Source organism: Carettochelys insculpta, chromosome 19, assembly GCF_033958435.1.
Source record: "Carettochelys insculpta isolate YL-2023 chromosome 19, ASM3395843v1, whole genome shotgun sequence".
Taxonomy (NCBI): domain Eukaryota; kingdom Metazoa; phylum Chordata; order Testudines; family Carettochelyidae; genus Carettochelys; species Carettochelys insculpta.
Window position 1 is genome coordinate 22371942 of NC_134155.1, and position 54018 is coordinate 22425959.

Genomic DNA, 54018 nt, shown 5'->3' on the forward strand with positions numbered 1-54018 from the left:
GCTGGGGGGCGGCAGGGCACCCCTGCGGTACACAGCTCCTCTGGGTCGGGCCATAGGAGAGGGAGGCGAATCCGGACGCTGGGGGGTTTGTTTGAGGGCGGGGGAAGGTTTCCCGTTGACTTGGGACTGGGGCCCTGGCCCAAAGCCCAGGAACCTGCCAAGCAGCAAGACACGGTAAATGGCAAAATCAAACCCGGGGCAGTTTTGCTGCATGTGTTGGGGTTGGGGGGAGCAGCCGCAGTAGCAGCCTGATAGCTTCTATGAGGAGATACCAGGGTCTGTGGATATGGGGAAGTCAGCGGATGTGATACACCTTGACTTCAGCAAGGCTTTTGCTACGGTCTCCCACAACATTCTTGTCCATAAGTTAAGGAAATGTGGATGGGATCCTTGGACTTTTAGATGGATAGAAAGCTGGCTTGATGGTCAGGCCCAACGCGTAGCAGTCAATGGCTCAATATCTGGATGGCGGTCAGTTTCAAGTGGCGTGCGGCAAGGCTCGGTTCCGGGGCCGGTGTTATTCCACATCTTTATTAATGACCTGGATGAGGGACTGGGTTGCACCCTCAGCAAGTTTGCAGATTACACAAAACTAGGGGGAGAGGTAGATACGTTGGAGGATAGAGAGAGAATCTAGAGGGACCTGGATAAATTGGAGGATTGAACCACATCAGATTTATTTTGGCCCAACAAGGAGAAGTGTAGAGTCTTGCACTTGGGACAGAAGAATCCCAAGCATTGTTATATGCTGGGGACTGACTGGCTCAGCAGCAGTACGATGGAAAGTGACCTAGGGGTTATGGTGGATGAAAGGCTGGATATGAGTAAACAGTGTGCCCTTGTAGCTCAGAAGGTTAACAGCATACTAGGGTGCATTAGGAGGAGCATTTCCAGCAGATCTAGAGGAGTGGTTGTTCCTCTCTGTTCAGCACTGCTGAGGCCACATCTGGAATATTGTGTCCAGTTTTGGGCCCCCCAGTATAAAAAGGATGTGGATTTGCTGGAGCAGGTTCATCAGAGGGCAAAGAAAATGATCAAGGGGCTGGAGCACAAGACATATGAGGAGAGGCTGAGGGATTTGGGCTTGTTTAGTTTACAGAAGAGAAGACTTAAGGGTGGTTTAAGAGCAGCCTTCAAGTTCCTGAAGGGGAGCGCTAAAGAGGAGGGTGAGAAACTGTTCTCCATGGTGACAGACAGCAGAACAAGGAGCAATGGTCTGATGTTGCAGAGGGAGAGGTGTAGGTTAGATATTAGGAAAAACTATTTCCCCAGGAGGGAGGTGAAGCACTGGAATGTGTTGCCTGGAAAGGTGGTGGATTCCCCATCCCTAGAGGTTTTTAAGTCCCAGCTTGACAAAGTCATGGCTGGGATGATTTAGATGGGGTTGATCCTGCTTGAAGCAGGGGAGCTGGTCTAGATGAGCTCCTGAGGTCCCTTCCCGCCCCAGGATTCTATGGAGGGTACAAAACAATGGGGCCAAAGGGACACAAATTCCCAACACATTTTGTGATAATGAACTTTGGCTAAAACTGAGGCTTACTTCTACCCTGGTGGCCCAGGACCCTACTGGGGCTCCCCCAGCAGCCGGAGGCGGTGTGCTGTCTCATTCCACCTTGTCCCCCCCTTCCTGGAGAGAACAGTCTGGCAGCTGGTCCCTCTCTAGTCAGCCACAGCAGCTCCTTTCCACCCTCCACAGGGACCTGAGCAGTTTGCACCAAAATCTGTGTTTATTCCCGTCCCCACCTCATCTTTCATACCGTGGCTGCAGACGTACGTGTTCATTGCACAGTAACACCAATCGCTTCCAGCTCATTAATGAAGATGTTAAATCAGACAAGACCCAGTCCCTGCTGCAACACAAGCAATTCAGCAGCTAGCGACCAGAATTCATGCTGCACTCAAACTGTAAGTTATTTATCAAAACAAAAAGCAGTCAAGTAGCACTTTAAAGACTAGCAAAATGGTTTATTAGGTGAGCTTTCATGGGACAGACCCACTTCTTCAGACCACAGCCAGACCAGAACAGACTCAATATTTAAGACACAGAGAACCAAAAACAGTAAGCAAGGAGGACAAATCCGGAAAAGGTAATCAAGGTGAGCAAATCAGAGAGTGGAGGGGTCGGGGGGAAGATCAAGAATTAGATTGAGTTAAGTATGCAGACGAGCCCCTATAGTGACTCAGAAAGTTCCCATCACGATTTAAACCATGTGTTAATGTGCCAAATTTGAATATAAATGTCAGTTCATCCACTTCTCTTTCTAAAAAGGAGCAATAATTTCTCTTCAGTAACACACATACCTTGAGGTCATTGACAGAATGCCCCATTTCATTAAAATGTTGACTAACTGGTTTGTGGATTTGGAGTGTTCTGATGCCTGTTTTGTGCCCATTGACCCTTTGTCTAAGGGCGTTAGAAGTCTGTCCAATATACAAAGCATCTGGGCATTGTTGACACATGATGGCATATGATGTTAGTAGAGTAAGTTATTTATATATTTCCATGGCCAGAGCACCTCACGGCTCTGGGTCTGAGGCTCCCTGGCACTAGGAGACAGTTCTACAGGAAAGTCCTGGTGAGTTTCCTGTATATAGAGGAAGTCATATCAGCCACTGGGTTAACTGAAGCCTGGGAGATTTAAATGATCCATCCCAGGAGGCCAGTGGCAAAGCTGGAAGTTGAACAGTCTATTGACTCTCTTGCTTTGTCTCAAGGAATTCCTACCGTGCTTTCTTGTAAAATAAATACATAAATAGGGAGCTGCTCAGACATTGTCCAGCCCTTTGTTCCAAGTTTCATCCACCATGGATAAATATCCTGAAAACAGCAGCAGAAGCCCTGCTCAAAAGTCTAACTCGGCGTATCTATTTGCAGCACAAGGTACAGCTGCACTGCAAGTGGGGGCTTCATTTCCCCTCTGGGGCAACCCTCCTGTGTTAGGTCTGATCTCTGTGTACTGGTTGAACCTCTTGTCTGGCACCCTCAGGATCTAACTAATGCCAGCTGAGAGAATTTGCACATTACCAACACTTCCACTGCTTACTGGGCTCTAGAAGACATTTAGGAGTAAACAAATGCTAAATAACAGCACAGAACACTGAGAGCCAGGACTGGTGGCTGTCAATAAACTTTATGGGACCACAAGAAACTTGGCCAAACCCATGATAAGTGGACATCCAGCTAACTAAAATCGTGCTGGATTACAGAGTTTGCCTGACGAGAGAGTTCTGGATTAGAGAGGTTCAGCCTGTAGGCGCTAACCACCCTGGTGGACAGTCTTGTCTGAAACACTAAGTCCATACTGGGAGAATTAACCCATTCTGCCACCCGTGCCTAGCTGGCATGTAGATCTAACCCCTGGATCAGTGCCAATGAACCACTAGAATTCTTTTCCCTTTTCACCTTTTCTAGTCCCCCCACCTTTCCTTCCTGACTCCCTCTGAGCCTGTCCTGCTCCCACCACCCCATCTCCCTGCAGATAGTGGGCTGCCTCCCAGGCGTTCTACCAGACTGCAGCGAGTGCCTGGACCAGATACTCTAGTTGCCCCACTGACAGCCAGCTCTGGGGAGTCCCTTGGGCAGCTCCATGGCAGAGAGCTGGTGGGGTTGGAAAGCCCTCCTGTGGGGACCCTGCTGGGGTTGTGAAGCCTGGGGGCTCCACTGGTGGGATCCCCATCAGCAGCTCCATTACTGCAGACAGCTGGCCTATGCGGGGAGCCCTGCAGCAGGGAGCTGGCAAGGGCATAGAGCCCTGCAGACAGCCTGAGGGGAGTGGAGAGCCCAGCTGGGGTAGAGGAGCCCCACAGCCTGTGGAGGAGAGCCAAGCCACAGGTCTAGGAGAGAAGGGAGTCTGCTGGGAGCCCTGACCAGTGGGCTGGTGGCAGGGAGCCCCAACAGGAGTGGAGCTGCCCAAGCAGCTTGGGCCAGAGAGCTGGCAGGGGCTGGGAGAGAAGCCAAGCCAGCAGGCTGCCCCCTGACCGCCTATGGTCCAGCAAATCTCCTTGTTTGGGACCACCGAGGTCCCAGGGGCACAGGACCAGGGAGGTGCAACATGTAGCCACCTCAGTGACCATCCCAGCTGAACACAACAGCCAGCCTCCGGTCCTCCTAGCGTGCCTCCTCTGCCGTGCAGTGCAATGCAGTGTGGGTCGTCTGCTGCACAGTGTGCCTTGTCTACTGTGCAGTGTATGTCATCTGCCGTGCAGTGTGCCTTGTTGCTGTGCAGTGCAGTGTGGGTCATCTGCTGTGCAGTGCAGTGTGCATCATCTGCCATGCTTGCTGGCCACAGACATGATTTAAACGAAGAGCTGGGGAGACCTTGCACTGCACAGTACAGGGAAGCTTTTCTAGTCAGAAGAGGCCGAGCACTAGACGGCAGAAAGACAGGAAACGAAGGGAGTGGTGAGGCTGAAACTGGCAGTTGCACATACATGGTGGCCATGAGCCTGCGTGCCAGGCAGGACTGAATGCTGGCAGAGCCAGAGGGCGGGCGGGATGTCAGAAGGGAGGAGGATGGAGAGGGAGAAGGGCGGCCATTTGCTGGTCACAGCCAGGGAGATGCAAGATCCGAATGCTCCTCGGACCGTTCTAAGCAACAATCTCTTGCACAGCAAGGGAAGGGTTTGCCTGCACGTGTGAGATGGCTTGAGGCAGTAACTGTCCATTGGCTGCTCACTGGAGAATACAACTATGGGAAAGTGACTGGCTTAGATCCAAACAAAGCAGGAAACTCCAGCCTCCTGTTCGCCGGCCGCTGCTCAGAGGTGTCTGAAAGCACCTACACCAGTGCCCCGGTGGCTCCAGAGGAAGGTTTAAACCATCTCATTGAGTTTCCTGTGTTTATTTCCTGTGATTTTCAGGCAGCTGGTGTCTGACCCATGCCAGAGCTGGGCCCACAAGCCAGCATTCAGGTGAAGGCCGAGGCGGGGGCCCAGGTTCAGGGCTGGATTCCAGAAAGCCCAGTCTGAAAAGCTGCTGTGCAAATTTCAGCCCTGAAGAACAGAAATGAGAGTTCAGCCTCTCCCGTGAGAATTTGGACAAAGCTGAACTTGCCCTAACGGCAAGTTTAAACTCAGAACTGCAACATAGGGAGGAGTTTGGATCAAGGAATTTGAATCCTGCCACTTCCTACTATTCCCCCAAACAGAAAGAGACTGAAGTTCAAGGATTCAGTGAAAGACCCAAAGAACATTGCAACTTACCTACACTGAGGCGTCATTTAGCTTAGAATGGGAATGCCGCCACCTCCTGGGAGACCAGCAGCCAGAAGGGGCAGTTGAGCCCCAGACCACAGCGCTATGGCTTTGTGAATGTCTATACAGGGCCTTGTCTCTGTTAATGCTTATCTGCATTGAATTAACGTCCCTGTTTCCTCCCACCTGGTGGTGAGACTTCCCAGATTTGAACCTGTGATTCCAAGTGGCTGGCAGCCTGTACCGTGGCCTCTAGCATTGCAATTGTAGTCAAAAAAACATAACAGTGTAAAATACTTTGCTACAGCAGCTCCTCAGGGCCATTCAGGTTTATGAGAGCGCCAGGACGTGTGGTGGAGTAGCAGCGGTGAGCAGTGAGTGATTCATTGTCTGTTTCCAGTTAAGGTGAAGTCAGGAAGTTTATAAACCAATATAACAAATCAGAATTGGCCACACATTCCAGTCTCCCTGAACTGCCTCCGTTTGTTATCTTGAGAACAAAGCAACATTGCAGGGCCTTCCAGCTGAAGGATTTGAGGCACAGGCATTAGTGACACCCAGAACGTCCCATAGCACTGGGAGAATGGTTTTCCATTTGTCTCTGGAACACAAGACAAAGCTTGATTAAAAAACGTGCAGCACAGCACAGCAGCAGCTTTGAAAAGCTGGCGTTTCTCCCATCCAACAAGAGCACTGCTAACCTCGGTTTAGGAATAGGAGAGGTTAAATGCACGCAATTTCTTCTAAAAAAATCAAGCGGAAGGAGTAGCTTTGACAGACTGAAATTCACTGGTCCAACCACCACAGCAGATTTCCCTTCTCCAATGCCACCCCATTGAGATACCGCAGTGCTGACCTGAAGTCTGGGTAGGACACAAAACTTTCTTAGGGGCCTACTGTCAAAATATGGACCAGGCACCATCTTCTCCAAGTGTCAGGTATGTTTCTGAGTTGCCTTCTTTGACACAGGCCCTGAAATACATGAACTCTTAAAATCAACCGCAAACCCACAACGCTCCACTGCATGTGTACAATTCCTCTTGTGTGTGTGATTGGGGGGAGGCATGGGAGAAAACAGAGTCTTTATGGCAGGGGGTTGTCATGTCTCTTAATGTCTGCCTCAGAGGTGCCTCTCGGTGGTGGAGATGATGTAAGAACCTATATAGAATAGTACTTGGTCCTTGATCTCTGGGCTGAGGCTACCAAGTCGGGTGAAATGATAGGGGGTTGGGTTTAATGGTAATACCACCACATAGTTCCTATCTAGAGCTTATCAGCAGAGCTCACAGCCCTTTGGTAAGGAGAGGTCAGCCTCATCATGCCCATTTTACAGATGAGGAAACGGAGGCACAGAAAGAAGTCACTTGCCCAAGGCTGCTCAGCAGGTGAGTGGCAGAGCCAGGAGTAAAATCAAAGCCAAGACTTCTGAGTCCTAGTCCAATGGTCTATCCACTACGCACACTGTCCCTCTTGCTAGGAACTGAACTAAGAACCCCCACCCCGAGCTCATTTCCCAGAGGCAAGACCCTTCCATTTTCAGGTTTTACTTTGCTTAAAATGTCCCAGGAATTTAACACAGTTTGCCTGGGTTTTATTTTGGTAACAAATGTTAGTGGCACAATTCTCAGGGTAAAATATTAGGATCAATGCTGGAGGATGAGGAGACAGAAAAAACACACCAAAGAGAAAAGTGAGCTCAGAAGCACAAAAGGTGAAGGAAGATGTCGTCTTCTCCTGACATCTCTTCCACCACTTGTTTCTGGGCCATTCTGGGAGGTGGCAGCTCAGAAACTTTGGCACAATAGGAAGCCAGGTCCAGGGGGTCTGTTTTAAGACTCAGGTGATCCTGGGGGCACTCCACCAGAAACCAACCGCCAAGCAGACAGTCGTTCGGCCCGAGCGTATAGCCAGTTCTCTGTCCAGCTTGCAGTCCCTGTATCCAGTCCATACTTCCTTAACTTACAGGCAAGCATGGTGTGGGAGACTGTATCAAAGGCTTTGCTGAAGTCAAGGTCTATCACACCCACTGATTTCTCCATGTTCACAGAGTCAGTTACCTCATCATAGAAGCTAATCGGATTGGTCAGGCAGGACTTGCCCTTGGTGAATCCATCTTGACTACTCTTGATCACCTTCCCCTCTTCCAAGTGCTCCCAAATGGATTCCTTGAGGATCCTCTCCATGATTTTCCCAGGGGCTGAGGGGAGACTGACGAGTCTATACTGCCCTGGATTGTTGTTGTTCTTTCCTCCTTTTAAAGATGGGCACTACACATTTGCCTTTTTCCAGTCATCAGTGACCTCTTCCAGTCTCCACAGGTTTTCAAAGATAATAGCCAAAAGCTCTGCAATGACAACAGCCAAGTCCCTTAGTACCTTTGTATGCACTAAATCCAGACCCATGGATTTGCATGCATCTAGCTTTTCTAAGTAGTTCTTAACCTGTTCCTTCCCCACTGAGGGCTGCCCACCTCCTTCTCATACTGCATTGCCTGATGCTGTAGTTGGGAAGCTGGCCTTGTCCGAAGACTGAGGCAAAAAAAAAAATTGAGTACTTCAGCCTCTCTTACATCATCTGTCACCAGGTTACCTCCCTCACACAGTAATGGCTGCGCACCCTCCCTGATAACCCTCTTATTTTTAACATTCCTGTACAAACCCTTCTTGTTACCCTTCACAGTCCTTGGCTAGGTGCAGTTCCAATTGTGCTTTCACTTTCCTGATTACTCCCTAGCATTCTCCAGACATATGTTTGTACTCCTCAGTCATCTGTTGAAGCTTCCACTTCTTCATACACATCCCTTTTGAGTTTAAGCTCACCAAGGATTTCCCTGGTAAGCCAAGCTGGTTGCCTACTGTATTTGCTTTTCTTACTGCACATCAGGATGGTTTGCTCCTGTGCCTGCAATAAGCCTTCATGAGATGCAGAAAAAAAACCCCTCAAAACAAATGCTCAACTATATTTAACATTGAATTTCAGCAAGACAAGCTTAGAATGGATTTATCATTAGGGCTTATACTACCCTTCCATAGCTGGTCAGCAAGTTTCCCTTAAGAAAAAGCATTCAGCAAAAAGTGACCTTCAGTTCATGAGACAGTGCAAAAACATTGGTAACAAAACTAGCGGTGCAGCAGAGCTAAACCCAACCCAAGTGAGAAATTTTCATTGCAAGATTGGGAAGAACAAAGTTGGGCTCAGCTCCAGCAGGTTTGTGTTGGCCTGGACAATTTAATCAGTCATTTACTTGCTTAGTAAGACAGATGGTCTTCTGCCATCCCTAAGAGTGGCCAGATCTGTCTAGCCCAGTAGCCTGTCTTCTGACAGTGACCAATGCTGGGTGGTTCAAAGGGAATGAACAAAACAGGCAAATCATCCCTGTTTCATCCCATCACCCATTTCTGGCACTAGAAGCTAGGGCCACTGCCTCGAGTGGACATAGAAAATGCCAACAGCCACTCTGCTCTAAACACACTGAAAAAACAATGATCTCTTGATTTTCCTTCCCTTAGCCCTCTTCAAGGTTGTTGGTCACATCTTATTTTACCTATAGGATGAAATTCTGAAGTAGGCCATGATATTTGCTAAGAACCACTGTTCCAAAATGGAGCCTGGTAAGCCTCCCCACCCAGCCATCTGGTGAGGGCATCCAAGTTGATGGTTAAAAGATAGGAAACAGACGGTAGGCATAAATGGTAACTTTTCCAAATGGAGAGGGCTAACTAGTGGTGTCCCCCAAGGGTCAGTCCTAGGACCAATCCTGTTCAATTTATTCATAAATGATCTGGAAAAGGCGGTGAGCAGTGAGGTGGCAAAGTTTGCAGATGACACTAAACTGTTCAAGATAGTTAAGACAACGGCAGACTGAAGAACTTCAAAAAGATATCAGCAAACAGTGATTGGGCAACAAAATGGCAAATGAAATTTAATGTGGGTAAGTGGAAGGTAATGCACATTGGAAAAAATAAACCCAACTGTACTTACAATATGATGGGGGCTAATATAGCTATAACTCATCAGGAAAGAGATCTTGGAGTTATCATGGATAGTTCCTTGAAAACATCCACACAGTGTGCAGAGGCTGTCAAAAAGGCAAATAGGATGTTAGGTATTATTGAAAAAGGGATAGAAAAGACAAGGAGTATCTTACTGCCCCTATATAAATCTATGGTATGCCCACATCTTGAACACTGTGTACAGATGTGGTCTCCTCACCTAAAAAAAGATATCCTGGTGCTGGAAAAGGTTCAGAAAAGGGCAATTAGAATGATTAGGGGCTTGGAACAGGTCCCGTATGAGGAGAGGCTAAAAAGATTGGGACTTTTCAGTTTAGAAAAGAGGAGACTGAGGGGGGGACATGAGAGGTATATAAAATTATGACAGGTGTGGAGAGGGTGAATAAGGAGAAGTTATTTACTTGTGCCCATAATACAAGAACTAGAGGACACCAAATGAAATTAGTGGGTAACAGGTTTAAAACTAATAAAAGAAAGTTGTTCTTCACTCGGTGCATAGTTAACCTGTGGAACTCCTTGCCAGAGGAGACCATGAAGGCTAGGACTATAACAGAATTTAAGGAAGAGCTAGATAAATTCATGGAGGTTAGGTCCATAGAAGGCTATTAGCCAAGGGTAGGAATGGTGTCCCTGGCCTCTGTTTGTCAGAGGCTGGAGATGGATGGCAGGAGACAAATCACTTGATCATTGTCTTCGGTCCCCCCTCTGGGGCACCTGGCACTGGCCACCATCAGCAGACAGGCTACTGGTCTGGGTGAACCTTTGGTCTGACCCAGTATGGCCATTCTTATGTTCTTAAGTCCCTAGGCAGCCACATTTCAGGAAGGGATGCTACGGGGAGGGGAATTGGCCTATAGTTAAGGGTGACTGACATGATTCTTTCGCTAACTTCTGCTTTGATTCCGCATTGCCCACGTGCTTTGACTCTGTAGAAAAACACACATGATCATGTCTGTGCAAAGATTACATCAGGATGCCAGACAAGACATCACTGCTTTACACATCACGGTATTACAGATGAGATATCACCACTTTATACATCAGTGTTGAGGACTGCGCTCTTCAAAGGACTTGTTTACAGACAAAATGTTCTGTAAACTGCACACGGAAACTCTAACTCCCAGATTGTTTGTTAATTCATCTGGATTGCTCATTGATTATGCTCATTTCCTTATTGTCTGCTTCTATGCTTTCCTCTGACTATTAGTTCTCTACATAACCAGTCATAACTTGGTGCCTGTCAGTGCATTCTGAAACTCAACCAAGTTCAGAATCACTCCACCAGCTGGTTGTAATCAACCTTTGTTGCTTCACATGCAGTATCCAGACTTTATTCCAACATACCCAAACCAGAGACCCTCATTGCAAATTCTTAATCTAAGCATCCTGCTATCTTTAGTGTGCACTCAAAACCAGCAAGAGCTCTGAGGCAAGATGCCTCAAAGATCTACACACTGCAGACTACCAAACCCAACTGAACTACAAGCCAAGGAAGTCGATGATGCAAATACAGTAAACACTCATTTTACATGGCTTCATGTTGCGCAAAACTTGCATTGATGCGAGTTTTGCACAATGTGAAGCTGCGGGGCATTTAGCCTGCCTAAATTCCCACAGCTGCAGGCAGCCAGGCAGGCTAAGAGCCTCTTACCTCTGCGTTCCCAGAGCGACACGAGGCACTGCTCTGGGAAAGGTAGGGGGAAGGCTTTTAGGTCCCCTAGCTGCCTGCCCCTGTGGGCAGCCAAGCTGGCTAAAAACCCCTTTCCTCTGCCCAGAGCCCTGGGGAAGCGGCAGCCGTGGGCACCCCGTCCCCCTACCCATCCCTGACTTACACAAAATTCAAGGTACGCAAGGGTTGCGTAGAATGCAACCCTCACATACCTCAAGGGATTTCTGCAGTCCACTCTTGTTACTGGGAGGTTATCTTAGACATCACACACACAGCGTACAGGAGGCCATGGGTCAGCGTTCACTGCACTAACAAAGCCATTCTTCACAAGCCCATGCACAAGTGAGCAAGACAACCGACTGCAGATACTGGCCCAGTTATACCAACACCCATCCAGCTATCAGGATCAAAACTGACCCTCAAAATCCACAGTGATAGTTGCCCTACGGCAGGCCTTAGGCCATCAGCTGGCCTCCCTTTATTTTAGGAAAGGGAATGTAACGCTGGTATGTGAGACTGACGGTACTAATGATGAGAGATGTTACCTACAAAGCAGGAGGCAGCAGTACAAGACTCTCATAGCATCCCAACAATCCATCTCGGCTCTGATGCAGAGGCACCACAACTTTAGGGTTTGTCTCCCTTACTCCTTCAAACCATAGCATCCCTCCTGAGTGCTAGCTCTGGCTTTTACTACATGGATAACCCCTCCATTAGGAGCTGAGCTGACAGCCCAACTCATCTTGAAAGATGCTAGGGACTATCTACCTCTTTGCCTTGATGACCACCAGGTTAGTTTCATCAGCAGTGACTCAGAGGTGAAGCAGTATGTAGCTAGTTACTTTTCTTTTGAGTCATCCTTTCCCACCTTCTGACTTAAATCTCCCTTAATTTGATCAAGTCTCAGACACCCTGGGAACACACTGCCACTTTTAGGCTAGGGCTACACTACACCAGCCCTTTGAGTGAAGTTCTTTCAGAAGATCTCTTCTGATAAAACTTCTTTTGAAAGATTGCAACTGCACACAAAAAAGCAGATCTAAAAAACTGATCCGCTCTTCTGATAAAGAGCAGCCATACCCCGGTTGTGCTTTCAAAAGGATGGGCCAGGAAATGCCCCAGCTTGAAAAAATCCAGTGCCATGGAGGACTGTTCTTTCGAAGAAAGGGCCCCCAGGGCATCTACATGTTTTTTTCCTGAAAGAATCTTTCAGAGAAAGGCACTCACTCTGGCACTCACTCTCACCCCAGAAAAAGGGCTGTGTTCTTTGGATTTACTATTGAAAGAACACATTTTGGGTACAGACCCTGTGGGATTTTTCAAGAGAGCCCTGGCTTTTTCAAAAAACTCGCTAGTGTAGACGTAGCCTTGGGTTGCCCAGAATGACCACAGTGAATGCCAAACACCAGATTAGAGCTGAATTCAGCTTCTGCTCAGCAAGGAGAGGAAGGAAATGCAATGCAGGGGAATATACTGCTAGTCTGGGGCCAGACATGAATTTTAAGTAGCTTCTCAAGGGACTAAACAAAAAAGGTTTTATGGGCCCTTCACAGAGCTAGGGACTTACAGACTAACACCATTTGTAAGCCAGACCCTGATTTGTTAACCAGGTTGCACTACAGAAGGATAAAGTGGAGGGAAAGGAATAGGACAAAGTTATGAAGTAACTGAAAAAACAATGAAATATTTCACAAATAAAACAGTCAGCTTTTATTACTGTATTACAAAACACATTCCATTCTGGCAATATTTTACAGTTCATTCCGTTTTTATAGCTGGTAGAAGAGCTGAAGGGGTGAAATCAGGAAACTGCTGGAAATTAAACATGAAATTTCAATGGACTTTCTAAAAAACTAAAGAAATACTGCCCCAGTCCCTCCCACTAAAATAAAAATCCAATGTCTTCATGTCATTTGCCATCCAAAAGAGGCCATGGGTAAAGCAGCAGGTAGAAGTCTGGCAATTTCCTGACAGGCTGTGTCAGATAGGAAGGGAACTGTCACAGCGGTCTTTAGTATGGTCGGTTGCGCTGGTCATTCCTGAAGTCATTTCTGAAAGAAAAAGCCAAATCCTAGTGAGTCACAATGCAACTCCATCCTCCTGACCGGAGCCCACACCCCAAAACCAACTTGTGCAAAGCCCATCTTTATGTTCCCCCTCTACCATGGGCATGGCCAGCCATAGACAGCTAGCTCGAGACAGACAGATATTCCTGTTAGTAGTGACCTGTGTTTGTGTGGTCTTTTTAGCAAAAGGAGTCTACACTTGTGAACTGTACACAGTGTTACCTTATTTTCACCGGAGACCACCCCAGGGTTGCACGTATATGTATTTTATTAAATGCCATTGTTAGAGCAAAGAAAAAATCTAGCTTTCAAGCACACACCCAGACGCTCACCCTCCAGCACTCACACTTACACAGACAAAAATTACACAGGCAAAGTGCTGCATAGAAACAGCAGAGGAAGCCAAGGCATAGTGGATCTGGTGGGTCTGCCTGCAACCATGAATCTGGGGCAGTGAGTTGATTGTAGGCACTCTTGGCAGCGGAGTCCTCAGGAGCGCTCAGTACCATCCACCCTGGGCCGCCTCCTGCCTCCCCAGACAGCCAAGACTAACTTGGGCAGAATGGTGATGGCAAGAACTCCCCTATAGCTTTGTACCCATCTTTTTGTGTATTTCAGTCCAATAGCTTGTCTTGTCCCACTGCCCCAGGACTCTGTATGACCATGAGTCATCAGCTAACAGCAGTCTTCTCTTGATGGAGCCTCTCTTTCTTGGGTGGGTTCTTTTGCAAGGCTCAGCTTCTATTACTCTCTAGCCATCAAGGTGCTGCTGGTCGTCCAGACAGGCTGGCTTCAGGGACTGATTCCACTGAACACACACACACCCACATTCACACTTTCCTTACTCACATCAGACAAAGCAGTTTCTTTTACAAAGGAACACCCAGGATTTCTTACAGACTTATGGCATATAATATTTAATATAGACCTAGCAGCTGCGAAAAACAAAGCTTACAGAACATTACGAGTATTAGATATGCATTGTAACTCAACTAAGCAGAGGCTTTATACAACACACAATTGTATTACATAAAATATGTGTGTCATACTGTTAGTCCATGATCCATCAGAACCCCCCAGCCTGTTCCAGGCCAGGGTGACCAGATATCAAGTGTGAAAATTCAGCCAGGATGGGGGGGGGGGGAGGAGGAAGAGATAATAGGTACCCATATATGAAAGAGTCCTGAATATCAGAATTGTCCATATAAAATCAGAATATCTGGTCACCCTATGGCAGCTACAAGTTCTATTTGTTAGAGAAACCACACTCCTAAACATGCCATCAAAGCAGCATAGATAACGCTTACCTTCCTCCCATTTTACCACCATAGCCACCACCTCGGTCACCCCCTCTGCTACCACGCCCTCTATATCCTCTTTCACCTCCAAAACCACCTCTTCCACGGAAGTCTACAAGGGAGAAACGCAAGATCAAAAACTTAAGAATGCCGTGTTAAAAAGCTACAAATGTAACTAAAACCTTCAGAAGCAACTCATTACACTTGTGCTGATCTTACAAACCTCCTCCTGATGGGCGTGAATCTTCTGGCCTGGGCTCATTACACTGATTGCAGAAATTCCTGCGAGCAAAGTTCATGTTACCACAACTCCTGAAAGAGACAAAGAATTCCTCAGACTGAGTTTTCCCTACAACTGAATGAATATATATGAAACACTGCTACCCAATTAACACACTTACGGGTTGGGACAAATCCAATCACCATTTTTGGGATCCCCGCCCCTACCCTGGAAGCCCCCTCCTCTTCCAAAGCCACCTCGTGAACCTGCAGATAAAATTATAATCAAAATAAAGCAGAGGAAGCGCTTCTGTAACCAACACAAGATTTGTCTGCAGACTATTGCTAGATTCAAACTCCAAGTGACAGTTTCTTGGTAGAGGAATAAGCAACTAGGCTATTTGAATAAGACACCTTCTAAGATTATAGTTTCAGAGAGTTAAGAACTCTAGAAATGGAAGACAACTTGGCAATAAAAACAAAAGCGTAATTTACAAATTGATCTTTTTAGAATTTCTTATGAAATAACATTTAAGTAACCAACAGAGAAAACAAAGTTTTATATTTAACAGTGTAGCAAATGGTCTACAGAAGTTTAAACATCGGTCAAACTCCTGAACTGCAGGACTTTTCTCCCCCAGTAGATGCATTAGAGTATTTGCAAGGTTTCAATTATGAATGTCCTTATTCCAGCTCAGACAAAAGGAAAATATCGTGCAGGAGCAGCACCTGGTGGCCAAAGAGGTCTGCTCATGTATTTTCTAATTTTTTCCCTTTTCAGCACTGTATTTTACCAGCTGATCAAGTTCAAGCTGATCAATTATAAATCTGTTACACTGTATTACTGCAGTGTCACTGAGATTCTAATACACATCCTACTCCAGCTACACAGACACATCCAATCACAGAAGTAACCAAATATATGGGCTACACAGCCACATATGCCAGGATTCTTTTACCACAGATGCTAGGAGTCTCTCCTTGCTTTTAGTATGAAAGAGTGCTGACCTTTCACACAGAACTGAGCTTTTAAAAACAACCTGTTCAGACACCTAAAATTGCCTGGCCTATACAACAGTGTTTGTTCACAACTATCATGGTGTACAAAACCTTCCTGTTAAAGGAAGTGCAGTAAGACCAATATCCAGAACACTCCTTTGATAAGGCAGAACTATGTGAACAGTTGGATTTTGAAAGAGGATTCTGGGGATTGGCACCCAGCTGCCAGTGACTGAGCAGGAGTCACAAGACAATGGTTGAGAAAGCTATGTTTTATAATTGCAATGACTTTAAGGGTGGCCACATATTTCATCTTTTCTGTATTAGGATGAAGGCTGAAAAAGCAGCATCTTCACATCAGGAACGTACAGAACTAGATGTAGCCCAGCCCAAGACTGGAATATAGAATTCAGCTTTACTTAACTCTCCCATGCAAGTGCCATCCCTATTAATGCCTTACGTGATAGAAAACTCTTCCATCACGCCTTCTCAAAGCCCACGCTGTTATTTACCACCAGGGGATTACCCCTCTTAAATGATCACAAACTAAAGCATTTAACATGCAAAAGGAAAGATCCTCTATAAAAATTTATCACCTCGACGTCCACCACCACCACCTCTCAGAAATTCAGGCCTCCTGGTTGCAAAAGAAACTTTGATAACATTGCCATGGAATTCTTTTCCTAAAGAAAAACAGAAAAAGAGGAACAATTCGCAGGAGTTCAATAATGAGCAGCAACATCCAAAGTGACTAACTTGCATTATTAAATTCAACACCAGCACTACTAGAAAAATCACCAGGGTAAATCAAAATGCTTTTGAAAGCAAGACTCCCTAGCATCATGTCAAATCAGTGCACAGATAGCAAATAGTAAGGAGACACAAATATGTATTTATTCTTGATACAATATGCTGTCAAAAAGAGATGCTCATTTACAATCATGGTGTAGTCAAATCATCTACAAGTTGCAATTTAAATGAAGGCCACAATGTGCAAACATATTTCTCTATTATGCTTATCAAATATATCTTATTACAGGGCACTTTAAATATGTTCAAATTGTTATCCCACCAGACAGTAAATGTCCACACCAACTTATAGGAGGGAGCCAAAAGATTGTTTCCCTACACAGGGGCATACACTTGTTTATTATAAAACTGCAATCAGCATGTATAATAAAATTAAAAAGTCTTATCACAGGACATTATGGGCCTATTATCATGAGGATGCATCACACAGCAACCAATGTAACGTCCTTACAATCAGCCTGAAATATTTTCCAAAAAGGCATGAAAATCAATTTGTTAGTCAATTTATTTTTGCCTACCATGACATCAACTCCAAACCTGTGCACATCCCTTCCTCTCTTAGTTGCTTAGGACTACGTATGCCCAGTGTCAGTGGAAACACAAAGCTATTAGAAATGGCATTAATATTGTTTAATCTTCTATTATTTTGAAAGCAGCACATCTGTCCTTTTAAAACTCCTCAGGAGAGGTAGCAGTACATCTCTGGAACCTGCTTCTCCCCAAGTTAGACAAAGTTTTCAGAAGTTTGCAGCACAGCTCAAAGCTTCTGATCAAACTTTCAACTGGCCTTGCAATTAGCAGCCCCACGCCCCCCACATGTAACTCAAATGATCAGAAGTTTTGGTTATGTTCATATGAAAACACACCTTTTGGCATGCCTAAGAAAATAAATCTGTAGATTGTAAAAACTTTATTAATCGGTATATAAATGTGACTACACAGACATAAAAACAGTAACAGATTTCAGCATTTTTAATGAGATGGATGAGCCTGACACCCAGCAGCTGTTCATGATGCATCCACCTTATGAAATTTCCCACTCCTAAGAGGGGGTCCAACCGCCACATTGTGCATCCCTGCTCTAGTGGATAGGACAACAAACCCAGAAGGCAGGAGACCTGGGGGTCATTTCCAGTTTTGCTGCTGGTAGACTGTGCTGCCTTGGGCAGATCACTTTCCTATGCCTCTGTTTCCCCTCCTGCTTTTTGTCCTCCCTATCCGGTTAGATGGTCAGTTCTTTAGGGCACAGGGCTTCTTTCAGGTGTTTGTAGAGCACCTTCAACAACTGTAGGCCCTGCCACCACCAGGGTCTCTCTCCTACCATGTATCACTTTGTGTTCTCCTGTTTACTGTGGTAGTTTAGTTTCAGTAGGCTAAATGGCATCATACCAAGGGGCATGGTCTTGAGCCACGTTAGAAAAACTCATTCTTGCACTGACTAAATTGGATACAGGTACAAGTAACATCCAGGAGAGTAAATAATGGTTGTCCTCTCAACCCGCACGTGACAAGAGGGGAAAAAGGGGTCTGTTTGACATGAACTTATAAAGAAGTGACATGAATGTGACTATGAATATGCAGGCTCTACTGACTGCTGAGTTTCATGCACAAAAGGAAGAAAAGCAATCTTACCATCAAACCAGTCAATGGCTGCTTTTGCAGAAGGAGGGTCATCAAAAGATACCGTTGCTTCTCCTTTTGGTTTGCCTGTATCCTTATCTGTATACAGATTGATCATAAGTCTGCCAGTCTTTTTGTTAGTCTGAAGGAAGGAAAAAAAGCACTCTCTTAATACGCAGTTAATGAGGAAAACTGCTCAAACCAGTTAACAGTAAGAGCAGTTATAATTAGCATTAGCAGAGAGATTCTTAGGGGCTAGCTTTTAGAAACAAAGTGGCTGATGGAAGAATACTGACTGCCCTTCAGCTAACAGTGTGGGCCTTAAAATGAAATGGCACAGACCTTGTGTGGACTTTAACTAAGGTCAAGTATAGTGAATGAGAACCCCAATTTGGATTTCTGGGAATAGGAAGAAAAGCCCAGAGTGAGTGGGTCATGGAGACATAATTACTTATTGAAGAATTAGAGATTTACTCCACATAGGGACATGTGGTAAGGGAAATGATTCCAGAATTAGGAGTAGCAAAGAAAAAAACCAGCAGCTGACATCTGTGCTAATAAGCTGGTAGTACAGGTTGAACCTCTCTAGTCCAGCACTATCTAGTGGGCAACATCCGTGGTCCAGCTTGATTTTTGTTAGATGGATGTTCACTTATGTGTGTGGCTAAGTTTTCCATGGTCCCATAAAGTTAGATTACAGCCACCAGTCCTAGCTCTCAAAGTTTTGTGCTGTTATTTAGCACTAAATTTACCCCATATGTCTTTTAAGACTCAATGAGTGGAAATGTCAGTAACGTTGCTCAACAATATTGACCTCCCATGGTCCTGAGGGTGCCTGACTAGACAAGTTCAACCTGTATCTGCACCTTCTTTTCTGTAAACTGCCATCAGTGAACCAGTAGGATAAAAAAGATTTACAGTTTCTCAAAAACAAAATCCAAGGACCGTACTGCTATTCAAGACATTTCTAATATATTCAATCTACAGGCTTCCAAAGCCAACTCAACCTAATAATCTGTCACCGAACACACCTTTATAATACCAATTTGCTTGAAATATTCAGCCACTTGATCTGTTGTAACACCCTCTCCAAGTCCTTGCACAAAGATGGTGTTGTTATCAGAGTTGTCGGATTCTGAATCTATTTAAAAAAAGTTATTTTTACCAAATGCCTGTATATGGATTAGCCACAAGCAGATATTATGTGCTGCAGTAGTTAAAAATACTACTTCGTCTGAGGTCAGAGAAAACACGCCCATCATTTCTGGGTGATATCTAAGGATCTTCACCAACTCCTTGGCTACCTGGCAGCTTGGGAGGTTTCATGTTAATAAAGTGAGAAAAGTCTGCAGTTGTGCTGTTTGCTCTAACAGCAACAACTTATGAAGTGGAGGAAGACAGATCTGGGAGGCTGCAGAATGCTACCGAATCATCGCATTGCACATCTGATTTCATGGCAGCCGTTCACAGCTTTCCTCTGCAAGTCAGTCATTCAAGTAGACCCATAATGTGTATTTTAAATAAAAAAGGGTAATATAAAATTTAACTGAAATGCCATGGAAGGCCCAAAAGGATTGTTTTGCATAAAAGAATCAGAAAAATTAAACCAAAAATAAGAGTGTGAAACAGATTAATCTACTTTCATATCCAAGACAGAATGGTAGAAAACTGTAATTGTAAAAATTCAGCTTTTCAGAAGTCCTTCACGTTTTAGAATCTATGGTGAAACAAGTATAAAAATTGGGTTACTTTGTCAATGTTCTTTTAAGTCAGAAAACTAATTATATCCAACATCCACAAGGAAAACAAAGAACATTATCAGTTACTTGACTCAAACGGATCCAGAATTTGCTAGACAATGCCTGATTTTACTTGTTGGGCAATGCATTAAAGAAGCTTGTATATTTCTATGAACCATTATTTAACTGAGCTGATCTGTCCTAAAAGAAGGCCTACCTAGTTAGCTACTGCCATACAAAAATCCTCACCAACCCACCTCTTTCTAGGCATGATTTTAAAGATCGCAGAAGCCTAGGCATGCAGGCTTGCAAGAGACAGAGAGCTCACTGGGTCTAGCCCCCTGCACTGAGGCAGGACCAAGTAAACCTGACATGTGTTTATCCACCCTGTTCTTAAAACTCTCCAACGATGAGGATTCCAGACCCTCCTTTGGAAACCCACCCCAGAGCCTAACTACCCTTTTAATTAAATTTAATATCTAACCGAAATCTCCCTTGATGCCAATTACTTTATATCCTGTATTCCATGACCATGAACAACTGATTACTATTCACTTTATAACATCCCTTAACATATCTGAAAACTTAGCAGCCCCCTTCCCTTTTTGTTTTGTTTTGTTTTTTTAACCCTTTCCTCAGAGGTCTGACTTCCTAAACTTTTTATAGTTTTTGCTGCTTTGCACTCCAATTCATCCATATCTTTCCTAAAGTGTGTTGCCAGAACTAGACATAGCTCTCCAGCCAAAGCCTCATGAGTGCCAAATAAAGACAACAATTCTCTCATATCTTAATGTCTCCTGTTAGTACATCCCCAAATATCAGCATTTTCCACAGCTGCATTATATTCTTGACTCATGTTCAATTTGTGATCCACCCTCACCCCCAGATCTGTTTTAGCAGTACCACCACATAGCCAGGTACTCCCCATTCTGTACTTGTGCATTTGATTCTTTCCTTCCTAAGAGTAATACTTTGCAGTTGTCTTTACTGTTGATTTCAGACCGATTCTTTAACTGGTTACAGTCCTCCAAAGTGTTTCCATGCCTTACAAATACTACCAAGTATGAAGAGCGTCAAACCATACAATGCTTGTTTTCTTACCAGCATCTGATTTCTGTTCATAATTCCTTTGACCTGGAGAATGGTTAAAAAATGAAAGAAAGGCTACTTTAGCAAGTAAAGCTTTTTTTTTTTAAAAAAAAAAATTTAAATAAGACAAGAAAATAGTCAAACTACATACACAATGTATCTAAAAATCTAAGCTTTCAACCAGAGATCTGGAGGATACTGAGATTAAAATGTTCACTAGCAGACGTCTGTAGGATGTTAACATGTTCTTTAGCTTGCAGTATGTGGCATCTGTCACACTAGCATTATGCTGGTGTTTATCTTGCCAATGCTGGTTGTCAGATGACCAAGCAGTTTACCACAATTATTTTGTCATTAGTACTTTTCAGAGCAGCATTTGTAACAAACCCCCCCAAAATCCAGTGAAGGTCATAGGTTTCCACCATTTCTTTCATGCAATTTGACAAAGCAGAAATCCAGTTTATTGTTAAAAGATTGACTTTTAAGGCACACAAACACACCAGCCCCAGCACAATAGAAACGCTAGAATGCTTCAACTGGATAGTAACAAGATATTGGTGGCTTTTAGATTTATATAGAATTTCCACTGAAACATTTCGATACTCGGCACTTACCACCAAAATTTTTGAAGCCACCACGGTCACCACCACTGCAGGGGAAAAATTGAAGAAATGATTTCTTCCTTAAGTATCTAAGTACTGAGCCCATGGCTCAATCTGCACTTAACCGATCAAAAGTTACTGTCTAGTGGCTAAAGTATCACCTCTATGTTTATGCACACTACTAATTTGACTTCAAAGATTATTTTTTCAGATGGCTAATCTCCCAGGGCACTAATCCTTGAAACTAACCTCCAAAATAGTTGTTGAAACAAAGGCGTGTGCGTAAGAACCCTTTTCGCCCAAAGCTAAGCGAATACTATATAAAACTAGGATTTAAAGCAGAGGCATGCTTTTCATAAAAGTCAGGGGGCTTTAATTATCTATGCAGTTACCAGATTGGAGTAAAACACTTGTGAACTGAAATTAGTTAACCTCTAGTCTGATGCATTCAAGCAAATTTTGAAAATTAGCATTGCGAAGCACACACTGAAATAGGATCTGTGGCGATCTGGAAAGCTATATGGTGGTACTATCAGCATTTGACATTAAAGCATATATAAAAATAAGCTTCAACAGCAGAAGCCATAAATTTTTAATTACTTCATTCTAACACTTGTGGCACAAAACACACCAAATTAACAAATTACGCACAGATTTCAAGGAATGAAGAAAGCTTAGTTGTCGCAACTTCCCGTTTCAAATTTAATGGAAGTAAAATCTTGATATCTATCAAACTTACTCTGTTTAATGTGATGTTCATGGAATTGACATCTCCCACATTTAGCATTTTTAACGGCAGCCATGTGCAAGGACTAACAATATTCAAGGCCATTAGGGGGAAAAAATGGCATTTAAGTTAGCAGCCAAGTTTTTCAAAGACTGACTGATTACATCCCTCAGAAGAGTGGGGGAGAGAGAGAGGTGAACGAGAGAGCAGGTTTTCCACAGCAGCTACCTACAGTAAACTTGGCAAGTTATTTTTTCCTCATCATGGGAACTTTTGCGCAGAACTCAGGGTATGTCTACACTATGCACCCTTTTAGCAACAAGGCTATCTGAACACAGCCTTGTCACTACGTGAATGCTGTTTGTCAGAGCTTTTGTTGATAAAATACGTCCACCCTCAATAAGAGGTGTTTGCTTTGTTGACAGCTGAGCATTCATGCCGAAAAAGCAGGGTTCACACTTTCACTTGCTGCAACAAAACTTCAAGTCCACCCCCCCCTCCCCCAAATTAAACTGGGCTACAGGTACACTAGCAGCTTTTGTCAACAAAACTCTGCGCTTCCACCAACAACCTTCTGCCTCTCCCAAATGAGAAGCAGTGCTTTTTGTTAACAGGTCCTGGCAAAAAAAAGCTGTGTGGATGCTCTGGGGGACCTTCTCTTGACAAAGAGGACATCCAGGTCAACGGGCAGCCCTGTCTGCTGTGCTTCCAGGTGCCTGTTTTCTCAAGAGAGCAGCCAGGCAGTCTGGCTGTTCTGTTGACAAACTGGCGCACTGTTCCGACTGGCTTTTGCATGCAGCTGCACTCTGACCATTTTTTTTTGGAAATCCCTTCTGATATTGACTTCTGTTAACAGATTGCTGTAGTGTAACCACAGCCCAAAAGCTGTGTTAATTAAGTGCAGGTGCAGACATATCCTTAGCTAAAGAGAGTACAAGTAAAAATCCTCACATAGCTCATTATGCCCATACTCTAAAACTAATGCACCAGTCACAGATGTAGTTTGCTTATAATTAGGATTCCTTCCAGTTTATAATCAAATCCAATCTCAAGCTGTCATGGTTCCATTGTGGGACAAGAACTCAAAATAAGGACTTTAGTAAAATAGGCTCAGGCTTCAAAATGGGATACATTTCTTTAGGATACTGCACATAAATGTTTTCTATTACAGCAAATGTGAAGTCATGAATGCAAGATATAATTTACGACTTTAAAAAGTCAACCAAGTTTGTGTGAGATCAGTTAAAGTCTGTCTAAAACAAGAGACAGGATTTCATTAATCATTCTGTATGATAGCTTTAAAGACTTATTCCCAGACAAGGAAGACAGCTGTTATAAGCTATTTACATTCAATGAATATTACCTTCAGTTTGGATCTACTTTAAAAAACTTGCTGTTGATTTTCAAATGTTACAAATACATCAAGTTCTTTGAAACAATAAATGGCACACATTTATGCAGTTATATTCAGCTGCATCAAAGATGAGAATGTATGGGTTCCACACACTCTTTCCAGTGGCCTCTACTAAACGATGGATAATTGTAAAGACTGGTGATAAACCAAGCATGGTGATCACTAAAATTCTATTGCAAACACACTGCTGCCACTCACAATTTACTTCAACCTCTTAAGAGCCAATCAAGATTTCCTTGTACCCTTATTATGCATCAGTTAATAACTTTGCCACATTGGCACATTAGCTCAGAACTAGGTAAGCTACTTATACTGGGTGAGATAGGCACATTTTGTCCTGAAGAGTTCAAACTTTCAACTCCTTTCACAGTTCAAAAGGACTGCATGATTCAGAATGTGCATTTTTTCCTCGTTCGTAAATATACACTATGAAAGGTAGCTTGACAAACAAAAAACACTTATTTACAGTAAACAATAAGGATGTCATGGAAAATGAACAGGAAATGCACGTCCCAGGATTCAAGACGACAACCCAGCTGAATACATAATGTCCACAACCACAGGATAAATGCACCACCACCCAACAGAGATAATTTTTTGCAACATGGTATGAAATAACACTCCACTTTTGATTATAAAAAAAATTAAGCACAATATTGTGCAAAGGTGTATTTTTGTTCTAATGTGCTTTATCGTTGCTAATTCTCCCCATGTCTAACATGACCTACTAAGCTAATATATCTGTATCAGATGGCAGACCTCTTGGATTAATGTAATAGCTGATAGGGACCCAGGGACATAAACCTTTTAATTCCCACCTTCCCAAATGAGTTTAGGTTTTAGTTTCTTAAGAAATAGAGGTGCATGGAGACAGACCCAAAATGCTGCACTAAATGGGGGAAGTCACATGTTTGCTCTAAACAGAACATGTGTATCCTCTAATTTATCAAAGACACTAGACAACAGTCTCAGGAATTGGATTGACAATATATGGATGCAAAATAATGCACACCCTGTCCTGCGGCGTATGTAACCTAACTAGCATCATACTGTATACTGCCTTTTCTAAGCTTTATATTTAGCCTATGACAGATTCAAACTAGAACTCTATCTGGTCCTTTGATCAGTCCAGAGCAACTCGCAAAAAATTCAGCCACACCACAAATAAAAAAACTGAATTCTAGCAGCCAGAGTGAATCCTAATAATTCACAATACATAACCATAATGCCACAAAAATATTATAATTAGAAGATTTTTTATTGAGTGGTATCTACCCATCTTCAGTTAGATGAAGTCTATACTAGAGAAATAAGTCGATTTCAGATATGCAATTCTAGCTAGAATCAATGTATCAGAAGATACGTATTTCCCTATGAAGACCTAGCCTCTATATCCTCCTGTGGACCTCCCATACTCCACGCGACAGCGTGGAGTACAGGGGTCAACTGACCTCCCCAGAGATCAATTCTGCCATGTCTTCACCAGACACACAAAATCAAACTCCAGAAGATCAACCCTAACTGGGTCTTTCTTCCACTTAAGTAGAGACAAGCCCTTATTTTCAAACCTACTGGCATAGTCTGGCATGACTGCTAAAATCTTGAGTACAGATGTTCCCAAGATCACAAATGTTACAGGAGAAAGGGATGCCTTAACTGAGCATTGATCATGGTTGAAGTAAGTGGCATTCTTCAACTAAAGCTCTTCAAATACAGTGAACTCTCATATCCAGCATTCTATTACCCTGAACTCTCAAATAACTGGCATTTTAACCTAAGTAAATTTTAGTTACATTATCTGTAAGTACAATATAATAAGCATAATTACAAATAAATACAGTATACAATACCTCTGTTGTTGGTAAATCAAGTACTCTACATACATTTTTGTTCCCTAATATCTAATCTTGTCTTTCTTTAGTGTTATGCATTGCTAGGCAGGCATCCTTCTTTATTATCCAGAAACCTCCAGTCCTGTGGCTGCCAGATATGATAGAATTTACTGTAGCTTACTACTCCCTTTTTGTTGTCAAGTATCAAAGGGGTAGCCGTGTTAGTCTGGATCTGTAGCAGCAACGAAGGGTCCTGTGGCACCTTATAGGCTAACAGAAAAGTTTAGAGCATGAGCTTTCGTGAGTTAGCTCACTTCTTCAGATCTGAAGAAGTGAGTTAACTCACGAAAGCTCATGCTCTAAACTTTTCTGTTAGTCTATAAGGTGCCACAGGACCCTTCGTTGCTGCTACTCCCTTTTTGTCACTGATGTACACTTGTATTGACTTCAGAGGGCTTGAAGCCATAAATGTTCTGTTCAAAGAGAAAGCAAGCTGCAGATGCTGGAATAAGTGGCATTAAAAAGCAAAAGGCCAAGTTCTGCCCTCTGATATGCACATAGATTCTTTGAGACAACTGAGTACCATGCAAAGACAAGTCTTCCTAAATGTAACACGAGAACTATTTAGCACAGCAATAAAGAAACTGGATTTTACTTGTTAGTACAGTACAAGGATTTTACGCGTCAGTACACTATAAAGAAACCAGCTGTAGGATGTGATCTACTTGAAAGGCAGTGTAGAAATGGAGATGAAAACCTATATTGCTATCTAATGCAGATCCACACAAGCAGTCAAAAAAGCTAGTTTATCGTTTATTCACTGAACTCCATACACCCACGTTCCTCTTTATTTTCTTTTAAAAACTTTGTAAAGCTGGAACATGAAATGTGCAGAAAGCTAATAATGTAACATTAAGTCTAAACACTAAAGGCACGACAGTACAAGCCACTATACCTAAGAGTATCAAGAAACAGTATAATCAAAGTCCCCACACAAAGGAGTCAAATACAACAACTAAGAAACAACACAACTTTCACTTTTAATATAACCAAGTTAAAATTCAGGTTTCGATTTAACACACAACCAAAAATATCTTTCATTTAGTAGCTTGATAACTCAATGACTTAGTGGAATGAATTCTGCTTTATGCTGAACAAGAAGTTGCATGGGTGTAACCCAATTTTCAGTGTAACTGGAAGAGAAAACTTCACCCACTGAGTCCACACCAGAGTACTGAGCATCTGTAGCCAGACAACTCCCCCACCCTGCCCCCAAACACTGTAACTACTTCAAGGCACAGATGTGCTGAGCATCGAAACCATGGGAAGCACAGAAGAATAAACAAAGGGGGTAACAAGCTGTTCCTGGAGCTTGGGGCTTCAGGCTACCCTTGAACAGTACTGATAGTGATACTCCCACATAACGTTCCAGGAGAGGAATACTATGCCCATGTGAAAAGAACGTTCTGTCTTAATGATTCGGCTAACATTCAGCTATCTTCACCTAACAAATGCAAATTAATCTAGTACCCATCTTTTGATACTGGTGTCACTGAGACGTACCAGCACAACTGGTGTTCAGGAAGATGTGTACGTGACCCAAGGGGTGTAAAGTAGGGCTTAGCAGCAGACATGAGCTGAGCTGCAATTGCCTGACCTGCTGGTCAGAACAGGCCTTTGCCTCCTGAGGTAAGGGGACGCCCGCCTCGTATTCTTCTTCCCGAGGGATTGAGTGACAGATGCTGGCAACGCTGGAGTCGGATGATGCAGGGGTGAGAATTAAACCTGCTATGTATTATTTTGCGTGCATTTAACAGGTTAAGTGTTGTTGTTGTTGTAAACTTACAGGTAATTTAGATTGTTAAACTTAACTTTAGTTACATCTCTTACATGCTAAACTTTTCACTGAAATAAATCATAGTAACTACTACGTTAAGCCTGACTCCTCCAGTGATTGCATCAAGCCATACACAACCAAAGAACCCTAGCCAGCTTCTGGCTAATTCACCCCTTAGGTGGTGCTAGTGTGCTGGAAACTGGGCATTGAGTTTGGCCGCCTGCCAAGGGGCAAACTCCTGGGGCATCCATCAGCCACCTGCTGCGAAGGGACAGTCTGTCCTAGCAGTTAAAGACTCGGATGTAAAAGGGACTCCTCCTGGCACTAAGTACTACCCCGATCAGCCACCCCTTTAGTGTTGGCTAACAGCATCCATATACACTATCAAATTGGTTACAAAGAATAATAATTTGGAACCAACCTAGTTATTATGATTTGGACATGCCAACATGGATAGGATCAGATTAAACCATGTTATAACCAGGTTCAGTTTTCCTTCACTGTGAGAAACACTAACAATCATTTCCATAGTGTGAGTGAGCCCTAACAGTCTAATACTACAAAAGAATTTACGAAAATCTTTCTACAGATTATCCATTCAGATGATAAATAACCTACTACATGTGAAAGGCCGTCCTAACACATTACAAGACACGGTTATTTTATTTAAGCCTTGGCTGCTCCCCACAAACCGTATTAACAGCTATTTCTCATTTCACTTCAGAGGATCTAGTACTAACCCAAAGCAGACAATGTGCCAGTGGAATAGCAGGGTTAATAAGCAACAGTTCGTGGGTTACTTGTAGCTTTCATTTCTAGTTGACACTGTCTTGCTTTACAGCCACAGAATTGCAATTCACAACTGGGGGGAGAGGACATAAATTAACAGTTTCTTTTTCTCTTTCCAAACTTTCTAAGTAATATGAGCAGTTTAAATGCCCCAATCCTGCAGACTTATTCATGTGCATGAATACTATACATACAGTTAAGCATGTTCATAAGTCTGTCTTTGTAGTATCAAGGACTAAGTAGGCTGTAGAAACATTTACAGTACATAGAAAAAATACATCTATTAAAACAAACTAAATGAAGTGGTCATCATTTTAGTTTTACAGCTAAAACAATGACAAACATGCAGCTAAACTGCTGAAGTCCTTTAGGTTTATATTTATTCAGTCACTACTTTAAAGGAAATATTGAAAAGTAGTCAAGGGCAAGTAATCTTATCTAATTACATAAAAATTTAACCTTTAACAAAGCACAAAGACTATTAGCCAAACCTTGCATATCATAACACTGACCTTCTTCATAAAGCACATGGAAATCTATTGATGAAAAACACCATAAGACCCAGGTGATATCACCATACACCAAAAACAAAAAGCAGTCCTGTAGCACTTTAAACAAGTGCTACTCCCCCGACCGCCACTGCCAACCCCTCACTCCTTCTGTCCGATGCAGCTGATTCATCAGTTTTTATTTTTTCTATCTTCTGTTACATTCTCTTTGTCTCAGTTTTCATTTGCCAAAATCTTCCAGATCTGAAGCAGCATGCCTGTCCCACGAAAGCTCATCAACTAGTAAATTATTCTCCTATTCTTTAATGTGCTACAGGACTGGTATTTTCTTCTGTCAAGAGACAAACTAGCACGGCTACCTCTCTGTGACTATTCACCATATACCAAACATGCTTTCCTGCAAGGGGGTTATCTGCCATTAGGTTAGAGAACCTTGGCTCTAAATCTCATTTGAGTCTCTGTTTGTCTAAAGATATCTAGAAAGAATCTTTGTTTATGGCATGTAGAGTACTCTGAGGCCTTGTGTCACAGCCGATTAGATACAGATTAGATACAGAATGTAGCCAAGGTTCTTTGTGATCATCACACTAAATCTTGTCCTATTCCAATGCAAGTAATTGTTTCCTGGCCTAAATCTTTGGTATTTCGTTACGGGCTGATCCATGGAGTTTTAAAAGCAACTAACTTCTGTTTCTATGCTCAAAGATGTGAACTTAAACACTGAAACTAAAGATCAAGGTATCAGAAACACATTGACAGGTGTGGCAATTAGATCACTTACGTTAATCCAGACATGTGACCTCTTCCATCCATGTCATATCGGCCTCTACCTCCTCCCTGTGAGCCGCCATATCCTCTATCTTCGTCATACCTACTCTTTTCATGGCGACCATCTAAAGAACCAAAAGTATATATAAATGTTTCAGCAAGTTTATATTAAACCCATTGCTTAGAACCTGCAAGTGCAAGAAAAGATCTTCAAATATTTTTTCACCTGTTCCACACAATCATAAGTCATAAGCCAAGTTCTGATTTATTTTTCTAGATTTGTAAAGGACACAATATTCCTTCAAATGTGGATACCACCACACTCTGGGTACATCACATTTTGTAAAAAAAAAAAACAAAAAAACTATAGCACCTAAAATCTCAGCTGAACTTCTCCAACCCTGAAGAGAGAGCCAGGTAAGTTGGTTGGTTAAAGACAAAATTTTCATCTCCACATCTTTTGTCTGTCAAGACAGAAGTCAAGATATTGGTGCTGTGGTAAGTAAAGAAGATCAAACCACTGTCTGTGGAGTGTAAAGACAGATTCCAAGGTGCTCAGCACCTACAAATATGGAGATATTTCTTCCCACACCTTTCCAATAAGTTTTCTATATGGACAGGCAAATAAGAGCACAAAGCACTGGGAGATGAAACCAGCGAGAATCAGCTCTGGTCCTGGAGCTTCCACAGTACCAAGGAAGGAGTAAGAAAGCCTTCCCAGTCCCTGCCCGCCAGTCTCTCACTCTTTCTGCTTCTCTTCTACCTATAGCTGCAAAGTCTATTATTCTCCTCCTCCACTCATCCTGTTTCAGACTCCCCATGTACCCTGTCTGGAAAAGAGTGGAGTAAAGAAGAGAACCTGCAGTGACAGCCACCAGGGCAGAAGGATGCAACTCTATGGCCACTTTTCGTCTCGAGAGATGGCAGTTAACAGCGGTGAGGATCTATGTGCAGTGCTTCAGTCTGCAGCTTCTCTGCTGCAAACTGATGGGAGAGGGTAAACAGAGGGAGAAACCACCTTAGGAAACTACAGGCTCCTTTTCCTTAGTTTTGACAAAATAGCACAGCTTGAACAGGAGTAGCTTTCTTCTCATGACTTCTGCCCACAGGACTCATCTTCCCTTCTGCACCCCCTCACCCTTTTTTTCAAATCTATTTGAAGGAGAGGAGTGCCAAGAAATATTCCTTACATACAGAGAACTAATTTCTTCTGCCTGTCAACTCCATGTAGAGAGTTTTAATTTCCTTTGCACACAGCCAGACCTCCACACCTAACCAGTCTCAACAAGGAAGTGACACAAGGGAAGCAAGTTTACAGTTTCACCAGCTATCTTCATTTTTAACTCAAAACATAACTGTGCTCTTTGGTACATTTTAGAAAGTGGTTCTGCTGGGACTCACCCTTTATTGACCTTAACCTCCTGACCTCCTCTTAAAAATATCAACACTCTAGATGGGTGGAGTTACCTCTAAAAGAGGGCATGCCAACCACATGATACTACCTTAACCAAGGCTTGGGATGACAGTGTTAACAGAATGTCATCCTCAAATCTCAAGTGAAAACCTCTCTTCCCCCCCACATAAGGAAGAAAAATATGAAAAAAGTTTCAAGGATCAGAAAATAATTCTCAAAAGATGCAGAAACTCACGAACACACATGGACAAAAGTTGACCCCATCAAGTCAGGTGTAATTAGAGTTCTACATCTCCATAATTCAACAAGAAAAACTCATCAAATTGGAGAAAAATGTTCTCCCTGCTTTCCACCTCCCCTAAAACAATCACTGGTATACAGAAACCCAAAATATTTCACATTAGGGCAGAACCAAGTTCTTCAATTTAACTTGGCTAAAGATGGCTAAAGTTATTCTATGTGCTCTACCTTGTGTGTTGTGACTGTAACTTTCTTTCTGTTGTGATTGATAAGATTTCTGATGTTGACCGTATGAACCCTGCTGCTGGTCATAGTTTGACTGCTGGTCATAAAAGCTCTGCTGCTGGCCAGAGTCTGACTGTTGGTCATATGATCCTTGCTGCTGATCATAGCTTGACTTGGGTTCATATGAAGAGGCTCTTCCACTTAAATAGAGGAACAACAATTATTAGATACTAAACAATTTATATTCCTAGTATAGAGAGATAAAAAAGGCTACAAATGCATAATTCTAGTCAGACTTTCTAGTCTCGATTTCACTCAGGACTCAAAAGAAATCAACATTATTATACAGAAATATTACACTGATTTGGGTATGTGTGGTTTCAAATAGAGGGGAGCAGAGTGATACTAACCAGAAGAGTACAACCGAAGGATTATTCTCATCTCTTGCTCACAACACTCTAGGGCTAATACAGCCCAGAATGATCTTTGCTTTTTTTTTTTCCCCCCCTAAGTGTCACAATCCTGACTCATATTTAGCTTGTGGTCCCTTATGATTCCCAGATCCCCATTTGCAATGCTACCTTCCTAAGTAGTCATCTTCCCATTTTTTTCACACAAGCAGCTGATTACTCTACTTATTTAAGAATACTTTGCATTTGTCCTTAATGAATTTGATCTTACCAACCTCAGACTGTTTCTCCAGATTATTCTGAATTATAATCCTGTCCTCCAAAGCACTTGCAACCCTTCCCAGCTCGGTGGGATCTACAAATTATGTGTGTATATTCTCTCTGTCATTACCCAAGTAATTAAGATACTGAACAGAACTGGATGCAGAAGTTATCCCTGCAAAACCCTGCTCATTACAGCCTTCCAGCCTGACTGAACCACTGATAACTGCTCCAGCAACTTATGCACCCACCTTGTAGTAGCTCCATTTAGACACTTCCCTACTTTGTTAAGGAAAAGGTTATGCAAGACTGTATCAGATTCCTTATTAAAGTCTAGCTCTACAACAACATCTACCATGTCCCACTTACCCACAAGGCTTGTTATCCTGTTACAACTGTCAAACTGGTTTGACATGTTTTGAACTTGAAAAAAAATCATGACTATTACTTATCACCTGATCTTCTAGATCAGGGGTCTGCAACCAAAACAGCAAGAGCACCCATTTTTTCCAAATTCAGTTACAAAAATGAATACTTCAAGAGCTGCGATACATGTAAATGAGACAGTCCTTAACATCAAACAGTGCTTTTTATAACCCCTATTCTAAGAACAGCACATGCATAATGATTTGTACCAGTCAGAGATTGCAAGTTACTGTCACCCCTGGATTGGAGAGCAAAGGAGGACAAGGAAAACACTGCACCTGGGGACAGGCTCTTAAGAAGGAAAGAGCAATGTTCCTATCAACCCCTTATGCTGAGGAGGGACTCAGCAGCAGCTTGCCTGTAGATGGTGCTCAATGTCATACCTGCCCTCCCAGCCAGAGCCAAAGTGCTGGCCCCACTTGGCATTCCAGTGACTGACGCTGCTGCTGGTTCGAGGCAGCCCGAGTTCCCACGCTCCCAGGAGCGGTGGCATGAGGCCACAGCAGCTGCTCTGCACAAGACCCAGCGCCAGTTCCATGTCTGGTTGTCAGGTGACAGCAGCATGCTCTCCCTCCTCCTTGCCACATGCGCTGCCCACAGAGCAGGGAGCCTGCTGTTGCAAGCTCTGCAGCCAGATTTTGCCTGGGGGGTGGGGGGCAGCTTGTCACCTGTGGGAGACGCAGGCAGAGGCGAAAATTCTCCCTCCATCCACCCGTGCCTGTTCGACCTTTCCCTTCCCTCTCAGCTCCTAGATCCACTGACCTGCACCGGGCAAAGGGGAGAAAGGGAGATGGGCAGAGCTGGCGCGTGGAGGAGGACATACATAGAACTGCCCTCTCTAGCTCCCCTGCACCAAGGCCAGACCGCTGTCTCCTGGAACCCGGATAATAGAACTAAATTCAAGTGGTTGAATGGCCGGATCCCTGCTGGCTGTTAAAACAACTGAATTTAGTTCTGTTGTTTCAGTGGCGGCAGGGCAGGGAGCCGCAGAGGAGCCAGTGGCAGCAGTGTCCACAACCACAAATTACTCCTTTGAAGAGCCACAGGTTGCCAATCCCTCTTCTAGATGTTGGTAAATGGATTCCTTAATTATTTGCTCCATTATCTTTCCTGGTACAGCATTTCAGCTGAATCATCTGCAATTTCCTGAATTGTCCTTATTTCCCCTTTTAGAGATGAGCCCTTTTCCAGACTTCTGGAATCTTTCCCGCCTTTCATGACTTCCAAACATAATGGCTCAGACATCATCTCAATCAGCTCCTTGAATAATCTAGGATGTATTTCATCAGGCCCTGGTAATTTGAAGACATCTAACATATCTAAGCAGTGTGTAACCTTTTCTTTCCCTGTTTCAGCATCTTTAACGCACCCCATTTTCACTGGCACTCACTATGTTAGGTGTCCAATCACCACCAAACTTCTTGGTGAAAACTAAAACAAAGGAGTCATTAAGCATCTCTGCCATTTCCACATTTTTATTGCTTTTCCCTCCCCTTTGAGTAAAGGGCCTACACTACCCATGGTCTTTCTTTTGCTTTTAATGTATTTGTATAATGTTTTCTTATTACTCTTTAGCTGACTACTTTGAGCTCATTTTGTGACTTGGCCTACCTAATTTTTCTCCTACATATGACGTGTTGTTTATATTCATCCTGTGTCATCTAACCTAGTTTTTTACTTTTTACAGATGATTCAAGATCTCCTGTTTAAGACAGGGTAGTCTTGCCATGCTTCCTGTTTTTGCTATGTAATGGAATAGTTTGGTCTTGTTCCCTTAATAAGGTCTCTCTGAAAAAGTGCCAACTCTTTTCACTCGTTTTTCCCCATAGACTTACGCCCTATAGGGTCTTACCTCCTAACTCCGAGTTTGTTAAAGTCTGCCTTATTAAAATGGTGTTATGGTGATACTCACTGTAATATGGTAACATTCTGGTAAGCAGAGAGCTCTGAGGAGTGCATTGTTTGTATAGTGTCTCCTTAAAAGGACAGCTTTAATTGTTTTGTTTTTGATATTTACATGGGAAATATCTGCAACTCTGCTACAACTTCCTAGAGTAAATAAATAGTTAAAACAACAGCAAGGAATGGTCTTTATCCACTTCCTGATTGCTAAATTGTTGTTGAGACAGGCATCAGACCCTAACTGGAGTTTGCTTGCCTAAATCAAGCCTCCCTGAACAGGAGGGAAAAAAAAGCAGGTAATTGGTATTTAAAATCCACAGTGTCCTAGAACTGATTCCTCTTGCAAAGAGCCTTGCAGTGAAAATGGTAGCCCTTACAACAGTCAAATACCTTAATGTCCATGATGTTGTAAGTACACAGAATCTTAGGGGTAGAAGAGACCTCAGGAGGTCATCAACTCCAACCCCCTGCTCATGGGAGGATCAATCCCAACTAAATCATCAGAGCCAAGGCTTTGTCAAACCGGGACTTAAACTCTAGGGATGGAGATTCCACCACCTGTCTAGATAACCCATTCCAGTGCTTCAGCACTCTTCTCATGAAAGAGTTTTCCCAAATATTCAACCTAGACCACCTCCCACCAAAACTTGAGACCACTGCTCCTCATTCTGTCACCTGTCACCACTGAAAATAGCCTCTCTCCATCCTCTTTGTAATCCCCATTCAGGTAGCTGAAGGCTGTTATCAATCCCTCCTTACTCTTCTCCAGACTAAATAAGCCTAAATCCCTCAGCCAAGGGTGGCCAAGCTGCGGTGACACTTCAGAGCAGCGCACCAGGAGCGCAGTCCACCTCCGCGCATGTGCCCCAAAGCTAGGTGGGACAAGTGGGTGGCAGCAATGTGTGGCAGCAGAACCAGCAGCTCTGGTGAGTTGCCAGCATCAAGCCAGAGTGGGAGGAATGGGGGTGGGCAATGAGTTAGAGTTTGGGGCTAGGGATGCCTGGCTCTGTAGGGAGGGGGAGGGAGAGGGCATTAAGCCATGTATTATACATTTATTTTTATCTATCTATATATAGCTATGTGGCTCTTTGTACTCTGATTGGCCACCCCTGCCTCAACCTCTCCTCATAAGTCATGCACTCCAGCCCCCTAATCTGCTGGACTCTGTCCAATGCATCCACCTCCTTTTTGTAATAGGGTAGGGGCCAGAATTGGACACTATACTCCAAACGTGCCTTCAGCAGTGCCAAATAAAGGGAGGGGGAAAAAAATCAGTTCTCTAGCTCCGGTGGAAATGTTCCTACTAATGCACACCAGTATGCTGTTCGCCTTCTTGGCTACAGGCTCACATTGTTGCCTCATGTCCTGCTTCTCATCCACTGTAATGCCCAGGACCTTTTCTGCTGGGCTGCTGCTGAGCTAGTCAGTCCCCAACCTGCTGCAGTGTCTGGGATTCTTATGTCCTAATTGCAGGATTCTGTACTTGTCCTTGTTACACCTTGTCAGATTTCTTTTGGCCCAATATACCAATTTGTCTAGTTCACCCTGGACCCTGTCCCTCTCCTCAGCATACCTAGCTCCTCCCCTAACAGTGTCATCTATGAACTTGCAGAGGGTACAATCCTCTTGTCCAGACTATTAGTGAACATGTTGAACAAAACTGGCCAAAGGATCAACCCTTGGAGGACTCTGCTTGATACTGATCACCAACCAGACATTTAGCAGTTGATTATAACCATATGAGCAACGACCTAACCAGCTTTTTATCCACCTTACAGTCCTTTTATCCAACCCACATTTTAACCTGCTGGCAAGAATATTGTCAGAAACTGTACCAAATGCTTTGCTTTCCCCATATCCACAGAGCCAGGTACTTCATCAGAGAGGGCAATCAGGTTGGTCAGGCATGATTACACAGATTATTTACCTCATTGTATTCAGACTTTTTAAATAACCTTTACTTTAAGCCAAAACTATCCATTGTGTCAACAAGGTAAGCACTAAAGTGGCTATAGAAATAAGGCCAGAGAAGGGGAAAAAAGGGGTTTGCTAGTATGACTAATTCCCCAATAACAAGCAGTCCTGTAGCACCTTAGAGACTAACACATTTATTAGGTCATGAGAAAGACCCACATCTTCAGATGATTGGGGTAGACTTAACAGAAAATCATATTTCCATTTAAAGTATCCAGGGCTGGAAGTTGGAGGATGTTCATAAGGGTTGTCCTAATAACGCTAAATTTTCAGGTAGTATTCCTGTATTGCCTTTAATTAGTGCACACAACAAAATGCATATGGTGGGGCTGGGGACAAGGAGGGTACTGGGGGGTGGAAAGGGGCTCAGGCCTGGGGCAATGGGTTGGACAACAAGAGGGCTCCAGCTCAGGGGTATAGGCTCTGGGGTCAGGCCAGGGATGACAGGTTTGGAGTGAAGAGGGTGCCCTGGAGCTACTGTGAGGAGAGAGGCCTCTCCCCACCTCTCCCTGTTCACAGCAGCACCTGGGATGGAGAGGGAAAGGCACCTCTCCTAACCAAGCAGCTCCAGGCTGGGTTGGGGAGGGCCATCTCAGCAATGGCAAATCCTGGCACTGCGACCACCCCAGCTGCATTCAAGCTGCGGGAGAGGTGCCAGGTTCAGGCACTCTCTCTCCTAGCCCTGACAGGCTGAAGACGGGCAAGGTTTAGGGGTGAGGTGTCCCTCCTCTGGTTGGCACATCCCCACCTTGGTTGGAGTCCTTGAGCACCTACACAACACTAACTAGGCAGCTGCATGGGTGTGCAACTTACAGGGAACTTAGCTAACAGTGCATCTGTGCCAGACTGTGCTTGAAACTGACAAGGATAACTTTTGTTTTCTTACCCTCCTGATGAATCTTTTTGCTGTCCCTGGCTGCTATAAGACTGTTGGCCATAGGAGCTCTGATTTTCATAACTAGAAACATCACCGCATTCCTGTTGTGAAGTGTGTCCATAACCTGAAAATTGAATAGGAGAATTCTTTAGGTAATCAAACCATGAAGAGAGTAGACAGTAAATTTAGCAAACTAGCCAACCTGTTTGACTTTGTCCATAGTTTCCTTGATAACTTCCATAGTTTTGTCCATAAGAGGAACTCTCTCCACTCTGTCCATAGCCAGAACCACCCTGTAATTTGGTTTCAAGCAGAAATGAGATTCATTAGAGAAAATAGTGTCTTTCCTTTTCTAGACTGGAGGTTTGCATCAGTACAGCCCTTTTGCACTGCTTCAGCAAAAACAAAGAAGAATCCTGTGGTACCTTAAAGGCTAACACATTTATTTGGACATACGCTTTCTTGGGCTGGAGCCCATTTTGTCAAATGCCTGAAGTGGAAACTTTAGGTTGTCAGGTGTATGCACACGCACACACACACACGCGTGCGCGCGCAAAGATGGGGATGTTACAGGAGTTCTCATTATTTCTATTCCACTGACGACCAAATCGGGATACTTCCTTATGCAGACAAGGCAACCCAAGAATCATCTTATTCAGAAAAAGAATAACTTAAGAATCACAAGCTGTATTTTCACCCACCTGTGGTGCCTGTCCATAATTTTGGTTGCTTTGACTGCCATATGATGAATAGCTGTAAAATACAGGATTTTTTTAAATAAACATGTATCAATACATAGTCTAAACAAAATTATACAGTACATTATGCTATGTAAACTGCAAATCTCTTGGACCTACTGTGAATCTGGAAATATTTCTATGTTATGGATTTGTTATGTAGGTGTGTGAGTGATGGGCAAAACAGAAAAGCAGAGATATAATAATGGTTGACAAAGATGAAAGATTTAGTATAAAAAATGGAAATTTAAACTCTATTTTGAGTATAAATTAGGGCATTGGGGCTCAGACTTCTTGTAATTTTCCAGAATCACCTATAATGAACTTATCAGGGATGGTTTAGACAGTACTTAGCCCTGCCATTGGGGCAGGGGGCTTGACTCGATGGCCTCCGGAGGTCCCTTCCAGTCCTAGTATTCTAGGATTCTATCACAGCTGCAGACAGAGGAGTTTTAAGAGGGAAAGAAAGAAATCCCACTGGTGAGGAGGCGGTCCAGTGAGCATACTAGTGTTTGGTCAGAGTGTCTGACTGCTTAAATTTTGAATTCTGATTGCAGGCGATTTCGGTTTCAGTTACTGTGGCAGTCGGAATTGTGTGTCTGGGAGGGACAGATCCTTTGTTCCCTTGATCAGCCTCAGGATGAGCATTCCCCTGTGTCTTACGAAAGACAAGGCCTGACATAGGTTTGCAGGCTTTAAAAAGCCAGAGGTAGAACCACCAAGAGAGTGAAGCATACCGGGGCTGAACACGGGATTTTTAAGAGGGAGTGTGACAGGGGGGTTCCACTATGGTTAGGAAGACCCGCAACACCTGTGCCAGCACTGCTCCCATCTCCTCCTCTTGCGCCTGTAGTTAGACCTCCTGACCAGGGATGCCTCCACCCAAAACCTGGTGTGGTTTTGCAGGGACTGTGAATTGCAATTCCCAATTATTGAAGCCCAGGTTGTTTTGGTGGGGAGAGAAGACACCATCCCTTGTGGAAGGTGTCTTCTGGTGAAATCTTTCAGGATGCAGGTGGGAGAGCTACAGGAGGTGGTGGCTAGGCTAAGGAGTATCCACATCCACCAGCAATTCCTGGACAGCATTCACGCAGAGACAGCTGAGGTTAAGACAGCTGTCCCGCCACAAAGACTGACACACTATTGGTGGAGGAGATGGCTCGGGGCGGGGAGACGACACACGACACTAGCAGCTGGTCACTTCTGGCAGGAGGCAGCGCTCCACTTCTGCTCCCAACCCTCCCACTGTGGTACTGGGAAACCGTTATGCCATTTTGGATACAAGAGATAAGGAATCACCCCTCACAGCAGAAGCAGAGAAGCCTTGCACCGCCAAGCCTGGGAGGTCTGCTGTCACCTATGAGGAGGAAATGTAGGGTAGTGGTTGTCAGAGACTCTGACGGGGACAAAAGCACCTATCTGTTGCCCTGACATGCTCTTTTGGGAAGCATGCTGCCTGCCAGGAGCCCGTATCCAAGAGGTTACAGAGGCGTTGTCACGGATTATCCAGCCTGCTCACTACCACCAGATGCTATTCATCCATGTGGGCGCGAATGATACTGCAAGGTGTAACCTTGAGCAGATGAAGCGTGAGTACAGGTGAAGGAGCTGGGAGCAGAGGTGTTCTCCTCAATCCTTCCTGTAAAAGGCTGGGGCCCCAGCAGAGACAGGTGCATCCTGGAGGTGAATGCTTGGCTGAGAGGATGGTGTTGCCAGGAGCGCATTGGCTTCCTTGACCATGGAATGCTATTCCAAGAAGGACTGCTAAGTAGGGATGGAGTTCACCTTTCAGGGAATGGGAAAGCTGTATTTGGATTAAGATCAGCTAACTTAGCGAGAAAAGCTTTAAACTAAGTTTGATGGGAACAGGTGACCGAAGCCCACGGGTAAGTAAAAAACATGGAGACCAGGGAGTTGAGTTGAAAATGGGAGGGATTATGGGCTATAATAGCAGAGAAAAAAAGAGGGACTAGGCAGAACTAGGAGGCAAAAGCAATCAATATCTTAGATGCCTGTATAAACACGCAATTAGTATGGGTAATAAGCAGGAAGAACTTGAAGTCCTAATAAATACAACTGACATAATTGGTATCAGAGACTTGGAGGGATAAAACACGGCTGGAATATTGGTATAGTAGGGTACAGCTTACTCAGGAAGAATAGGCAGGGCTAACAGGGGCAAGGTGTTGCCTTATGTATTAAAATGTGCACACCTGGACTGAGGTGGAGACGGATGCAGGAGACAGATGCATTGCAAGTTTCTGGGTTAGTTTAAAAGGGGGTAAAAAACATGGGTGATGCCATGCTAGGGTCTACTACAGACCATCTAGCCAGCTGGAAGAGATTCACAAGGCTTCTTCTAAGCAACTAACAAAATCATCCAAAGTATGGATTTGGTGGTGATGGGGGACTTCAACTATCCAGACATATGTTGGGAAACTAACAACGAGGCACAGAATATCCAGAAAGCTCTTGGACTACATTGGACAATTTTTTTATTTCAGAAGGTGGAAAAAAAACTACGGGGGCGAGGGGAGGGAAGCAGTTCTAGATCTGATTTTAACAAATGGGGCTACGTCTACACTAGCCAAAAACTTCGAAATGGCCATGTAAATGGCCATTTCGAAGTTTAGTAATGAAGCACTGAAATACATATTCAGCGCCTCATTAGCATGTGGGCGGCCGCGGCACTTCGAAATTGACGTGGCTCGTCCAGACGGGGCTCCTTTGCGAAAGGACCCCAGCTACTTCAAAGTCCCCTTATTCCTATGAGCAGATAGAAATAAGGGGACTTCAAAGTAGCTGGGGTCCTTTCGAAAAGGAGCCCCGTCTGGACGAGCCGCGTCAATTGCGAAGTGCTGCGGCCACCCACATGCTAATAAGGCACTGAATATGTATTTCAGCGCTTCACTAGTAAACTTCGAAATGGCCATTTTGAAGTTTTTGGTTAGTGTAGACATGGCCAGGGAGGAACTGGTTGAGAATTTGAAAGTGGAAGGTAGCCTGGGAAAAAAAGTGACCATGAAATCGGAATCCATGATTTTAAGAAATGGTAAAAGGGAGAACAGCAAAACAGAGACAACAGATTTCAGGAAGGCAGATTTTGGTAAACTCAGTACTATAATTAAGGTCCCATGGGAAGCAAGGCTAAGAGGAAAGACACCTGAAGAGAGGTGGCAGTTTTTCAAAGGGGCATTATTAAGGGCCCACAAGCAAGCTGTACTGACGCGTAGGAAGGATGGAAAGTATGGCAAAAGACTGCCTAGGCTTAGCCAGGAGATCTTGCAGGATCTTAAAATCAAAAAGAAGTCATATAAAAAGTGGAAATGAGGAGAAATTATAAAGGATGAATATAAGCAAACAACACACATATGCAAGGGAAAGACTGGAAAGGCAAAAGGCACAAAACGAGCTCAAACTAGGCAGAAACATAAAGGGTAACCAGATGATATTCTATAAATATATTAGAAGCAAGAGGAAGGACAGGGTAGGTCCACTGGTCAGTGAGGAAGGAGAAATAGTATCAGGAAACTTGGAAATCGCTGAGGTGCTTAAAGACTTCTTTGTTTTAGTCTTCACCAAGAAGGCTGATGAAGAAATGCCCAACATGGTAAATGCTAGTGGGAAGGGGGTAGGTTTAGAAAATAAAACAAAAAAAAAGTTAAAAATTACTTTGAAAAATTAGATGCCTGCAAGCCACCAGGGCCTGATGAAATGTATCCTAGAATACTCAAAGAGCTGATAGAGGAAAACAAAAAGCAGTCAAGTAGCACTTTAAAGACTAGCAAAATAGTTTATTAGGTGAGCTTTCGTGGGACAGACCCACTTCCTCAGACCACTGGTATGGCTATGGTCTGAGGAAGTGGGTCTGTCCCACGAAAGCTCACCTAATAAACTATTTTGCTAGTCTTTAAAGTGCTACTTGACTACTTTTTGTTTTGATAGTGTATAGACTAGCACGGCTTCCTCTCTGTTACTGATAGAGGAAGTATCAGAACATTTAGCTACCATCTGTGGAAGTCAGGAGAGATTCCAGAACACTGGAAAAGGGCAAATATGGTGCCCATCTATAAAAAGGGAAAAAAGAACAACCCAGAAAACTACAGACCACTCAATTTAACTTCTGTGCAGAAAAAATAATGGAGTGAGTAATTAAGGATTTCATCTGCAAACATCTGGAAGCAAATAAAGTAACAGCCAGCATGGATTTGTGAAGAACAAATCTTGCCAGACTAACCTGATAGCTTTCTTTGAGAGGATAACAAGTCTTATGGATAAGGGAGATGTGGTGGATGTGCTACACCCAGACTTTAGTAAGGCATTTGATATGGTCTCATGTGAACTTCTTATCAGTAAACTAGGCAAATACAACTTGGATGGGGCTGCTATAAGGTGGGTGCATAACTGGCTGGATAACCGTTCTCAGAGTAGTTATTAATGGTTTGCAGTCATGCTGGAAGGGCACAAGTAGGGTTTGCAGAGGTCTGTTTTGGGACCGGTTCTATTCAACATCTTCATCAACGATTTAGGTATTGGCATAGAGAGTATGCTTATTAAGTTCGCAGACGATACCAAACTGGGAAGAGCTGCAACTGCTTTGGAGTTTAGGGTCAGAATTCAAAATGATCTAGACAAACTGGAGAAATGGTCTGTTGCAAACAGGATGAAGTTTAATAAGGACAAATGCAAAGTACTCCACAAAGGAAGAAAGAAATCAGCTCCATACATACAGAATGGAAAGTGACTGTCTAGGAAGGAGTACTGCGGAAAGGGATATAGGGGTCGTAGTGGACAAGCAGCTAAATATGAGTTAAGTGTGATGCAGCTGCAAAAAAAAAAAAGCAAACATGTTTCTGGGGTACATTAAAATGAATGATGAGAGTAAGACACATGAAGTCATTCTTCCACTCATTAGCCCTCAATTGGAAGAGTGTGTCCAGTTCTGGGCACCACATTTCAAGAGAGATGTGGAGAAACTGGAGAAGGTCCAGAAAGGAGCAGTAAGAACGATTAAAAGCCTAGAGAACATGAGCTATGAGGGAAGACTGAAATAACTGAGCTTGTTTAGTTTACAAGAGAGAGAAGACAGAGGGAACATGATAGTAGTTTTCAAGTACAGTAAGGAGGAGGGAGAAAAACTGTTCTCCTTGGCCTCCGAGAATATGACAAGGAACAACAGGCTTAAACTGCAGCACGGGAGGTTTCCGTTGGACATTAGGAAAAACATCCTAATTGTCAGGGTGGTTAAAAACACTGGAATAAATTGCCTAAGGAGGCAATGGACTCTCCATCACTGAAGATATTTAAGAGAAGGTTAGACAGAAACCTATCGGGGATGGTCTAGATAGTGCTTGGTCTTGCTGTGAGGGCAAGGGACTGGACTTTACCTCTCGAGGTCCCTTCCAGGCTAGTGTCCTATGATTGCAGGAATCCAATTGTTTAAATATTGAAGAATGTCAAAAGGTCAAATCCAAAAAGCAAACACACAGTCCAAGATTTTAAGTCAATTGCCTTTTAATCAATCACTGCCCATGAAAAGCTGCACCAGCTTCAGACTATATTTACTTAATATTGTACCACTTTACTGAATCCATCATGAATTTCACAGAAAAGTTATGAACTAAAATCAGGTAATGTTCAGCTTCGCATGACACACATCACCACAATCTAACACTATCAGTGTTAAACACCATCACTAACAGTCAGGTGTTTCTGTTGATTTGAAGACTGTATAATACTGTGTAAATTCTAGAATTAAAGTTAATTTCTACAATGTACATTAACCCAAATTATAGTTCATTTTTCCGACTTCAGTACAAAACTTAAATATCAATTCTATGTGATGAAAATGGAAGGTAACTGGATGTACATGGGGACAGCCCCAGCAAAGTCACTAAAATAGTATGCGTACATAAAAGGTCTGACTGTGAAGACCCAATTATATAACTGGGGGTTTGCTGTTATAGCACAAAGAACCAGACACTGTATTTGTAGCAGCAGAGACTCAAACCTCTATAAGTAGTTAGATGAGTCATTTTGGAAATGAAAAAGTCTGAGTGTGCCACTTCTCCAATAATAAAAACATACAAGTGATTATGAAGCAGCCCTATAAAGGTAAAAGCATGGGATAGATTGGAAAATACCTCTAGATATTTTGTGAATCAGTTTTTAAATGTCCTGAGGTATGAATGTATCAGCTTTAGACAGCACAAAGGCATGTTCTAAATTCTTTAAACTTGTTTTGTTTATTAGTTACAAGTGTTCATAAGGGAAAGAAAGTATACAGGCTTGAAGTAGTAAGTCTAGCATTAGTGCTGCACTGCTGCAAGCATGCAGGGCAATAAATCACATTCTGGTGTGGAGAACCATGACTCTGGGCAACGTGCATGAAGAAAATTTACCTTACTTTACACTTTCAACAACATGTTTTGCCCAAAGTTAACTACTTATCTCTGACTACCCCACAAACTGCTTAAGAAAGTAACCAAAAGAGAAAAATATTTCTGGATATAGAAGACATCCACACAAACTTTCAAAAATACTTTATATGTTAGTCACTGTCACTTCGATTTAAGCCTATTTACTTTGCCTCATGAACATTTGTAATCAACTGTATATTCTTGCAAATCATCATAAGGGTGTGCATGTCACAATCTGTATCTGAAGCTCCTGACAACATCAAGCCCACAGGCATCAAATCTCCTGAGGAATTTCCTGAATGTCTCCCTTTTTGGTGGATCCATACAACAACTGGCAGCATTAAAAAGGCATACATACCTCTGCTGCTGACCCCCTGATTGATTGTAACGTCCAGAATCTATTCAAAAAGAGAAGATTTTAGCAGGCAGCACTGAACACTTCCAATTTACTCAACTGTATCCTAACTGGTAGAGCACCTAAGAATGTGTCTATACCATCAAGCTGCGTCAAGGAAACCAAGGTTGATTTCTGTGTATTGACAATAGCAAAGTTGCCAATGCATGTTCACACTTGCCCCTTCTGTTGACAGACCGTGTTCACACTTGAAGCTTCCCAGTTGACAGCAGAAGCAACACACTGTGCGTATGTATCCCACAGCGCCTGGCAACACCATCTGTCACACGGTGGTGAGGGACTGCAGAACAGAGCACAGGGCATATTGGGACTGTGCAGAACATCCTGTCAGGCACCGCTTTGTCCAGGGTGATCTGGCGCCCTTAGTGCCTCTCCTCCGCAACTGCCATCCTTTGCAGTGCACTCCAGTATCTGCAACAAGGAGGAATGGATCCCACATGCTCTATGAACTACCGTGAGGATATCACACATGGCAGTACAAATCATCTTGAAACTACTGACAGAGGAGAAGACTCGGAAACCCAAGTGTGTAAGATATTGATAGTAGCAACCGGTTATTGCATTTGGCAATTACAGAGCAGTTGTACAGTGTAGAGCAGCACTTTTAGACTAAGGAATCCAGCACTGATTGGTAGGACTGCATAAAGGTGCAGGTTTGGGATGAAGATCAGAGGCTACAGAACCTTAGGATATGTAAAGCAACCTTTCAGGATCTCCGTGCTGAGCTAGCTCCTGATCTGCAGGGCAAGGACACCATAATGAGAGCTGCCATCTTTATGGAGATGCATGTGGCAATTGTGAGGAAGCTGATGACTCCTGACTGCTATCAGGCAGCTGTAAGTCAATTTGGAAGGGGAAGGCTACAGGAGTGGGCAGGGCAATAAGTGACACTGCAACAGAGGGCAGAGACTCTGGGGAAAAGTGCACAATGTGTTAGCTGGTTTTGTAGACATGGGATTTCCCAACTGGAGAGGGGAGGGAGGGGACAGACAGATGGCAAACATATTCCTATTTTAGTTCCAGCCCACCTTCTCCCTGAATGCTTCAACAGGAAGGGATACCTCTCAGTGGTACTGCAGACACCTGTGGATAACCACGGGCATTTCACAGCCCTCAATCTAGGACAGTCTGGAAAGGTGCATGACAAAACTTCAGGAACACTGGCCTATACACAAAGCTGCAGACAGACTTTCTTCCCAGACTTCGGGATCACAGTGGGTGACGTGGAAATGCCCCTTGTGATCTGAGGAGACCCAGCTTACGCTCCCTCCCTTGCCACCACCCCCCCACAGCCCTGACTCATGAAACCATATATGGTGTACATGGACAGCAGTAAAGGGTGTCTTAGGCTGAACAGCTTCCTTGTGGCAGCAAGTAAGATAGGTAACCAACCTCAGAGCTCCTCCCCTCCTCCAGATCTTCTGCCTTGACTTCTGCCCTCCCCTACAGAACCCCAGCTCTGACTCCTGCAACTCACCCATGCATCCCCAGCCCTTCCCCACAAACACCCAGCTCCTTGCCCTAGCTACTGCAGCTCCCACCTCACCCTACCAACCCTGACAGTATGAGCCCACACTGTGGAAGACAGCAGATGAGAACATGACAGGCACTTCTAACAAGCTGTAACCCCTTCAGTGTAGGCATTTATTTTTACCTATCTTCATTATAATGCAGTATGTGGTTTTCATGGGAGCTCAATCAACTTCATGCTATTCTGAATATTTGCATTGCATAGTTGTGACAGATTGACACTGAACTCACTTAAATCTGACAATTTTTACCAGGTGTCCTGTATTTGGCACAGGGAAATATGGTCAGCCTCATCCTCACCACTCTGCAGGAGATAAGTCTCCGATGGCTGGGGAGGCAGAAGGTGACCCAGTGCAGGGCTTCTCCCTCTCCCCAGGATGGATGGTGCTGACTGCTCCTCAGTACTAGGCTCACACGAGAGCACAAACTGACAAGGAGATCATGCGATCAGCTCACCACCCTGGATTCATGACACCAGCCAGACACACCAGATTCACTCTGCCTTGGCTTTCTCCACTGTCTCTATGCAGTTCTTTGCCTCTGTAAGTGTATGGGTGCAGGAGGGTATGAGTGTATGTGGGTGTGTGCTTGAAAGCTAGTTTTCAGTTTTCCTTTAATCCAACTGTGGCATTTAATAAACCACGTATGAATGGAACCCTGGATTTGTCTTTAGTAAAAATAAGGTAACAATTTAAATTGTCTTGATCCTAAAAATCAATCCATACTGATTCAAGTACAAATATTTTCTAGTATTTTGGAGAGCTTGGATGATTATTTTGAGTTACTATATGCACTAAAAACTTGTCAGAAGTCCTCTTGAGCTTTGGCTAGGACACAGGTGGTGCCTGTTAGTAAAGCAGCTTCCACAGGAGACTTAATATAGAACATTTAACAGTTTTAAACCATCTTTCTCTTAATAGGATAAAAGAATTTGCAATGCACATTTCAGTTCTGTATTGGATTCAAGTTACTTGAATTAGAGCAGCTGAGACAGCTCTACTTCTAAGTTCTCTCTCTTTCTACAGGAACTATAAGCACCACAGTGAGAACAAAAATGGAAAAACTTTCTCATATTCCAAACTGATAAACCTTGTCAGGAGTGGGGAGAAAACATCTGCAACTTTCCAGCCAAGTTTCACTCACCTGGTGGGAGAGAGAGCCATATGATTCCAAACTAATTTTTAGGCCACTTTTAAAGTTTTCTCTTTGTGGCAAAAGATTGTGTTCTATGTATATCCATGAGACATTTAACATCTTATGCCTTTCTCATCCATTTTCTGTTACCCAAAATGTCATAATTTGATGCAGCACTGTAACAGCTCAACCCTGACAACATAACTTTGGCCTGGGCAACACCTGCAACCACAGGAATTCTCTCCTCCCCCTCAACTAACACTGCTTCAGAGCTTAAAATAGGTTTGATTTTTTATAATTAAGTAAAAGCAGCAATTTTTTAATTTTCAAATTGCCTCCCTGTCCCATAGGCATATCTACATACCACTCTAAGTACCAGTAGTCAGGAATCAAAGACACCTGCATGTTGAAGGATACACAGGGATAGGTGTGTTCTCAAGGAAGCCCCATGGAGATGGGCTGATAACACAAAAGGAGGCCCTTCCTAACTGCCTGAGAGAAAGGAGCCCCAAGGAAGCCAAGGGGAATGTACACACACACCTGGGATGGTGGGACTAGGGATGCTCCAATACGCCCCCCCCCGCAACCCCCATCCCCAGAAGAGAGACAACACATATACTGAGAGGGAGGAGCTGCTTCAATGTTACTCTAGGGAAGGACACACAAACACACCATCCAGAGGGAACAGGCCCAGGGAGCAGTAGGGGGACACACACTCCAGACAGAGGAGACAGCCCCATGCAGAGTAGGTGGAGGAAAGGGATAAACCCCCCTGCGACAGAAGAGGCAGCTCCGGGGAGGGAAAGGGACAGAGACACTCACTCCTTCTCCCCCATCCTCCAGAGGGAGCAGAAACACACATACACACACTCACAGAGGGGGCAGCCCCAGGAAGGGGGAAAAAACGACACCCACTTACTCTCTGGACAGAGGAAGAAGTGGGGGAGAAAAAAAAGGAGACACCCCCCCCACCTGGACAAAGGGAGCAGCCCCAGGGGGGCCAAAGAGGAGGCACACCCCAGGCAGGAGCAGCAGCCCCGGGGGGGGGCCATAGGGAGACACACACCCTGGACAGAGGGGGCCACGCCAGATGAGGGAGAGAGAGACTGAAACGCCCACAGACCTGTGAGTCAGTCCCGGGTGGGGAAGAGGCAGGCAGAAGCAGACGCACCCCACTCAAAGGGGGCAGCTTCAGGTGCGGGAGGGAGGGACGGACACACACAGCTATGTGGCAGCCCCGGGCGAGGGAGGAGGGGACACACACCCAGACAGAGGGGGCAGGCCCAGGTGGGGGAGGGACACACAGACCTGGGTCAGCCCCGGGAAGAAGAGACAATCACGCCCACGCCCCGCACAGAGGGCGCAGTCCCGAGCACAGACAGACGCCTGGGGGCAGGGGACTGGGCTGCCCCAACACTCCCCAGAGGGGAGACGAGAGCCCGGCTAGGGCGCCGCAGTGTGTCCAATATGGCGCAGGACTCACCCGATGCCATCCTGGCGCGCGCCAGCGAAGACGGTGGCCGACAACCAAGCGCCGAGCCGCCCGCGCGCGCACGGGCGGCACAACCCTCACGTCGACTGCGGGCCCGCTCCGCCAATCCGCAAACGCGGCGCCTACCACCCGGCCGCACCGGGGAGGGGGAAGACAGGAGAGTCCGGAGAAAGGGAGTTGAATGTACCAATGAGTTGCTATCGGGCGGGGGCAGCGGCGCGCGCTACCACTGTGCGGTGGCGTCACGGCGTGAGCGGTTGCAAATGGCCTGTACCGATACGCCAGGGGGCTTTGGATTCCACCATGATGACGCTGTTCTGGGGAGAGGCCCATACTCACCTGAGGGAGGTGCATGCGTGGTGTGGTGCAGCAGCCTGTAGCAATGCAGGCGGGACGTGTAGGCTGCTCCTGGGACACCCATGGGCTCTTTCACCTGCACATGTACTAATATAATATATGCCATCATGTGCCAGCGATGCCCCACTGAAATTTACATTGGCCAGACTGGCCAGTGTCTACGTAAAAGAATAAATGGACATAGGTCAGACATCAGGAACGGTAACATACACAAACCTGCAGGAGAACATTTAAATTTCCCTGGACACTCACTAACAGACTTAAAAGTAACAGTCCTACAACAAAAACATTTCAAAAATAAAATGAGAGAGACACATCTCTGAGCTGCAATTTGTTTGCAAATTTGACTCCATCAACCAAGGGTTAAACAGAGACTGGGAGTGGCTGGCCCCTTACAAAAGCAGTTTCTCCCAGCTGGAAGTTCACACCTTCACATTAAAATCTGACAATGGGCCACATCCCCCCGCGACTGATCTGACTTGTTTTTTCTCCCCTCTTGATGTACACTACTGATAATGGGCCATTTCCACCCTCTCAGCTCTGGCCCTCCGTTTTACTGGGATGCTACTCTTTAAATACTTCTCTGAACCCCCACCCCGTCACCCACTCATGCATCTGATGAAGTGGGTCTCTGCCCCCAAAAGCTTATGCTCCAAAATATCTGTTAGTCTGTAAGGTACCACAGGACTTTTTGTTGTTCTCTGGTGGCATGGGCTCAAAGCAGTGGGTGGCAGCTGTCTGGAGTGCACACCTGGATCAGCACTTTGTGCCCCTGGGCAGAACCCATGACACCTATTTTAGCACCGTCTAATGAGGACTGAATAAGGACGTAGAATGCAAAAACAGGAAGTTCTGTGGCTCCTTATAGACGAACAGATTAATTGGACCATAAGCTTTTGTGGGCAAAGACCCGCTTCGTCAGATGCATCAGCACTGACCCAGGTGAGCATCTGATGAAGTGTGTCTTTGCCGACCAAAGCTTATGCTCTAAAAAAATCGGTTAGTCCATAAGTTGCCACAGGACTTGTCATTGTTTTTACCCATGAAAGCTTATGTCCAAATACACTTTCATTTTTAACACACCACCAGCTAACCCAGCTACCCCCTACGACAATGAACTTAAACCATCCCTGACACCTGCTTGTCCAGTCTGTTCTTAGAACCCTCCAATGATGGGGACTCCCCCTCCGAAGTTTTCCCAGACGTTATCTACCCTTACAATTAATTTTTCCCCTAATGTCAAACCTAAATCTCCCTTGCTGCAGATGAAGCCTCTTCTCCTGCCTCCAGTGGAAATGCAGAAGTACCATTGCTCAAGATCCTCTTAACATGCCCATACCATATTTGAAGACCATTTTTTATCCCCACATGGCTAGGATTCTTAGGACTAAACAATCAGGTTTTTTAAGTATCACAGGGGTAGCTGTGTCAGTCTGTAGGCTCTAAAACAACTAAAATACTGTGGTGCCTTATAGACTAACAGATTTATTAAAGCATAAGCTTTCATGGGCAGACTCACTTCGTCAGACGCATGAAGTGGAAATTCCAGAGGCAGGTATAAATATCTAGGCACAAGAGAAGAAAGGAGTACCCATCAAGAGGAAGGCCGAGTTAACATGGTCAATTAAGTCAGGAAGGGTTTGGCCCTCTCCCAGCAGCTGATGTGGAGGTGTGAACAGTGAACACCATGAGAGGAGAAACTGCTTTTGTAGTTGGCCAGCCATTCCCCGTCTTTGTTCAAGCCTAAATTGATGATGTCAAATTTGCAGCTCTGCAGTTTATCTTAAGTCTGGTTTTGCTTTTTGGTTGCAGGATGGTTACTTTTAAATCTGTGACTGAGTATGCAGGGAGACTGAGGTGTTCTCCTCGAGGTTTTTATAAGTTCTGATATATGACTTGTGTCTGTTTATTCTTTTATGCAGAGAATGTCCAGTTTGGACAATGTATATGGCAGAGGAGCATTGCTGACACATTAGTAGATGAGCAAGTGAATAAGCCCCTGATGATGTCGCTGGTGTAGGTATGTTGGCAGAGTTGGCACCGAGGTTTGTTGCAGTGATTGGTTCCTGAGTTAGATTTACTGTGGTGTGGTGTGTAGTTGCTGGTGAAAATTTGCTTCAGCTTGGCAGGCTGTCTGTAGGCAAGGACAGGCCGTCTGTAGGCAAGGACAGGCCTGCCTCCAAAAGTCTGTGAGACTGAGGGATCATTGTCCAGGATGGGTTGTAGATCAATGATGCTGTGCCAGAGAGGTTTTAGCTGGGGTCTGTAGGTGATGGCCAGTGGTGTTCTATTTTCCTTGTTGGGCTTGTCTTATAGCAGGTGGCTTTGGGTACACATCTTTTGTTTCTTCACTTTCTTCACAAATTTGTTTCTTCACTTTCTTAGGTATATATTGTAGTTTTAAGAATGTTTGATAAAGGTCTTGTAGGTGTTTGTCTCTGTCTGAGGTATTGGAGCAAATGTGGTTGTAGCTTAGTGTTTGGCTGTAGACAATGGATCGTGTGGTGTGCCCTAGATGGAAGCTTGAGGCATGGAGGTAAGTAAGTAGGTTTCTTGTATAGTGTGGTGTTTGTGACTATCATTTGATTACACTGTAGTATCCAGGAAGTGGCTCTCTTGTGTGCACTGGTCCAGGCTGAGGCTGATGTTGGGGTGGAAATTGTTGAGATCACAGTGGAATTCTTCACGATCCTCCTTCCCGTCGGTCCAAATGATGATGTCATCAGTGTAGCGCAAGTAGAGGAGGGGTACTAGGGAACGAGAGCTGAGGAAGCGTTGTTCCAGGACAGCCATGAAAATGGTGTCCTACTGTGGGGTCATGCTGGTGCCCACAGTGGTGCCACTGATTTGAAAATATAAGTTGTCCCCAGATTTGAAATAGTTGTAGCTGAGGAAAAAGTCACAGAGTTCCACCACCAGTTGTGCTGGGACATCATCAGGGATACTCTTCCTGATAGCTTGTACTCCATTTTCGTGCGGGATATTGGTGTATAGAGCCTCTACATCCATGGTGGCCAAGATGGTGCTTTTGAGAAGATCATTGATGCATCGTAGTTTCCTCGGGAAGTCAGGGTTTCTCAAAGGTAGCTATGAGTGCTGGTGTAAGGTCTGAGGAGAGAATCACATGTCCAGACAATCCTGCAGTGAGAGTGCCAATGCCTGAGATGATGGGGCATCCAGGATTTTGGGTAGTAGATAGAATAACCCTGATTTGGGGCCCTAAGGCTGTGTCTCTCTTGATTTGTTCCTGTGCATTTGTATGGAGTATCTTGAGCAGATGAGGTAGTTTCTTAGGTACTCCACAGTGGGATCAGAGGCTAGTAGCCTGTAGAATGTAGTGTTAGAGAGTTGCCTGGCAGCCTCCTTTTGGCAGTCTGACCTATTCATGATGATAACAGTACCTCCTTTTCAGCCTCTTTGATATAATGTCAGCATTGTCTATGAGCTGTGGATGGCATTACATTGCACCCAGCTGAGGTTATGGAGGAAGCGATGCAGCTTTTCCACAGCTTCTGCCTATTTTGGCGAAAGCACTCTACATATAGGTTCAGTCTGTGATTTCGATCCTCAGGAGGAGTTCATGAAGAGTTCTTCTTCTTGTACTGTTGGTAGGAGGTATTTGTGGGTCAGTGCGCTGTTCAGTGTCATATTGAAAATATTCCTTGAGTCGGAGACAGTGAAAGTAGGCTTCCATATCTTCACAGAATTGTATCATGCGTGGGATGGTGGGGCAAAAAGAGAGTCTTCTACCTTTCCTTGTCGGTCAGGTTTTCTAAAACATTTTTACAGGTTTATTGCTTACCTCAGCTCAGTTTGTTCATCTCTTTTCTGAAAAAACAAAAAAGCAGTCGAATAGCACTTTAAAGACTAACAAAATAATGTATTAGGTGATGAGCTTTCGTGGGACAGACCCATTTCTTCAGATCATAGCCATACCAGAACAGACTTTTCTCAAAGTGATACAGTACTCCAGCTGCAGCCACACCATTGTTGAATAGAGCAGGAAATGTATCTGCCATGTCTTAAATGACACTCCTATAAATTTACCTCTCAATGGTGTTAATTGTTATCACAAGTACATCTCCCTTGACTCATGCACAATTTGTGATCCACTCTCACCCCCAGGCCTTTTTCAGCAGGACTGCCACAGAATCAGTTATTTCCTATTTTGTAGTTGTGCATTTCCTCTTTTCTCCAAAGAGTAGTATTTTGCACTTGTCTTTATTAAATTTAATCTTCTTGATGTTAGACCAATTCTCCAATTTGTCAAGACTGTTTGAATTCTAATCTTATCCTCAAGAGCAGTTTTAAGTTAACCCCTCCCACAGTTTGGTATCATCTGCAAATTACTCTCCACTCCATTAGCCAAGTCATTAATGAAAATATTGAATAGTCCTAGATCCAGGACAGATCCCTGTACAGCCTTATTGGATATATTTCCCCCTAGTATGACAGCAAACCACTCATAACCTTTTTGAGTAGTTTGCACTGCGAAACTTGTGGCATAAAATAGAAGGACAATTAAGGCTGAGTTAAAAATGTGATGATTGATCTAGTTGTATATTATAAAATGGATCTGAATTATTGGTCTTTTTAGAATTTCTTTTATATTTCTTCCCCCCCTCCTCCACACACACACTCTGGAAAAGTCTGCACTTTAAACGCACAACTTGATGATATGCGTAAACTAAAATCAAAAGAAAAAACCCAAAACCCAAAGATGTGATTCAAGACAGCTTTGGGACACTAGTGATCTTCCGCTACTAGAGGGAGAGAAAATATAGTCCTTCTAGATTTCTGCTGTAGTAAAGGGTGCAAGGATATCTGTGCCAATTTACTGACTCACATTACTCACAGAAGTTACAAAACAGCATTTCAGCAGAGGGTGCAGAACCTGGAGACCCTACAGACAAAGCCTGTCAGTCCATTTCAAGTCCCATTTCAAAGTTGGTAAGAGCATTTGAAAAGAAAATCTAAGAACTTTCGTCTGTAGTGAGCGTGTTTTAATAATT

At 44.1% G+C, this 54018-nt stretch overlaps 1 protein-coding gene across 3 annotated transcripts; it reads right to left on the minus strand.

Annotated features, from left to right (window-relative positions):
- Positions 1 to 12567: 12567 nt before the first annotated feature.
- TAF15 (TATA-box binding protein associated factor 15) lies at positions 12568 to 48784 on the minus strand. 3 transcript variants are annotated; one of them, XM_075013791.1, is made up of 16 exons: positions 48641 to 48784; positions 44437 to 44476; positions 37624 to 37675; positions 37125 to 37215; positions 36932 to 37046; positions 31076 to 31272; positions 29207 to 29318; positions 21330 to 21364; positions 20728 to 20760; positions 18919 to 19028; positions 17900 to 18029; positions 16054 to 16140; positions 14641 to 14725; positions 14463 to 14551; positions 14249 to 14351; positions 12568 to 12926 (listed from the first exon to the last, which is right to left on the minus strand). In XM_075013791.1, exons 1-16 carry the CDS (start codon positions 48648 to 48650, stop codon positions 12887 to 12889), a joined length of 1329 nt encoding a protein of 442 aa, XP_074869892.1. In that variant the 5' UTR covers positions 48651 to 48784; the 3' UTR covers positions 12568 to 12886. The 3 variants fall into 3 exon arrangements, 2 of the variants coding, with proteins under 2 accessions (XP_074869892.1, XP_074869891.1); XM_075013790.1 differs by lacking the exon at positions 48641 to 48784 and adding an exon at positions 44671 to 44860; XR_012648121.1 differs by lacking the exons at positions 12568 to 12926; positions 14641 to 14725; positions 48641 to 48784 and adding an exon at positions 44671 to 44879.
- Positions 48785 to 54018: the final 5234 nt, after the last annotated feature.

Bases quoted from the DNA above. Each gene is read 5' to 3' on its own strand.
- TAF15 (XM_075013790.1), bottom strand. From the start codon at position 44,752: ATGGTGTTGCCAGGCGCTGTGGGATACATACGCACAGTGTGTTGCTTC. The intron at 37,047-37,124 runs GTTGGCTAGTTT...TTCAATTTTCAG, and splicing joins CTATGGACAAAGTCAAACAG to GTTATGGACACACTTCACAA. The intron at 14,552-14,640 runs GTAAGTGTGTTA...TGTCTCTTTCAG, and splicing joins GATTGGATTTGTCCCAACCC to GAGTTGTGGTAACATGAACT.